Consider the following 72,089-nt stretch of genomic DNA (forward strand, 5'->3'; position numbering starts at 1 on the left):
TTTTCTTTATAAGGTTGGCTAGGGGTTTATGAACTCAAAAAGCCAGCTCTTTGATTTGTATTGATTCTTTGATTTCAATTGCATTAATTTCTGCTCTAATCTTTACAGTTTCCTCTCTTCTATGAGCTTTGGGTTTGACTTGTTCTTCAGGAAGTTGAGATGTAGCATTAGGTTATTTATTTGTGATTGTCCCATTTTCTTGGTATGACTATTTATTGCTATATATTTTCCTCTTAAGACTGCTTTTATTGCATTCCATAGGGTACAGCATGTTGTGTCTGCACTTTAATTGCATTATTGGTATTGTTTTATTTCTTCTTTAATTTCATCTGTAACCTACTGGTTGTTCAGAGGTTGTTATTTAATTTTCATGTATTTGTGCAAGCTTTTCAGGTTTTTGTGACTGATTTCCAATTTTAGTGCACTATGATCAGATATTATGCGTGGGATAATTTCGTTCCCTTTGTATTTGCTTAAGAATGCTTTATGGGTTAATTTATGGTGTATTTTGGAGAATGACCCCTGTGCAGCTGAGAAGAATGTATATTCTGATATAGTTGAATGGAACAGTTTGTAAACATCCACTAAGTGCCTTCTTTCACAAGTGTGATTCAGTTCTTTTATTTCTTTGCTGACTTTTTGTCTAGTTGATCTATCTCTTTGTAACAGTGGTGTGTTAATTTCCTACTACAATTGTGTTCTTGTATATTTGGTTTCTCATGTCCATTAGTGTTTGTCTTATACAGTTGTGTGCTCCTGTATTTGGTGCATATATATTTATAATTCCTAGTTCTTCTTGTAGTTTTCCACTTCCAAGTAGTTAGTGGCCTTCTTTATTTCTTTTAATCATTTTGGGTTTGGTGGTTCACTTTGTCTGCAAACAGAATACCCTTGTTTTTTTCTAGGTTCCTGTTGCATGGAGTACTGTTTTCCATCCTTTGACTTTTAGTCTATAAGTTTCTTTTTTAGTCAGATGTGTTTCTTGTATATAACATATTATGGTATCCTGTTTCTTGATCCATTCTGTCAACCTGCTTCTTTTGACAGCTGAGTTGAGTACATTACCATTTATGGTTATCACTGATATATCCTTCACTGGCTTCACTTTGCCATATTATGTTCTTGTTGGTGGTTTCCTGCTTTCCTCTCTTGTTTAATTTCTTGTCCAGTGTGGTGGTTTCTTTCTGTTATTCTGGAGATTGTGGTCATTTTTATCTCTTTCTAGTATGCCTTTCAGTATTCTTTCTAGAGTTGGTTTTGTAGATATGTATTTCTTTAGTTGTTCTTTGTCATGGAAGTATCTTGTTTCTCCATTAAGTTTGAAAGACAGTTTTGCCAGGTACATCAGTCTGGGTTGAAAGCTGTTTTCTTTTAGCACTTGAAATATTTCACTCCAAGCTTGTCTTAACCTGAAGGTTTGTGCTGAGAGGTGTGCCATCATTCTAATAGGCTTTACTTGATAGGTGAGTTGTGTCTTTTCTCTAGAAACTTTTAGTATTCTGCTTTTATGCTCTGTGTCTTGAATCTTAATTATTATAGTCTGGGTGTAGATCTATTTTGTTTATGACTCTTTGGCATTCTAGATGTCTCGCTTATTTGTGTGTTATTTCCCCACGTGGGAAATTTTTTGCTGTCACTTCTGTGAACAGCTTAGTTATATCTCTTGTGTTATCTCCTACTTCCTCACTGATGTCTATTAGTCTTGCATTGTTTCTCTTGGCATCATCTTGAAGCTGCTATATTGTCATTTAATGCTGTTTTGTTGTTTTTTATAAGTTCTTTTCATGGTCTCTATATGAGACCCTGTCCCCATGGTCTGAACCTCTATTCTCAGCTTCATTTAAATGGTTTTGCCAGCTTTCAATAATTTTTTTTTGTTTATTGGATATCTGTTTGACTTTGCTTCATTGATTCTGCTTATTTTCTACATTGTTCAATCAAAGTTTCAATACATTTCCTTGCTCCTGTATTTTTTTCTATTTCTTCCCTTGCTATTCTGAGCAAATCCTTTAATAAGGTTGTTATTTCTGTCTTTGTATAAGACATTACTTCTAATGTGATTTCCTCTACAGGCTCATGGATTTGTTTCTTTATTTCGTTTGTTGATATCTTTTCAGAGATTTCTGATGTGTGACTTTTCATGTCCTCTATTTCACTGTCACCTGTTCTTGAACCTGATAGACTAGTTGTTTGAGATTGCATTTTGGTTTTTTGTTTTATCATTTTCACATTCTGGGCCAATATCTGGTTATTTAATCCCAATAGTGATAACTGTTGGTAGTGTATCTCCTAAGGTCCTAATGTGTGGTTGATATCCACCCAATTGTTGGGTACATAGTAACAGGAACCTGCTGAGGTTCTCTGTCTGAGGAAGGGGCCACCAAGTCTCCCATCAAACCAGCACTGCCAGTACACTGAAGTTCAAGTTTCTGGGAGGGAGAGTGGCAGCCAAATGTTCACAGCAGTGCTTGGTCTAAGAAATGGAGAGGGTAGTCAAGGCCAGTGGATTGAGCCAGGATGTGTACAGCAGTCCTCTGTGTCAGCATATGGGAGGAGCATGCTGTGTCACAGGCATGGCTCAGTGGCCTGAGCCTAGAAGGAGCACAATGTTCATCTGTGTGGTGGCAGTGAGAAGGTGCTGATATATGCAGGCCCACCTCAGCTGCCTGAGCCAGGGCAGAGTTCAGTGGTCTTCCATGATGCAGCAGTGTTGGGGAGGCAAACAGGAAAACCCACTGACCTGAGCCAGGGCAGAGGTTGGAGCTGGGTCAACAGTCTCTTTAATAAGTGGTGCTGGAAAATCTGGCTCTCCATATGCCAAAAATTCAAACTCAAACCATGCCTATCACATGTACTAAACTAAAGTCAAGATGCAGCAAAGATCTAAATATTACAATAGAAATACTAAATCAGCTGGAAGACAAAATATTTAGAGATCTTGAAGTCATAGGGGTAGGTAAAGAATTCATTAACAAAAATCAAGCTGTACAAGAAATACTTCCCAGAACCAATATCTGTGATCTCAGAGTCTTATTAACATGTTTTTGCATGTCAAAAGAAATCTGCAACCGAATAATAAGGAAACCTATGAATTAAAAAAACTTAGCCAACTTCCTCTCAGACAAAGGACTTCTGTCTATAACATACAAGGAATGAAAAAAAAATCAGAACTCAAAACACAAAAATCCATCCAAAAATGGGTATCTGTGATGAATACACAGTTCTCAGATAAAGAAAATACAAATGGCAAGTGAACACATGGAAAATATCCAGCATCCTTGTTCATTAGAGAAATGCAAATTAAAACCACACTGAGATTCCATGTCATCCTGAAAGAAACAAAACAACCAACAGCAAAGGCTGGAGAGGCTTTGGGGAATAAGGAATTCTTTTTCGCTGTTGGTGGGACTGTAGACCGTTGCAAGCACTGTGGAGGGAAGTCGGGAGGTTCCTCAAAAAGTGGGGATTGGAAGTCTCACTTGACCCATCTATTCCACTTCTGAGCATATTCTCAGAAGAATTGAAAACATCATATCACATTGATATACACAAACCTATGTTTATAGTTGCACAATTTGTGATGGCCAAATCCTGGCAAAAGATTAAATGCCAATCAACTGAGTAATGAGTAAAAACGATGTGGTATTTTTATACAATGGGGTACTACTCAGCTATAAAGAATGATAACATTGAAATTTTTATAATTAAATGGATGCAACTTGATACCATACTCATAAGTGAAATAAATCAAAGTCATACACATAAATACCATATTGTCTCCCTAGTATAAGAGATGGTAAGAATTTATAAGATACAAAAATCATCAATAAATACAGGAAAAAGGTAAATGTTTACTCAAAAGTGAAACAATAACATCTCAGGCAAAAAGAGGAAAAAGAAAAAGAAAGGGAAAAGAAAAAAAATAAATTTGTATAAACTCACTTTGGATATTTAAGATGATTGTGCTACAAATTTTATTAGTTCATAGAATAAAACAATTAAGATTAACAGGAGTGGAACAATTTGCATGTGTCTTGTGATCTGAGAAACTCTTGAACATTACTATGTAAAATAAAACCTTAGTTACATTCCTACCTTGTTTTAAAGGACTATGTCATCATTCACTTGGACTCTTTGCTCCTGTAATTTATTTGTTTTCTTGTTTCTTGTATTTCTAGTAATCTGTTTTGTTTTCTTTTGGTTTGTTTTTCCCCCTCTAATACATAAAGAATGTACAGTGCTATACATAGCACTTGTCCTAAAAAGTTTACAAAAGTTGATTTTATTATGTGTCATGAAATGAACACCAACTTTTAAGAAAAATAGACATTATGTTATCCATTGGATATTCCGTATCTTCATGCTGTGAAATCCTGTAATTCTTTTATACTTTGTTCATTGTGATTTTAGTCTGTTTGATATTGTTTAACTTCGACATACATGAAGACACAGATAGCTATTTTGAAGAGACTAAGACACATTATGGAAGCCATGTTTTATTTTCATATTGTCTGGTCTTGAAGGTTTGTAATGCCTTTATTACTCTGTTCTGATCAGTTTTACACTTTTTGTTTTGAATGAATTCATTGTGTGTGAAGATACAGACAACTACTTAGAAGAAAACAGAAGAAAATATAGTAGCCACTGTAGGTGTCCTGTTGTCTTGCTTTGAAGTCTGTGTCATATTGTTTTCTTCTGATTTTCTCTGTTTTATTTTGTTATGTTTAGTTTTACACTCTGCCAAATAAAAACAAAATAAAAATCTGGAAAAATCACATGAATGAGTGTGAAGATAAACTTTCAGACCTAGAATACAAGATTGTAGCTAGTGAATAAGAAATGTATGATCTTTTAAAAGTAGTAAGGAACTAGGAAAGAGTAATTCAATATTTTCAAAATGATTCAAATAAAAATAATATAAAATTGATAGATATAAGTGAAAATAAAGGTGACTACAAAAATGATATCAAAAAATATTCACAGAAATAAAAGCAGGACCGAGGAGCAAAGATGGAAGATAGATAACAACTGGCTACAGAAGCTCCCTGAGGTAGTCAACTTAGAATTCAACATAATACAGAGTGGGGAGCCCCAAACAGAGGGATAAGAATTCTCTCTTACAAAGAAGAAATTAAGGCAACTTGTCGACCATCTGAGGTCCTGCCACGACTTGCTGAGGTACTGCTGTGACTGGATAGGGTCTCACCATGGCTTGCTGAGCTGACCAAGTTCCTGCCACTTTGACTCGCTGGAGGTGCAGTTACATTGAGTTTGGGGGTTGGCGAGCACAGCCGAGGGCCGGGTTGGTGGGGTGCCTGTGTGGACCTTTAGCGAGTGGTGGGAGTGGAGCCATTGCATAAATGGGGGGGGGCTCTGGTGGATGACATTCTAGGATTGGGCAGGACTGGCAAGTACAAGGGACAGCAGTGACTTCGGTCAATTCTTCCCTTCTCAAACAGGATTGGTAGAGTGAACTAGAACTGCATCACATGACCCAGCTGAGACCCAATAGGTTATCAGAGGTCAAATCCCTGCAGTGGTGGTACACACTAACCACACTGGCCCAGTGGAACCTCGGAGGTTTGGCTGGTCCGGAGGGGAGGTGCAAAGTAATACAGTAGTGCAGGTCATGGCAGCTTGACTGATCCAGAGGGAAGGGGCCAGCGTAGGCTGTCTTTGTCTGCAACTAACTAGCACACTGCAGTGTGAGGGGTCATCTGGCCAGTGTGGTTCAGAAGAATTGTAACCAACAAAGAAAGAAACTGGGGCCTCCTGAAAGAAGCAAAAAAGATGGGAAGAGGAAACAACAACAAAAAGTCCCCAGGCCCCAACCCTGAGAACATTGACCCAGGACAAGTAAATACAAAGGAGAATGAGAATAGCAAACATGCAATATTAGACACAGCACCAGTGGACATAAAGAGATATATTCAGGATCTCATAGATTAGTTCAAAAGTGAAATATTTAGCCAAATAAAGCAAGATATAAGAAGATTAATAAAAGAGATACTAAGAACCCCTCAAGCAGACACAGACAGCAGAAAGAAACTAAGGATAGAGTATCCAAACTGGAGAACAATTTTGCAATGTGAGATTATGAAAGGGAAAACTTTCTAAAAATAATGAGGAAGCAAGCAGTAACAATACAAAGGCTAGAAGATGACAAAATGATCTATAGCTTGATAATAAAAAATGTGAATGAAGAAGCTGGGTTACAAAGGAATTGCAAAGTTTATTCACAGAAATAATAAAGGAAAACTTCCCAAACATAGGAAAAGGAAATGATATTCTGATTTATGAGGCAAACAGAAATCCAGCCACCTACAACGAAAACAGAGCTACATCCAGCAATATAATAATCAACATCCCAGAAATTTAATATAAGATCAGAACATTAAAAGCTGTTAGAGACAAGAAACAGATAACCTACAGAGGAATACCATCAGAATAATGGCAAACTTCTCGATATAAACCATCCAATCAAGAAGAGCCTGGAGTGAAATATTCCAAGCCCTGAATGAAAATAACCTCCAGCCCAGACTGATATACCCTACTAAACTGTCTCTAGAAATTAATGGAGAAACAAGATGCTTCAAAGACAAAGAAGAACTTGGGAAATTTGCAATCACCAATTCAACTCTACAGAGAGTACTCCAGGACATTCTAGAGAGAGAGAAAGTACTAGGATTCCAAAAACAGTGGCAGAGAGGCCTCTATGAATGGAGCAGAAAACAGAATGAAGAAGAGATGCAGACAACTGATGGCAAAAAAGAGCATAACAGACATGAGGCAAAGAATATTTTATTCAAAACTGATATGATTGACAGTATCAAGTCTGAGAGTATAGGCAACTACACTGAAGATGACAAGACTCTATGATACACATTCTGGTTTGATAACTGCTGGTTTCTGAAGTTCTACACTATATACAAAGTTGTGTTTTTATTAATACTGTTATGTACTGACATATTCAATTATACTATGTCTGATGATATAGCCAATTCTATTGGAGATAACAAGAGACAACACAGGAACCATGGTAGAATGATTTGTACAATGGTCTTATATGTTTATTTCATTTCATGTTTTTATAGTAATATGTTTTCTTTTGTCTTACTTTGTTTTGTTTCTCTCTCTAATATAGAAAATATAGAAATACATGTTAGGACTCATGCATGTGTAGAATCTATAAACACTTTATGAGAACTGATCATATGATGCATGATGAAATGAACAGATACTTTAAAGAAAAAGAGACACTAAAATACCCAGTGGTGATTCTGGAGTATCATAATGGGAAACTCAGCAATAGTATTATTCTTTGTTCAGAGTGATATTAGCTTTCTGGGGTTTATTCAATCTCAACATAATTGAAGATATGGATAACTGCATGTATGTTTAAGTGTATAGGATGATAAGCATATTTTTAAGTTTTCATAGGATCATTGAACAGAACTGGTTGTAATCTCACTGTTTGAAACCCCACTTTATAAGCTCCACTTTAGTATCTGAATAGCTATTTATAAGAAGACAATCTGTAATCATCAACTAGTGATTTCTTACTGTTTATTTTTTCTTTGAAATTATGTGTTATTTCTACCATTTTTCTGTCTTTTTTACTCTCTCTTTAAATTAAATTTAAAAAACCAAAAGACACTAAAGTACCCAGTGCTGATCATGGAGTGTCATGAAGTGAAATCCAGCAATATTATTATTCTTTGTTCAGAATGATTTTAACCTGCTTTAGTTTGTTTAATCTAACCATAAATGAAGATCTTAATAACTACATGTTGATTAAGTGTATAGGATTGACAACCATGTTACTAAGTTTTGTTGGACAATTGAACAGAATTGTTTGCAGTCTCGCTGTTTGAATTCTCACTTTACAAGTTCCATTTTTCTTTCTTGAACAACTATTTGTAAAACTACAATATGTAAACATCAACTGGTGATTTCCTACTGTTTATTTTTCTCTGAATGTATCTATTATTTCTACAAATTTTCTGTTTTGTTTAATCTTCCTTTAAATAAAATTTAAAAAAAAGAAATAACAGCAGAAAATCTCCCAAACTTGGGAAAGGAATTTGATTTCCCAAACTTGAGAAAGGAATCTGATATACAGGTAAGTTGAGCATGAAAACGCCAAATTGGCATAGCCAAAGTAAATCTATACCCAGACATATAATGATCAACATCCTAGAAATTCAACATAAAAGCAGAGAAAAGATATTAAACATAAAAACAGATAAAAGATATTAAAAGATAATATAAAAGCAGATAAAAGATATTAAAAGATATCAGAGAAAAGAAATATTTTAGCTATAAAGGAAAGCCCCCTAGAATCACAGCAGACATCATAACACCAACAATGAAGTCAAGAAGAGAATGCAGTGTAGTATTTCAAATATGAAAAAAAAATGACTTTCAACCCAGTTTGATGTACCCTACAAAACTGTCCTTTATAATTGATGGAGAAATAAGATACTTCTGTTACAAAGAACAGCTGAAGAATTTCAAGACCACCAAACTAACCCTGCAGATTATTGAAAGATATTCTAGCTAGACAAAAAACAACTACAACTCAAAGAACAACAGCAGAAAATAGCCACAAAGAAGCACAGACAATTAAAGAAAGAGGAAAAGTGAAGAATCAACAGCAGAAAAGTAACATGAGAAAAAGAAGCACTATATATCAGTTATAACCTCATGTTTATGGCCTCAATTCACCCATTAAAGAAACAGAGTGGCAGAATGGATCAAGCAACAACATCCAACCTTATGTTGCATACAAGATACCCATCTAACCCAAAAGGAAATTCACAGACTTGGAGTCAATGAATGTGAAAACAATATCTTATGCAATAGAAATACCTCACACTCCCCCTAAAATGTAAAATCATGGGTAGCTGTAGTTTTTCCAGACAATGTAAACCTCAAACCAAGGATGATGCAAAGAGATAAAGAGGATCACTACATAATAACTAAGGGATAAATTCAAGTGAAAGTGATTACAATCCTAAACATACATGCACCAAATACAGTAGCACACAGCTAAGTAAAATAACCATGAACAGAAATGAAAAATCAAATAAGCCATAGCACAATTATAGGGGAAAGCTTTAACAAACTTTGACAAAAACAGATGGACTAAACAGAAAGCCAGCAAAGAAATAACAGAATTGAATCAAACATTTGAACAAATGGACTTAGTAGATATTCACAGAGTGTTCCATCTAGCAACATCAGAATATATATTCTTCTGAAGTGCACATGGGGCATTCTCTAAAATAGACCATATACAAGCCCATAGAGCGCACTTAAGTAAATGCAAAAGAACTAAAATTATTCCATACCTATGACATGATGACTATGCTTTAAATATGGAAGTTAATGACAAAAGAAACAGCAAAAAAATCCATGAACACAGGAAAATTAAATAATACACTCCAGTACCATCAATAGATCATAGAAGAGTTAAAAAAATTAAACAGCATCTACCGGTAAATGAAAACACAGTGCCAGAAATTTAGCTCAGTGCCTAAGTGCCTGCCTGCCAAGCCAAGCATGAGTTTGATCCCCAGTACAAAAAAAAAAAAAAAAAAAAAAGGAAAGAAAGAAACAAAATACAAATACATCTTACTGGAACCTGTGGGATGCAAAGACAGGAGTCTTCAGAGGGAAGTTTATTGAAGTGAACTCACACCTTAGGAGAAGTGAATGAACCAACATCAAAAACCTGATGCTAAACCTCAAACATCTAGAAAAAGAAGAACAAGACAAGTCCAAACCCAAAAGAAAGTAGGAAATTATAAAGGTGAGTGTATATCAATGCAACAGAGACTAAGAAAACAATAAAAAGAATTTAAAACTCAAAGAGTGTTTATGTGAAAGAATAAATAAAATTGATAAGCCCCTCATCAAACTTATTAAAAAAGGAAAGAAAAAACACAAATTCTGTCAATAAGGAATGAAAAGGATGAAATCACTACAGATCTTGTGGAAACACAGAAAATAATCAATATTTGCTTTAAATATCCTTACTCTCCTAGGTTTGATAACACATAAGAAATGGACAGATTAATAAACATATATGAATTACAACAGCTGAATCAAGAAGATGTAAAACTGGTGAATAACACAATTTTAGTTAACAAAATTGTTACATAATTTGAACCTTACCAAAAAAGAAAAGCTCAGGTCCTGATGGAAACACAGGTGAATTCTACAAGAAATTCAAGGAAGACAAAACCAATACTCCTCAAACTCTTTAATGAAGTTGAAAGAGAAGTTATTCTCTCTAACTCATTCCTAAAGCAAGTAACACCCTAATAATAAACCAGAGAACGATGCAAGTAAAAAAGGGAACTACAGGCCAATCTACCTAATGAACATAGATGCAAAAATCCTCAATAAAATACTGACAGACGATGCAGTGAGTCATCAAGAAGATCATACACCACAAAAAGTGGGATTCATCCTAAGAATGCAGGGATAGTTCAACATACACAAAGCAATAATCATAATACATCATACCAATAGAGACAAAGATAGTCACATGATCATTTCAACAGATGGAGAAAAATATTTTGATAAAGTCCAACATTCATTTATGATAAAAACCCTATGGAAAATTGGTATAGATGGTCTTACCTCAATCTGATAAAAACCATCTATGACAAACCAACAGCCAGCATCATATTAAATATTCAAAAACTGAAAGCTTTCACTATAAAATTAGGAACAAGTCAAAGATGTCCACTATCAGCATTCCTATTGAATGTAGTGATGGAAATATTAGCCAAGACAATTAGATAAGAGAGAAATAAAAAGAACAAAGATAGGAAAGGAAGAACTTAAAATATCATTATTTGCAGATGACATGATACTCTATATAGAAGAGCCCCAATACTCCACTGAAAAACATCTAGATGTAATAATGAAATTTAGTAATGTAGCTAAATAAAATTCAACACTCAAAACTCAATAGCATTCCTGTACACAAACAAGTTCATTGAGAGGAAAGTAAGAGAAAACACACTCTTCACAGTAACATCCCCCCGCAAAAGAATACTTAAGAATCAATGCAACAATAGAAGTAAAATATCTATTTAATGACAATTACAGGAGGCTGGGGATTTAGCTCAGCGGCATAAGCACCTGCCTTGCAAGCAGTCAGTCATGAGTTTGATCCCTGGTACCGATAAAAATGAAAAATACAGAAAAAATTACAGTACACTGAAAAAGATATTGAGCAGAATCTCAGAAAATGGAAAGATATTCCTTGTTCAAGGTTAGGAAGAACAAACAGAAAATGATCGTTCTCCCAAAATTTTTATACAGATTTAATTCAAGTTAAATTACCATTAACATACTGAACAGATCTAGAAAAATCATTCCTAAAATTCATCTAGAACCAGAAAAGGCCTAGAATACCAAAGGCAATTCTCAGCAACAAAGGCATCACAATTCCTGACTTAAAGTTATTACAAATCTACCTTGAAAAATGAGCATGTTAATGGAGTAAATATAAAACAGAAAATGAGTGAATAGATTTAAAGGTACAACCAAATCTACAAACACACTCAGCCACCTTATCTTTGACAAAGAGCCCAAACACGTTCACTTGAAGAATGAAAGTCTCTTTAATAAGTTGTGCTGGAAAAACTGGCTCTCCATATGTTGAATACTAAAACTAGACCCATGCGTATCACCAAGCACTAAACCAAAGTAAAGATGAATCAAAGTTTTAAATATTAAAACAGAAACACTAGTTCCACTGGAAGAAAATATAGGTAGAAATCTTGAAAACATAAATGTCAGAAGAGTATTCATGAACAAAAATCAGTCTACACTGGAAACACTTTCAAGAATCAACAGCATCTAGGATCCCCTCTTATTAAATATTTTTGCATGTCAAAAGAAAATATAACAGAGTGAAAAGAAAACTCCAAAATTGGGGAAAAATCTTAATCAATTGTCCAACAAACACTTCCATCTGGAAAAATATAAAGAACTAAAAAAAAAAAATCAAGCCTTCAAACTTCAAAGACCCAATCCAAAAATGGGCATCTGAGATGAATGTACACTCCCACATGAAGAAATACAAATGGTAAATAAATATATGTAAAAATGTTCTGCATCATTGGTCACTAGAGAAATGTAAAATAAAACCACACTGAGATTCCGTCTCACTCCAGAAAGAATAGCGATGATTAAGAAAACCACAAATAACAAATGCTAGAGAGGCTCTGGGGAACAAGGAAGACTTCTGCACTCTTAATTGCAGTGTAGACTCATAGAGCCACTGTGGAAATCAGTGTGGATGTTCCTCAAAATACTGGGATTGGATGGTCTGTTTGACCTAGCTATTACATTTCTGGACATATTCCCAGAAGAACTGAAAATATCATACCACAGTGATATATGTGCACACATGTTTATAGTAGCACAATTTGTAATAGCTAAATCTTGGAACCAAGTCAAATTCCCACCAACTGAGGAATGGATACAACAGATGTTGTATTTTTATACAATGGAATTCTACACAGCTATAAAGAAAGACCACATGAAGGCTTTTATAAGTAAATGTATGCAACTTGAAACCATAGCCATAAGTAAAATGAATCAATCTCACATGTGTAAATATTATATTGTCTGCCTAGTATAAGAATCTGAAAGAGTAAACAAGATACAAAATCTTCAATAAACATTGTGAAAGGGTAAGAAACTACATAAATAGAAAAAAAAATCTCAGACTGGGGAAAACAAAAAAGAAGAAAGAAAAGTGAAATAAGATAAATTCTTATATATAAACTTAATATTACTAAGATGAATATATTACTAATTCTATTAGTTCTTGGAAGAAAATAGATAACAACCACAAGATTAGCTCAATTTTTTATGACTGTATCTGGTAATTCAAATAAAAATTTTTAAGATAACTTATGCAAAACAACAAAAGTTGTTATGTTCCTACCGCCTTGTTTTGAAATCCTACCTTGTTATTGTTTTGGGTTCTTATATACACTTATGTATTTATTTTTTTTCCTCTAATTCAGAAAAAAATAGATGTACATTTATATGCTTATATATGCCTAGAACTTCACCTAAAGTGTTTACAATGATTTTAGTATGTGTGGTAATATGAACACCTACATTGAGGAAAATGAGACACCAAGGTAGCATTTGATGATTGCCTATCATTTTGATTCATAAGCCAATCAAGCTGTTATTCTTGATTTTGATTGGATTTATTCTGTTTCCAATTATTTGATTTGAATATATGCAGGTATGGACAGTTATTTTGAAGAAAACAAGAGACATTTTGGTATCCATTATTGATTTCCTGGTGTCTCATCTTGAAAGCCTTTAAGGCACTCATTCTTGTGTTTTGATTGCTTTTATACTATTTTGATGTGTATTAACTTATTGTGTGTGAAGGTATGGACAATTATTTTGAAGAAAACAGAGACATTATGGTAGCAACTCTTTATTTCCTGCTGTCTTTTTCTGAAATTCTATGTTATTTGCATTATTTTACTCCACTCTACTTTGTTCTGTTTTACTTTGCTTTGTATTGATTTATTCCCTTTAAATTAAAAAAGAAAACTGAAAGTATATGCAACAGATTGAATGAAGGAGAGGGTAGTATATCAGATCTTGAAGACAGAATTGCAGCTGGTGATCATAAAAGAAAGATGTATTAAAAGTAGCAAAAGGCAGTGAAAATTCAGTCCAATAGCTACAATGTGAAGCAAGGGAAAATAACATAAGTTGACTGAGGTCAATGAGAAAACTGGAGACTGTACAAATGCCATAAAAATAATAAAACAATAAATAGTGAAAAAGTAATGTTAGAAAACTTCCCAAACATGGACTAAGAAATTGATTAGCAAATAACTGAAAGATATAGAACTCCAAACAACATGAATAAAATAAAAATACATGAAGTCATATAATAAACAATGTTCCAGAAATTCTGCACAAGAACAAAATTTTAAAAGGCACTAGAGAAAAGTAACAATTATTCTATAAAAGAAACACGTCAGAATTGCAGATGACTTCTCAGCACTAACCCTCAAATCAAGAAGAGTTTGCAGCAAAGTATTTCAAGCTGTAAAAGACAACAAACTCCAAAGCAGACTGATGTATCCACCAAAACTATCTTTCAAACTGATGGAGAAATAAGACACTTCCATGACAAAGACACTCAAGGTACTTCATGACAACCAAATCAACTTCTTCAGAATGCTCTGAAGCATACATTAGGAAGAGAAAATGAATAACGCAACCACAAGAGTACCAATATGAAAAAGTTTCCATGCAGAGCAAGCAGTAAAACATGGGAAAGACAGGGCACCAACAGCAGAAAAATAATATGGAGAAAGAAGCCAATACATATCGGTATTAACATCAACATAAATTAACTCATCTTACAAATTAAAATACAGATGACAGAATGGATCAAGAAGCAAAATTCAATAATCTGTTCCATTTAAGAAACACATTTAGCTAAAAAAATAAACAAATACACTGAAAAGTCAAAGGACAAAAAGTAATACTCCTTGAGACAAGATTCCAAAATAATGGCAGGAATCTATACTATTTGGAGACAAAATAAACTTCAAACTAGAATTGATCAAAACAGAAAAAGAGAAAAAGTACATACTTGTCAAGGCAAAACTTCAAGAAGAAGAAAACAATAATAAATGTATGTGAACCAAATTCTCTGGAAGCTAACTACATAAATATTAATGTACATGAAAAATCAAATAATCATTAGCAGAATTCTATTAGGCGGCCTTATTAACCCTCTCACATAAGTAGATAAACCAGATGAAAAATCAACAAAACTAGTATCAAAATTAGAACACACCTGTGATAAAAACAGACTTAGTAGATGTCTACTGGGTGTACTTATGACTTCAGAATATACACTCAGCTGCATATGGGACATTCTCCAAAATGACTGTATATTGCTTCATGGAACATGCTTACATAAATGCAAATGAATTGAAATTACCTTATGCATACTATCTGGCCACAGTGCAACAAAATTGGAAATCAATGGTAATAAACCCCTAAAAAACTAAAACATATTGAAATTAAACAACACACTCCTAAACAATCAGTGGGCCACAGAGGAAATTTTAAAAAAAGTAAAGGCAATATACTTTTAAATGAAAATGCTGACACAACATACTGGAATTTAAGGGACACAATGAAAGATGTTATATGAGGGAAATGCATAGTGGTAAATTCTCACATCAGAAAATCAGAATGATCTCAAGTAAACTGTTGAACCTCAAACTCCCAGAAAAGGAAGAACAAATCAAACACAAAGCTCATATGTGAGAGTAAATTATAAAGATTGGAGCAGAAATTATTGCAGTGGAGATAAAGAAAATAATACAAAGAATCAATGAATTAAAGAGTTAGTTCTTTGAAAGATTAAGTGAAATTGATAAAACTCTAGCCAAACTTGTCAAAATCAGTGGATAAAAGACTCTAATTTAATCAATTTAGAATGAAAAATGTGAAATCTCAATGGATCCTGTGGAAATTCAGAAGACCGTCAATACCTATTTCAAGAACATGTATTCTAATACGATAGAAAACACAGAAGATATAAGCAGATTCCTACACACATACACATTATTAAAACTGAATCAAGATATAAAATTCTGAATAATCAGATATCACTCAATGAAACTGAAAATGTAATTAAAAGCTTATCAATGAAGAAAATTCCAGGCCCAGATTGTTTCAACTGTTGACTACTATAAGAAATTTTGAAAAGATCTAATGCTACTAATGCTGAAAAACTTTAATGAAATTGAAAGGGAAATAATACTGTAAAATATTCCTAGAAGCACGTTTTATTCTTATACCTAAAACAAACAAGGACCTAACCACAAAAGAAAACTACTGGCTGATCTCTCTAATGAACTTGGAACCAAAAAACCTTAATAAGATTTTGACAAACAGAATACAGCAAGTCATCAAGATGATTATGCACCATGATCAAGTAGAATTTATCCTATTCTGGCACATTTGAAGGATCATCTGCAGAGTTTGAGAATAAGATAAATAAATTTTATTAGCTAGCAAATGGCACCTGACACAATTCAAAATCTGAATCCTTGGAACTGGATGGTTTCAAATTATACATTGACCAATTTCCAGGTTTAACAATAACCTGATCATATTCTTATTTGACCTGAACTTTTAGCAATGTGGGTAGGGACTAGGTGTTGCCTTTGTCAAGAAAGAGAGTATCTGGAATGAGGTTCTTAGGGCAAAGTATCCTGAGGGTTCCTTTTCTCGCTAAGGAGAATTTGGGTGAGGTAGACACAAAACGTTCTCAGAAGCTAAAATGACATTTTAATTAAAATGGGGTTGCTACTGTTTGCTACAATCTGCCCTGAAGGACATTTCTGACCAACAAAAGTCTTTTAAATCACATTTTCTTAATTTAAAGTACAATACTTGGGATATTTGGCCACAACCAGAAATTGCATCTGGCCAAGCCCTGCATGTATCCTGTCTAGGATCCATCTAAGTAGGCAGCATCCAATTGTTAAGGCCAACAATACTATAATTAGGCAGCCTTCCAGTTTCATCGGTAGGGAGGTCAACCAACCATCCGAATCCTGACAATTCTTTGCATGTTTATCTAGGTACTCCTAAACCTTGCTCAGAGGCTCCCTGATAACCCCCAGGATATTGGCATACAAACAACGTTCCTCTCTGTGAATGATGTACAAGCTACCTTGTTCCATGAGGAAGATTTTTAAACCTCTCCAAGATTTTTTTAAACCAGGGATTGAACTCATGACCTCATTTATACATGGGCCCATGCACATCAAGAGTTGCAAGCATATTGGGAGTCAGTGTAGAATTTGATTTACTTGTTCTTTCCTGATTCTAGACTCTTGGTCTAGATTCTATTACCTTGGTAGTTTGAGCTGAAGTTCCAGAAGGAAACATCTCTGACCAAACAGTTTGATCTATCATGAAAACAGCAACCATCACCATCCAGTTCTCCTCTATTACTATGCTGCTAACATCTGGGAACATTATCAAATCAGGGTCCAGGAGGGGTGAATGCTGGAAGTCTTCTTGCGCTCAATATACCATCTCAATTGATTCTATGCAGTCATGTTTGGATAGTTTCATGGAGGTAGGGAAAAATGAAGCTGGGATGAGAGCCTGGATGGTTTTTATGGTCAGCTTGAGATTTTTCAATGGAATACCCTGATTTGGGGCCAGTCAGTTTCTGACAGCCACTTGCCACTGGGTCTCCTTAACAAAATTTCAACTGTGTGGGGAGCAAAAACCTCTACAGTTTGTCCTAAGTTTAACTTATCAGATTTATTTAACAAGATGGCAGTGACAACCATTACCCATAGGCAAGGGGGCCACCCTACTGCCAGATAGTCCAGTTTCTTAGACAAAAATGCACCACCAGATGGTGCCAAAGTGCTAGTCTGTGTTGTAATGCACCAGGCAATATCACCCTTCTCATGCACAAACAGTATGAAGGGCTTGATGATATCAGGGAGGCCAGAGGTAGGGCATATAATAATTCCTTCTTGAGGTCATCAAAGGATAGTTGGCATTCAGAGCTCCAGTTTAAAGTAAGACCATTCCATCTTTGTGTACAGGAGAATCAAAATAGTAAAAATAGCCATTCTTGCAAAATTGTTATATATCTTTAATGCAATTCCAATCAAAATACCATTAGCATACCACTTATAATTAGAGATAATATTCTTAAAATTCATTTGAAAGCAGAAGAAACAGAAATAAATAAAGCATAACTGAGCAACACAGAGAAGTCAGGAGAATCATAATCACTAACTTGAAATTATACTACAGTGCTACTGTTATAACATCAGGATGTTATGGGCAAACATGAAGACCTCAGGTTTAGTGGAAACGAATATGAGGCAGACATAACCCAAACCAAACTCAGCCACCTTTTCTTAGACAAAGTGGCCAAAAATGTACATTGGATAAAAAAGTCTCTTTAATAAATGGTGCTGGAAAAACTTGTTTTCCACAAGGTGAAGATTAAAACTAGAATTCTGTCTATCACTATACACAAAATTAAAGTGAAAATGATCAAATATCTAAACAGTAAAACAGAAGCACTGAATAGACTGAATGAGAAACTTGGTAGAAATCTTAAAAATAAAATTGGAGCCAGGAACTTTATGAACAAAATCCACATGGCTTGGGAAGCAATACAAAGAATAACCAAAAGCAATCTCACTTTATTTAAAAGCTTTTGTACAGCAAAAATAAATTAAAATCAGAGTAAAAAGATAACACACAGAGAGGGAAAATTATATAGTCAGCTGTCCCACACACAGAGGACTTATATCTAAAACATATAAAGAATTGAGAAATGTCATACCTATAAATTCAAAGATTCAATCCACTAATCGACATCAGAAATAAATATGCACTTCTCAGATGAAGAAATATAAATAGTAAAAAAGTAAAGAAAAAATATTCGAATCACGAACCTAGCCAGACTCAAAGCCCTGGCACTACACACCAGTTGTTTACTTCATTTAGCCGCATGCATCATGGAGTTTCTGAAGACATTATGCGATAAGCAAGGCCCTGGTTCCACATTTCCATGGTGCGTCTCACCTAACCATGTGGATCCCAGAGGTTCAGAATTCCATCCAACCAGGCAAAAGGCCCTGGTACCATACTCCAGGGGTGTGTCCTTGCTGGCTGAATGGAGGTTCCAAGATTTGCCCAGCCCAGTGTTCCAGTATAATCCATCTAGTGAAAACCCCAAGAGCCACCCAGGTTCCAGAGGTACCAAGACCTGCCCAGCCCAGAGTTCATGAGCTGTCCATCACGGAGGAACATGCCTAATTGACAAGGCCTGGACATTTCCAGATCTGCACATCACAGCACAAGGTCCTGGAGTCATAATTCTTGGGTGCACTCCATCTGGCTCTGTGGGTATAAGAAAATCAAAGCTCTGTTTAGTCCAATGTCCCAGTGCAATTCACCAGAAGGGTGCCTGATCAGCCACAGAAGTTCCAGAGGAGAATGAGACTATTAATGAGTAAGACGCAGTATCAGTCCTCCAAATCACTGATAACAAACCCAGGAGATACCGAAAAGAAGCCATTGAAAATTATACAACTGAGCTTTCAGAAATGATAGCAAATGAGGTAAAGAAACAACTCCATATAGCTATAGAGGAAAACAAATTAGAAATAGTATGTCAAATGAAAAATATATGGCAAAAATTATTTTTAAAATGTCAAATATATATAAAGAAAATGTAGATAAAAACAGGAGAACATAAAAAAGATGGAAATATTGACTCAAAAAATAGGACAGTATTAGAGTGTATGAAACAGATTAAAAGGGATATTCAGGAAATTAAAATATTCATTGAAAGCTGGCAAAACTGTTTCAGTGAAAGTGAAGCCAGTCTTTCAGACACTGAAGACAGGATGGAGGCCTATGTTCACTAAAGTAAAGTTCTCTTAAAACTAACAAGGAATTAGCAAACCACAATTGAACAGCTACAAGATGACATAAAGAGAAGCAATAAAAAATTTCTAGTGGTCAGTGAAATTGCAGGGGTCAACATAAATTGCATAAGAGGATTATTTACATAAAAAATACCAAGAAACATTCCAAATGTGGGAAAAGAATTGATATACAGATAAGTGAGACATATAGAACCCCAATTCATTATAACCAAAATAAATCTTCACTCAGATGTATAATAATCAGGATCACAGAAATTCAGCACATAACAGAATACTTAAAGCTGTCAGAGAAAAGAAATAGATCATATGTGAAGGAATACCAATCAGAATCATAATATATTCTTTCAAAGGAAGAATAAACAGTAAGAAATCACTAGTTGATATTTCCTGTAATGCATAAAGTATAGATGTACATGTAGAACTTTATACATGCCTAGAACTTCTAAACTGTTTATGGCAATCAATTGTATTTTGATGAAATGAAGAGCTACTTTGAAGAAAACCAGACATTATGATATCCATTGCTGATTTCTTATCATCTTGCTCTGAAATCCAGTAATGCTTTTATGCTTGTTTAGAGTGGTTTTAGTGTGTTTTGTATTATTTAATTTCAACATACATGAAAGTATGGCAGCTATTTTGAAGCAAACAAAAGAGATTATGGTAGCCATTGCTAGTTTTCTTATTGCCTGGTTTTCAAGGCCTGTATTGCCTTCATTACTCTGTATTGATCAGTTTTGTATTATTTTATTTTGTATGAATTCATTGTGTGTGAACATATAGACAACTATTCAGAAGAAAGCAAGAAACATTATGGCAGCTATTGTCAATCTCCTGTTGTCTTGCTTTGAAATGTGTGTTGCTTTCATTGTTTTCTTCTGATCTGGTTTGTTCTGTTTTTTTTTTTTTATTGTCTTTAAAATAAAAAACAAAAAAGAAATGAAAATAGTGAAATCACTAGAGATCCTGTGGAAATACAGAAGATCATCAATATCCACTTCAGAAACCTTTACTCTCATAGATTCAATAACACAGAAGAAATGGACAGATACATAGAAATATATAAATTACCAAACTCTGATCAAGAATATTTAAAACTGTTGAGTAATCCAACATCAGCTAATGAAGTTGAAAATGTAATTAGAAATTTACTGACAAAGAAAAGCCCTGGTCCTGCTGGATTCAATGCTAAATTCTAAAATATATTTAGGGAAGACAATGCCAACACTCATCAAACTCTTTAAGGAAATTGAAAGGGAGTCCTCACTCCCTAATTATTTCTTTATTCTTATTTAGAGAAAAAAAGAAAAGAAGGTAAATAATACAGAATTCAAGAAAAAATTAAAACTAAGGAATGGCTAATTGAAACATTATATATTGTTATCTTAGAAATAGTATTATTTGTTTTATCTTTCTTTGTTTTATTCCTCCCTCTAATATATAAAAGATAGAAATACATGTTAAGACTCATGCATGCATAGAACCAATAAACAGTTTATGAGAACTGATCTTATGATACATGATGAAATGAACAAATACTTTGAAGAAAAAGAGACACTACAGTACCCAGTGCTGATCCATGAGTATCATAATGTGAAATCCAGCAATACTATTATTCTTTGCTCAGAGTGATTTTTTGTTGAACAGAACTGGTTGCAGTCTCGCTGTTTGACACCCCATTTTATATGTTCCACTTTTGTATCTTTGAATAACTATTTGTAAGAGGACAATGTGTAAATATCAACTAGTGATTTCTTACTGTTTATTCTTCCTTTGAAAGAATATATTATTTCTACCATTTTCTGTTTTGTTTAGTCTTTCCTTAAATAAATTTTAAAAAAGAGCAAAGGGAGGGAAAGGTGGAAACTACTGTCAATCTCTTATTATCTTCTCTTGAACTCTTGCATTGTTTACATAATTTTATTAGGTTTGGCTTTGTTCTGTGCTTTGTTAGATTTTATGCTTTGATGGTAAGGGCAGCTATTTTGAATATAATGGGAAATATAATCATGATTTCCTATTATATTGTTTTGAAGTCTTATAATGCTTTCATTCATTGGTCCGATTTTATTTTGTTTTGTTTGATTTTATTATGTGAGATTTTATTATATGTATGCTATTATGAAGAAAACAAGACATTATGCTTATTTACTATCATCTTGTTTTGAAGTCCTACTTTGCTTTTGTTCTTCTGTTTTGATTGGTTCTATCCTGTTGTGTTTTATTTGATTTTGTTATGTGTGAAGTTATAGACAAATTTTTTGAGGAAAATAAGGTATTATAGCAGCCATTGTTCATTTCCTGTTATTTGGTTTTGAAGTCCTGTAATGCTGTCATTCTTTTGAATGTTTTTCACTATATTGTTATGTTTGATATTATTGTGTGTGAAGGTATGCTCAACTATTTCAAAAAAAAGAGACATGATGTTAGCTACTGTTGATGTCCAGTTGTTTTGTTGTGAAGTGCTGTGTTGCTTGCATTTTCCTGTTCTGATTTGTTTTGTTTCATTCTGTTTTCTTTTGTTCTCTTTAAAATAAAATAAAATCTAGAAATAATTGTTCATGTTACAAAATCAAAGCATAAAATGTGGATAGACACTCAGACAACAATGTAAACCACTCTGTTCAATGATTCAACAAAAATTCAGTAATATAGTCATCTATCTTACACACTTATACATACAGTTATATCCTTTAAAGCAGCTTTCTTCACTTTCAGTTTTACGATATCTATTACACTTTTTGGGTCTTAGTATTTTTTCAGCTTTTATTACCTTTTACACTAGAGAGACAATGTGATATATACTAATGTGAGTCTTGTTTATTTAGCTTATGTGGATTTTCTCAAGTTGCTTCTATTTACCTATAAAGGCCTCCAGAACATCCTTTTTATAGCTGAGTAATATTCCATTATATAAAAGAGCCACAGCTTTCATCCACTTGGTGGTTGGTGGACATTTTGGTTGTTTCCAAGATTTAGCTATTACAAATTGTGCTGCTATAAACATGGGTGCACATATATCACTGAGATGTGACATTTTCAAATATTTTGGAAAATAACCAGGAGGGGAATACCTAGATTTTTTGGAGTTGCTAATTCTAATTTGTTGAAGAATCTCCATACTGATTTCCACAGTGAATGCACCAGTCTACACTCTCACCAACAGTTGAGAAGTGTTCCTTTTTCCCTGCAGCAGTGCCAACATTTATTATCAGTTTCTTTTTTATGTTAGCCATTCTTTCAGGGGTGAGATGATATCTCAGTGTTGTTTTGATTTGCATTTCTCAAATGACCAGTGATGGTGAGTATTTCTTCATGTATTTATTTGCCATTTGTATATCTCCATCTGAGAAATGTTTGCTCATCTCCAAAGCCCACTTTTGGAGAGGATCTTGGAATTTGGGGGGATTGATTTTTATCAGTTCTTTTTATGTTCTAAATATAAGTCCTTTGAGTAATTGTTGACTAAAATTATTACCCATTCTGTGAGTTTGCTTTTCGTTTTTTGGTGATATCTATTGATGTGTAAAAACTTTCTGGTAATATGAAATCTAATTTGCTGATTGTTTGAAATATTTCCTGTGCAGTTTGAGTTTTGTTCATGAATTCTCTGCCTACCCCTATGCCTCCAAGATTTTGACCTACCTTGTTATCCACTAGATGTAGTGTTTCTGTTTTAATATTTAAGTCCCTTATCCATTTTGACTCTACATCATTTGACTCTGCATGGGTCTATTTTCAGTCTTAGGCATGTGCATAGCCATTTTTTTTCAACAGCATTTATTAAAGAGGCAATCTTTTCCCTAGTGAACATGTTTAGCCCCTTGGTCAAAAATAAAATGGCTGAATGTCTATGTAGTTGTGTTTACATCTTTTAACCTGTTCCATTGATCCTCAGGTCTATTTCTTTGCCAATACCATGCTGATTTTATTACTGTGTCTTTGTAGTATAATTTCAAGTCAGGAATTGAGATGCCTCCTGTCTTGCCTTTGTTGCCCAAAATCGTGTTTTGTATTCTAGGTTTCCAGATGAATTTTAGGAATATTTTCTCTACATCTGTAAGGTATGGTAATGGTATTTTGATTGCATTAAATCTGTATAACAGTTTTTGGTGTATGGCCATTTTCACAATGTTGGTTTTTCCTAACCAAGATCAAGGAATATCCTTCCATTTTGTAATGTTCCCTTCAATCTCCTTTTTAAGAGTAGTATAATTTTCAGCATATATGTCTTTTACATTCTTGGTTAGGTTAATTGTTAAGTATTTCATTTTATTGATGCTATGTGAAAGGCAATATTTTCATAATTTCTCTCTCAGGGAGTTTTTAAAGTTTTTTTTTTACAGGAATGCTATTGATTTGTGAGTATTGACTTTGTATCTAGCTATGGTGCTGAGTTTTTTATTACCTCTAGGAGTCTTTTAATGGAGTTTTTTGGGTCTTCTACATAAAGTATCATGTCATTTGCAAATAGTGATAATTTAATTTCTTCCTTTCCTATCTTTATTCTTTTTATTTGTCTTTTTTGTCTGATTGCCCTGGCTAATGTTTCCAGAACTATATTAAATAGGAGTGGCGATAGTGGACATCATTGTCTTAATCCTGATTTTGGAGTGAAGGCTTTCAGTTTTTGTCCATTTAGTACAATATTGGCTGTTGATTTATCATAGATGACCTTAATCAGATTGAGGTAGACACTATCTATTCTGAGATTCTGAAGGGTTTTTATCATGAACATGTGTTGCACTTTATCAATAGCTTTTTCTGCATCTATTGAAATGACCATGTGATTTCTGTTTTTGGCTCTATTGATGTATTTTACATTTATTTGTATATGTTAAACAATCCTTGTATTCCTTTAATAAACCCCACTTGTTTGTGATGTATAATCTTCTTGCTGCATTATATTTGCCAGTATTTTATTGAGAATCTTTGCATCAAAGTTCATTAGTGAGATTGATCTATAGCTCTCCTTTTTCGGTGGGTCTTTCTCTGGTTCTTGTGTCAGCATGATATTTGCCTCCAGGAATGAGTTAGGGAGGTATGCTTCCCTTTCAATTTCATTGAAGATTTTAGTGAGCATTGGCATCAAATCATCTCTAAATTTCTTATGGAATCCAGTCATGTATCCATCAGGGCCTGAGCTTTTCTTTGTTGGTTAAGTTTTTATTCACATTTTCAATTTCAATAGCTGATATTGGGTTATTCAAAATTGTTATATCTTCTTATTGAGCTTTGATAAGTCACATATTTCTAGAAATCTGTCCATTTCCTCTGTTTTGCACCATATTTGAGTAAAGATTTTGAAAGTAAGTTTTCATGATCTTTTGAATTTCAATGGGATTTGTTGTGATTCCTCTCTTTTCAGACCTTATTCCACGTATTACAGTTTTTTCTTTCTTTTTCTTCATAAGGTTGTCTAGAGGTTTATCAGTTTTTTTATTCTCTCCAAAAGCCAGCTTTTTGATTTGTTAATTCATTGTGTTGTTTTACTTTTTAGTTTCAATTGCAATTAATTTCTGCTCTGATCTTTAAATTTTTCTCTTTAATGAGCTTTGTGTTTGACTAGCTCTTTCTTTTCTATAAGCTTGATTTGTAGCATTAGGGTTTTTTTATCTGTGCTCATTCCATTTTCTTGATGTGACAATTTATTACTATATATTTGCCTCTTAAGCCTGCTTTCATTGCATCGCACAGGTTATGGTATGTTGTATCTGTATTGTTATGGATTAAAAACTCGTGGTCAACAATGCCAGCTGGATTGCACCAGCATGGTGCTGAGCCTAGATGTCCCACCTGAGCAAAGTTGCCAGTATAAATAGAGAAGTGAAGAAGGAGAAGCTAAGCCATTGGTTCTCCTGGAGAAGCTCTGGTCCTCACATCAAGCACTGCTTCTTGGCTCTGGAAGGAAAGACATGTGCCACTTGACCTTCAGGATGAACTCATCATGCTGGCTTCCTGGCATGTTGTCAACTGTGCTTATCATTGGAGGAGCTCAGGGCCTCCATGTTGCTGAGGATGGCTGTAGTGCTTTTCAGGACATCCCTGGGCTTTGTTATGAGTGTGGCTTCTTGGCTCCAATGTAGAACACTCATCCTACCAAACAGCTCCTTAACCCTACTGGCATGGAATTTCTGGCTTCCACAGCTGACCTTTGGGCCTTCTCGGTACAGATCCATAAAAGAGACTGGTGTGATTCCTTTTCGTGGGCTCTGGACCTCCAGTTGGGCTCATAGGAGGCATTTTCATGAGTTCTGGTTTTCATCTGGACTCATGTGGGACATAGCTCTGGGATTTAGAGCCTTGACTAAATATTCTATGCCTTTGGTGTTGTGGATATATTTCCTGCATTTTCTTATGTTAATTCCAGGCGACCATTATAAAAATAATATAAACTCCGTGCCCTGTTTCCAATTATTCTCTGCATAACACCTAACTACAACATGCATTTTCATTGAATTGTAGGTATTGTGTTTTATTTCTTCTTTAGTTCCCCTGTAACAAACTGGTTATTCAGGAGGTTGTTATTTAATTTGCATGTATTTATGCAGATTTTGTGGCACTTTAACCATTAGTTTCCAATTTCAGTGTGCTATGGTCAGATATTATGTATGGGATAATTCCAATCTCTGCATTTGCTTAAGAAAGTTTTATGCATTAATAGATGGTCTATTTTGGAGAATGTCCCATGTGCAGCTGAGAAGAACATATACTCTGATTTGGTTGGGTGGAACACTCTGTAAATATCCACTAAGTCTATTTGCTCACAGGTACAAATCAGTTCTGTTATTTCTTTGCTGACTTTTGTCTAGTTGATCTCTCTCTCTGTGACAGTAGGATGTTAAAATCACCTATTACAATTATATTGTTGTGTATTTGGTTTTTCTTGTCCATTAGTATTTGTCTTATATAATTGAGTGTTCCTATATTTGGTGCACATATATTCACAATTGTTAATTCTTCCTTCTGAAGTTTTGTACTAACAAATATGTAGAGGCCTTTTTAAGTCTTTTAATCACTTTAGGTTTGAAATTCACTTTGTCTGAAAACAGAATAACTACCTCTTCTTTTTTCTGGGTTTTTGTTCCATGGAATACATTTTTCCATTCTTTGAATTTTAATTTATGGGTTTGCTTTCTAGTGAGATGTGTTTATTGTATATAGCATATTGTGGGATCCTGTTTCTTGATGCATTATGTCAACTTGTTTCTTTTGGAAAGTGAATGGAGGCTATTTAGATTTATGGATATAACTGATATGTACTGGCTCAATTTTTCCATATTATGTTCCTGTTGTTTGTTTTCTGCTTTTCACCCTACTTAATTGCTTGCCCTGCTTGGTGGTTTCTTGTGTTGTTGTTCTGGAGATTGTGGTCATTTTTTCTCTGTCTAGTATGTCTTTCAGTACTCTTTCTAGGGTTACTTTTATGGACATGAATTTCTTCAGTTGTTCTTTGCCATGGAAATATCTTGTTTTTCCATTAAATGTGAAAGACAGTTTTTCTGGGTACATCAGTCCAGTATGAAAGTTCTTGTTTTCTAGGGTTTGAAATACTTCATTCCAAGCTCATCTTAACTCTAAAGCTTGTGCTAAAATTTCTGCCATGATTCTACTGGCCTTTCCTTGATAAGTGAGTTGTGTCTTTTCTCTAACAGCTTTTAGTATTCTGTTTTTATGATGTGTCTGGGATCTTAATTATCATATGAATGGGTGTAGATTTGTGTTGGTTGTGAGTGACTGGCATTTTATATGCCTCACTTATCTGTATATCAGATTTTTTCCATGTTTGGGAATTTTTTTGCTAATTCTTCTATGAATAGTTTACATATGTCATTCTCATTGACTCCTGCATCATCACTAATGCTTATTAGTCTTATATTGTTTCTCTTGGAATCACCTTGAAGCTGCTGGATTGTAATTTCATTCAGCTTTTTTTTTTATACCCTTTTCATGATCACTAACTGTGATCCTGTCCTCAAGGTCTGAAATTCTATCCTCAGCTTCATTTAAAAGGTTTTGCCAGCTTTCAATAGAATTTTTGTTCTTTGGATATCTCTTTGTAATTGTTTCATGGATTTTGCTTGTTTTCTATATTATTCATTCAAGATTTTAATAAATTTTCTATTCTCTTGTATTCACTGGTCTATTTCTTCTCTAACTATGTTGTGCAATTTGTGTTTATGTGAGAAATTATTTCTAATTTGAGTTCCTCTATAGCCTCATGGATTTGTTTATTTAATTTTTTACCTTTTCAGAGATTTCTGGGGTATGACTTTTAAAATCCTTATTTCACTATCCCTTGTTCTTGCTCCTGATGGATGAGATGTTTGAGATTGCATTTTGCTTTTTCATTTTGCCATTTTCACCTTTTGGGTTAATATTTGTTTTTTTCTTTCCCAATAGTCACAACTGTCACTCATGTTTATCTTAGGGTTTTACAGTGTGGTTGATGTTTGTCTGATTATAAAGTACTATAATGAAGAAGAGAACCAATCACCTGAATTTCTCCTGTGGGTCCTGTTGGGTGAGTCCTATATTCTTCCTGGGCTGACTAGCCTAGGAGCATTGATGTAAGTCAACCCTTAGTTCCTGCTGTTTCTGTGTCTTCAAGTTGTTACAGGTCACCAGATCTCACTATTTATAGTGTTTGTCTCAGCTGAGACCCTATTGTGTCACTGAGTGTCTCATAAGCTCTTTTAATTTTCTCCAATTTGAGGAGCCTTTTTTGGCACCCTCCTCAACCTGCCTGATGTTTTTTTGTTTAGAGGAAGGAGCCATTCACACCCTTTCCAAGTTCTCAGAGTTCTTAAAGCAGGAGGGAGCTTTGCTACTTCTCTTATTTACCCTCTTTATACTTTTGTTTTAGTGGCAAATTCACCATATTGACCTGAGTCTGATGAGGTCTTCTGTTTTGGTAAGGGATTATTGAGTCTCCTATCAATGCAGCACAGTTAATCCACTGAAGTTCAAGATTTTGGGAGAGGGAGTGGCACCTGAACACAAACTCTATAATTCATCCAGGACATGGGAGGATCACTGAGAGCAGCAGGCCTCCTAGGGTGTAGCACATCTGTCTGTTTTGGCATGCAGCACCCAGCAAAAGTGTGCCTGGTGCAAGGAAGGTCTGAGGGCAGTATGTGGTGGTCTGGTCTGGCAGTATATGGTGCTCTGGTCTGGTGTGTGAAGTGCAGTAAAATCATTCCCAGCACAAGGAAGGTCTGAGGGCAGTATGTGGATGTCTTGTGTGGCACATGGCATGCAGCTAAAGCACATCCAGCACAAGGAAGATCTGATGTGGTGCACAGTGGTCCAGTCTGGTGTGTGGTGTGCTTTGGTGTGTGGTGGTCTCTTCTGGCTTGTGACATGCAGCAAAAGCACATCTGGCAGAAAGAAGGTCCAAGGGCTGTGAGTGGCTGTCTGGTCTCCTAATTCATTCTTGAAAGCAAGTATTACTCTAATACCAAAACCAGAGTAAGACCCAAGCAAGAAAGAGAATTAAATGCCAATCTCCCAAATGAACATATATGCAAAACTCACCAAAGCCAATGAAAAGAACCACATGCTTATCTTAATAGATACAGAAAATTTTTGATAAAGTCCAAAATTTATTGATGATAAAAACCATACAGAAAATCTGAATAAATGATCTCTATTCATCTGATAATATCCATATATGATAAACCAAAAGCTAACAACTTACTAAATGGAAAAAAAAACCTGAAAACTTTTAATTAAAAATCAGAAACAAGACAAGGATGCCCATTATCACCACTTGTATCCAATGTAGGTCTGAATATATTAGGCAGAGAAACTAGACCACAGAGAGAATTTAGTGAAATAAGGACAGGACAAGAAAAATTAAATTGTAATTATTTGTAGATGACATGATACTCCACATAATGGACCCTCAAAACTCCACGAAAAGACTTTTAGTTTTTTTTTTTTTAATTTTCTTTAAAGAAAGACTAAACAAAACAGAAAATGGTTAGAAATAATACATATGTTCAAAGATAAAATAAACAGTAAGAAATCAGTAGTTGATGTTTACATACTATCCTCTTACTAATAATTGTTCACAATACAAAAGTGGAACATATAAAGTGGACATTCAAACAGTGAGACTGCAAAAAGTTCTGTTCAACTCTCCAAGAAAAACTTTAAAATATGGTTAGCAATCCTATACACTTAAACATACATGTAGTTATCCATATTTTCATTTATGTTGAGATTAAGCAAATTAGAGCAGGCTAAAATCATTCCGAACAAAAAATAATAGTATTGCTGGTTTTCACATCATGACACTCTGGGATCATCACTGTTGTGTCTTTTTAAAAGAAATGTATTTAAAGAAAGACTATACAAAACAGAAAACACGTAGAAATAATACACACTTTCAAAGAAAAAATAAAAAGTAAGATATCACTAGTTGATGATTACAGATTGTCCTCTTACAAATAGTTATTCAGGATACTAAAGTGGAGCATATAATGTGGGAATTCAAACAGTGAAGTTGCAACCAGTTTTGTTCAACTATACAACAAAAATTTGGAAGTATGGTTATCAATCCTCTACACTTAAACATACATGAAGTTATCCATATCTTCAATTATTTTGAGACTGAACAGACCCAAGCGGCTAATATCACTCTGAACAAAGAGTACTATTGTTATCACATTAATACTATCACATTATTACACTTCAGAATCAGCACTGAGTACTTTAGTGTCCCCTTTTCTTCAAAGTATTTGTTCATTTCATCATGTGTCATAAGATCAGTTCTCATAAACTGTTTATAGGTTTTACACATGCATAAGTCTTAACATGTATTTCTATCCTTTGTGTATTAGAGGGAGAAACAAAACAAAGCAAGACAAAACAAAACATATTTCTATAAACACATGAAACAAAAAAGACATATAAGACTGTTGTACAAGGAGTTCTACCACAGTTCTTGTGTTGTCTCTTGTTATCTTCAATTGAATTGGCTATATCATCAAATATAATATAATTGAATATATCAGTCCATAACAGTATTAATAAAAACACAACTTCGTATATAATGTAGAATTTCAAAAATAGACAGTAATCAAACCAGAATGTGTATCGTAGTGAGTCTTGTCATCTTCAGTGTAGTTGTCTGTACTCTCAGACTTGATACTATCAATCATATCACTTTTGAATAAAATCTGTCGATACAAAACAGCAATCAAACAAACCAGATTTAACTAGAATCAGTCATGATAAAATAGTATGAGTCATACAGTGTTCAAGATTAATAGGAAATTAAAATTGATTACTGTGCTATATCCTGATGCTTTTGGGAGTGCTGTCTGTGCCCTCAAATCTAATGCAAGTAGACAAACTGGGATAGAATAAAATCTATCTAAGCATAGTAGGGCAAGTAATGTGGGTTTTAAATCCTGAAACAATATTAATGATATCTTCTGCCATCTTTTTAAGACTTTCTCTCCCCTTTCCCTTCCCCAGGGCACACTGTGCATTTTTGGGTCTCATCAAGACCCTTGGTTTTAAATCGGGGTGGAGTGACAACCTGCTATCTACCTAAGTGATTCCAACCTTCTCTCTCCTGGACTTGATCTCTAATTGTATTCCTTTACCTATTAAAACCTGTCTTTCCAACCTATCCACAAATACTGGTCTAGTTGCCCATATTACTCTCTAGTTTTCTGTCACATAGAGCATTGTTTTCTCATATTTGATTTTCAATCCATGTACTCTTTTTCATGTTAATTATATTTCCTATAAATAGCATCTCAATGGACCCTGCCTCCTGATCTACTCCACATGTGGTTGTTGTTTTTTTTTTTAATTTAGTGTATCAAGACCATCTATATTAGAGATTATAACCAACTTTCTCAGCCTCATTTCTGTTATGCTCTTTTTTGCCATCAATTGTCTGCCTCTCTTCTTCATTCTGTTTTTGCTCCATTCATTGAGGCCTCCCTGCCATTGTTCCTGGAATCCTAGTAATTTTCTCTCTCTCTAGAATGCCCTGGAGTATTCTCTGTAGAGTTGGATTAGTGGTCACAAATTTCCCAAGTCCTACTTTGTCTTGGGTGCATCTTGTTTCTCCATTAATATCTAGTGACAGATTTTCAGGGTATATCAATCTGGGTTGAAGGTTATTATTTTCCAGGGATTGGAGTATTTCACTCCTGGCTCTTCTTGACTTGATAGTTTGTGTCAAGAAGTCTGCCGTGATCTGATGGGCTTTCCTTTATAGGTGATCTTTTTCTTGTCTCTAACAGCTTTTAATATTCTGCTCTTATATTGAATTTCTGGGATGTTGGTTATTATATGCCTGGGTGTAGCTCTAGCTTGGTTTTATGTGGCTGGAGTTCTGCCTGCCTCATACATCTGCAAATCTTTTTCCTTTTCCTAAGTTTGGGAAGTTTTCCTTAATTATTTCTGTGAATAAACTTTGTAGTTCCTTTGTTTGTACTCTTGCTTCTTCATTCACATTCTTTATTCTCAAGTTATAGATCTTCTTGTCATCTTCTAGCCTTTGTATTGTTAGTGCTTGTTTCTTTGTTATTTTTAAGTGGTTTTTCCTTTCATAATCCCACATTACAAACCTGTCCTCCAGTTTGGATTATCTGTCCTTAGTTTCTTTCAAGCAGTTTTGCCATCTTTCCATAGAGTTTTTAAATTCCTGGAAATCTCTTTGAATCTGCTTCATGTATTCTATATTTTCCTTATATTCTTCATCAAATGGTTCTTTCCTTTGTTTGAATTCTTCTATTCTTCTACCTCTGTCTTCTTGAGGGGTGCTTAGCATCTCTTTTATTAATCTTCTTATATCTTGCTTTATTAGTCTATTTCCCTTTTGAAATAATCTATGAGATACCAAGGATATATTTTTATGTCCACTGGTACCGTGTCTAATATTGCATATTTGCTGTCCTCATTCTCCTTTGTATCTACTTGTCCTGGATCAATGTTCTCAGGGTTGGGACCTGGGGACTTTTTCTTGTTGCTTCCTCTTCCCATCGTTTTGTTTCTTCCAAGAAGCCTAAGTTTCTTTCTTTGTTGGTTACAGTTCTTCTGAAGCACACTGGATAGGCAACCTTTCCCACTGCATTGTGCTAGTGAGTTGCAAACAGGGGCAGGGTATTCTGTCCCCTCCCCTCGGATCAGTCAGCCTACTGAGGCCTTCACTGTATTAGTGTGCACCGCCTCCCCTATGGGTCAGTCAACCTGCTGATGCCTTCACTGCATTAGTGTGTGCCCCCACTGGAGGAATTGATTTCCAATAATCTATTGGGTCTCAGCTAGGTCATGTGACCCAGGCCAAGATCACTCCACCAATACCGTTTGGGAAAGGAAAAACTGACTGAACTCACTGCTGACTCTTGTTCCTGCCAATCTGGCCCAATCCCAGAATGTCCTCTGTTGGAGCCCACTTATCTGTGGAATGGATTTATTCCTGTCACTCACCATAGATTGATGCAGATTCCCTGCTAGCTCAGCTCTCTATTCAGCTCTGCGACCCCCAACCTCAGTGTCACTATGTTTCCAGTGAGTTGAAGTGGCAGGATTTCTGATGGCTTGGTAAGTCATCACCACTGAGATTCAGACACTGCAGCAGGAGCACTGAATCTTTCACTGTTTCAATAGTAACTCCAGCCCATATGTTTGATTGGTTCTTCTTACCTTAGTTTCTTCTTGGGATGAGAGAATTCATCTCCCTCTGTTCGGAACTCCCCATACTGTATTATGTTGAATTCTAAGTTGACTATCTCAGGGAACCTCTGTAGCCTGCTGCTACCTATCCACCATCTTTGCTCCACCAATACTTTTAGATTTAATAACCAAATTATGTTATGTAGCTGGATACAAATCAATACAAAAAGATCAAGAGCATTACTGTAAACATCAACAAACTCACTGAGAGAGAAATAATTGAAACCACAGTCTTCACAATAGCATTAAAAACTGAAATTCTTAGTAATCAATCTAACAAGGGAATTAAAAGATCTATACATTCAAAGTTACAGTACTCTGAAAAAAGAAATCAAATTGGATCTCAGAAAATGGAAACATATTTCCTGTTCATGCATAGGAAGAATGAACATTGTCAAAATGGCCATTCTCCAAAAATTATTACACACATTTAATGCAATTCCAATCAAAATTGCATTAGCATAACTTACATATCTAGAACAATGATACTTGGAATTCATCTGGAAACTGAATAGTCTTACAATAGCAAATGCATTTCTGGACGACAAAGAAATGCAAGAGGCATCCAAATCCCTGACTTTAAATTGTACTGTAAAGCTATTGTGATAAATATGAACATTGTACCAGAATCAAAACAGACCTGAAGATCATTGGAATAGATTAGAAGACACCAGTCACAATTGCAAACACACTCAGCCACTTATGTTCGGCAAAGATGTTAAATGGAAGAATGATAGTCTCTTTAGTAAGCAGTTCTTTCTACATGCTGAAAACTGAAACTAGATCCATGCCTATCACCATGCACTAAACTAATGACAAAATCAACCAAAGATCTAAATATTAAAACAGAAACACTAAATTGGCTAGAAGAAAAAGTAGGTAAAAAAAAGTATGTAGAAGAAATGAGTATGCAAAGAGTTCATGAAGAATAATCAAACTGCATGGTAAATACTATCCAGAAGCAACAACTGAGATCTCATCTTATTAAAAAGAATTTTCATATAAAAAAATCTCAGGGTGGGGGCTGGGGATTTAGCTCAGCGGCATAAGCACCTGCCTTGCAAGCAGGCAGTCGTGAGTTTGATCCCTGGTACCGATAAAAAAAAATCTCAGGGTGAAAGAAGGTCCATGAATTGGGAAAATATCTCAGCCAACTCTTCCTCAGACAAAGGATTTCTATCTAGAACTTATGAAGTATTTTAAAAAGCAAGCCACAAAATTTCAAAGACCCAATCAAAAATGGACGTATCAGATAAATACACACTTCTCAGATGAAGAAATACAAATGGCAAATAAATATATGAAGGAATATTGCAACAAGCAGGAATGATTATTCAAGTGATGAAAATTAAAACAATACTGAGATTTCATTTCACTCGAGAAAAATGACCAAGTTCAAGAAATCAACCAACAACAAATTCTGAAGTGGCTATGGAGAAAAAGGAACTCTTTTCCACTCTTGGTGAGAGTGTAGGCTGGTGCAACGTCTGTGGAAATCAGTATGGCATTTCCTCACAAGCTAAGATTAGAGGTTCATGTGACCCAGCTATCTTTCTTCTAGACATTTTCCCAGAAGAATTGAAAGCATCATTCTATAGTGATATATGTGCATCCATGATTTATCATCCATGATTTCCAAGATTTGGCTATCATATTTTGTAATAGTGAAATCTTAGAAACCACCAAAATGCCCATGAACTGAGGAATAGATTGAAAAGAATGGCGTTTTTATATAATGGTGCACTATGTGGCTATAAAGAAAGATTGCATTGAGACTTTTATAGGTAAATGGGCACATCTTGAGGCCATACTCATAAGTGAAATAAATCAAATTCACATGTGTAAATACTTTATTGCATCCCTAGTGTATGAAACTGAAAGAGCAAGTAAGATCCAAAATCATCAATAAATATTGTATAATGGTAAGAAACTACTCAAATAGAAAAGTAACTGAGTTAAGGGAAAGAAAGGAAGAAAGAAGGAAGGGAAAAGGAAAAAGACAAAAATTTGTGCATATATATATATATATATATATATATATATATATGATATCTAAGATGATTATACTACTGATTCTACTATTTCTTTGAAAAGAGCAGTTAATACTAAAATGATCAGATAAATTTGAATGCCTATATTGAATAATATAAGTAATCCTTGAATATTACAACATGCAACATAACAACCATTTTTAAATTTCTATAATCTTGTTTTAAAAACCGATATTGTTATTGTTTTGTGTTTTTTGCTATTGGTGTGACCCTTTTGCTTGCTGTTTTTTTCTATGTGTTTTTCTTTTTTAACTAAATAACCAGTTCAATGTCATAAGCACCTGCTAGGTGCAAGGTTTGGAATTCAATCCCACATACCAAAAGAAAAAAATTGACATTATTTGTCTTTTGAGAGATACAAGTTAAAACAACAATGAGATTCCATTATACTGCAGAAAGAATGGATAGCATCAAGAATTCAACCAATAACAAATACTGATTTGGTTGTGGAGAAAGTGGAATTTTTCTTCATTTTTGGTGGAAGTATAGACTGATACAAACACTCTAAAAATTAGTATGGAGATTCTTCAAAAATCTATAATTAATGGTCTCATTTGAGCCACTTTTTTCTTCCTGGATATTTTTCCAGAAGAACTTAAAACATGTCACAGTGATATATGTGTACCCCAATACACAGCAGCACAATTTGTGATTACTAAATCTTGGAAACAACAAAAATGCCCATAAATTGAAGAATGGATTTTTTTAAAAAAGGTGTCTTTTTATACAGTGGAATACTACTTGACTATAAAGAAGGATAGTCATAATTCTCCAGGTAAACGGATGCAATTTGAGAATATAAGTGAAATAAATCAGATTCAATGTTTAAACATTGTATTGAATCCTGAATGTTCAAAGGTAAAAGTAAATGAGATCCAAAATGTAGAATACAAATTGGAAATGGGAAGAAACTGTACAAAATGAAAGAGAAAGTGAGATTGGGGATAGGAAAAAAGAAGTAAGGGGGAAATATACATATATATATATATATATATATATATATATATGAACAACATATTTAATATAATTATAATACTAATTTTTCTGAGCTCACTGGAAAAAGTTTTGTTGTTATACTGTTTGATCAATTTTCATGTCTGTGTCTTGTAATCTGAGCCACTACTTTGAGAATAACCACACAATGTATTAAACATTGTTACTCTCCTATTATCTTGTATTGAAAATTTGTATCATTATTTTTATTGCTTTTTCCTTTGAAACTAAAGAAACAAAATGCATGCCAAAAATAGTCAGTATACAACAAACAGAGGTATATATGTATTTCCAGCAAACAAGAATCCATTTGATTACATAACAGTTTCCAGATTGATGATTGATCATTGTGATATTTAGAATGTAAACCGACACACTGTCCCTGTGACATTCAGGGCAAACTGTTAAGTGGTCAATATGAGTAGAGAGCCCACACTGACTCCATTTTTCCCTGGATACATTTGGTTGACAACATTTTGGGCAAAACTTCAGGCCTTGAAACACCCCCCTCCCACAAAGTAAAATAATAAGGACCTATAAAGATAAGAAGCAAACAAGTTATATAATCCAATCATGCATAGTTTGAATTTCTTTGTTCTTTATCTCAATAAAAGCTTTTTGCTTATGCTGGCCAGGCAGCTGCCATTTTGATGGCCCTTACTTCTTGTGTGTGTCCCTTTATTCTCCTTTGCTTGCAGAACTCCAACAAATATGAACTACTTCCGGTTCAACAAGTATTCTGTAATGAAATCCTTGCCTAGCCCTATGATTGCAAGAGTTTTATGCTTTGTCTTCTGGCAAGCTAAGCATGTCTGGTTTACCATTTAGTTCTTGAATACCCTTTGACTTTAGTTTAGCACATAGTGAGAGACATGGCTTTTGAGTCAATCTTCTGCATTTGAATACCCAGTTTAAGCAACACTATTTTTTAAAGAGGCTATATTTTATCCAGTGTGTGTTTCAGAACACTTTGTCAAAGATGAAATATTTCAATGTGCTTGGGGTTTGTTCATTCTCTTTTGTGTTCCATTGATTCACATTTGTTTCTGTTAAAATATTATTCTAGTTTGTCTATTATTTTTGTTGTTACTAAAATACTAAGCTGTTTGTAATGTAACTTGAAGTCCAAGATTTTGATGTATCCTGCTTTACTCCTTTTACCCACATTTGCATTTCTTATTCTGGATGTCATTAGGCTCTACCTGAATTTTAGGATTGTTTTCAGATGTTCTGTGAAGAATACTGTTGGAAATTTGATTGTGTTATATCTGTGTATCAATTTTAGAATTATGTCCATTTTTACTATATTAGATATAGTAACCTAGAAACAGGGGACATGTTTTCACTTTCTGATATTATCTTCAATTTCATTTTTCATAGTATAGTGGCTTTCATTGTATTGTAGAGTCTTTGACTTCATCATTATGTATGAATATCAGGGGAAAGATTTTAAACTAATTATAGTCATTAGAAATATATGCTTGATTAAATGACCTTGGTTACATGCCTTTCTGCAGGGAGGGTATCTTCTGAATACATAGAGATAACTGTTAACATGCAAAGAACTGATCATTCCCAGTCTCCGGCCAAGGGTAGGAATGGTCCTTCCAGTAACACCAGCCTGTTTATACTGAGTCACTTTTGTGAATGCAGTACATAAGGAACTGAGCAATGGATGTGACATGACATTTTTTCTTTTGCTTGCCCAAGGCTCTATCACAAGTGATGTCTTTCACCAGAAGATTTCCCTTCATCTGGATGCTGTATCCTGCTGAATCATGTGGTAATATATTAAATGACTATGCTTTTATCTGCTGTACTTTTATATCCAACTTATTTTCTTACTTTACAATCATTGTATACGTCTTCTCTGTGCAGATCTTAACATCAAATTTTGGTGGCCACATGTTTGTGACTCCTTTCTGTTACACTGATCTTTTTGATTATTTGTTGCATTCTGTTTGTGTGTATATTATTGAGGATTTTTGTACCTATGTTCAATAAAAAATTAATCTGTAGGGACTTCGCTGGTTATATGCTTGTCTAATTATTGAGTCAGAGTAATGCAATTAACATTTTTATTCCTTAATTTATGATAGTCTGGAAAGAATAAACTGGATATTTATTTGTATATTCACAAATAAAACGTGGGCACACTGAAATATTTTAGTTAAAAGCTTCCAATATATATTCAAGCTTTAGGTAATCACTCTTTCTGTCACTTTTATTATTAGCTAGAGTACATTTAAGATTGATGCAGTGTAGAGATTCCCCTATACAGTATATAAAATGTGCTTGGAGTAATGATTAAATTAGATAATGCAAATATATATATATATATATATATATATATATATATATTCAGAATGTGATAATTTGGCAAAAAGATAACTCTTTTTATAAGTGGGAGTTAGTATAATTAGAGGTGAAGGCAAAGCTGCAAACAAGAAAAATAAACATTAATAGTCTACTCCTATCAAAAATTGTCATAAGTAAATAATATAAGTGATTCCTTCATATGTGAATGTGTGTAGCAGTATTTAATTGTCAGTCACTTATATCTCTGCCTGTCAAAAAATATCTTAATGAAGTGAAAGTGGAAACTAAGAGTATTAAATACAAGAAAAACAATATCAAAATGAAACACAAAGATCAGATTACTGAAAAGTCAGAACTGACCTAAAATTTTGATAAATATGAGTGAATTCAGGGAAAAATTGGAAATATATAGTGACTAAAATTGAAGTCAAAATAAATTCTACATTAAAGTCAAATTTTAAAAATATGAATAAATGGCCAGGGGTTTAGCTCAGTGGCATAAGTGCCTACCCGCAAAATGTGAGGTTGTGAGTTTGGTACAAAAAAAAAAAAAAAAAAAAAAAAAAAGATAAAATCTTCTTATTTAGTTTTTATGTAATGTCTTTTAAGAAGACAGCATTGATTCTCCTGTTTGATTTTGGTTCTTTATTCCCATTAGAATTATCTGAATAAGGAACTTTATGTTTATATTATGATTAAAATCTTCTTTGTAATTTTTGTAGTGTACTGTTGTAGTTCATCAAATTTTTGACAGTAAGAATATTGACATTTCAGATTCTATTTGCATCATCTTTGAAAAAGTTTATGGTAGTACAAAATCCTCCTTAGGTTTTGTTTTTGAGGTCTTAACCATTTGTTTAGTTTTTGGGAAAAAAGTCTGCCTTCTTTTCATTTTTAGTATGAAATTAAGCATAACTAGAAAAATAATTTTTGTGTAGAAATAGCTAAATATTTAGTAGAAAATAGAACTATATTTAAAATACCTTTGCCAAATTTTAGGTCATTAAAAGGAAGTTAGTATTATACAATTATGCAAAAATTTTCCTGGTAGCTAAATATGACTTATTAAATAAGCTGGAGTTATGTATCATTAACAAAATTGATGGCTTGTCAATTTTTTTTATTTAAAGAAAAAAACAAAACTAAATGAAGCAAGACAGAAAAAGGCTAGAAGTAACACAGAATTTAAAGGGAAAAAAATATACAGTAAGATTTCACCAGTTAATAGACCACACATTGTCATCTTACAAACAGCTGTCCAGATTACAAAATTAAAGCATACAAAATGGAGATTAATACAGTGAGATTGCAGTCAGTTCTGTTCAATGATCCAAGAAAAACTCCTCAATATGGTTCTGTATCCTACACATTTAAATAAACTTGCAGTTATACCCTTTAGATCACTTTCCTTCCTCTCTTTTTTACACTAACAATCACACATTTTAGTTTCCATTACTTCCACAGATTTTTTCACTTTTTCTTTGAAGAGGAAAGGAAAAAAGATTTTTAAAAGGCCAAAAATCAAAAAACAAAATAAGATGGACAAAAGAAAAACCCAATGTGACAAAGCAAAACAGAGTCAGTTAGATCAGGAGGATGGACATAGCATAAAATGAAGAGAAAAAAAAAAAAAACAAAGGGGGGGATTACTAGGTGATAAACAATGGTTACCATTATGCCTTTTATTATCCTAAAAAGAGTAGCCTATAACAGCTAGTATAAAAGAATTGAACAAAACTGTACATGAGACCAATAAAACCACATTGGAGAGCTTACAGGATTCCAAAGAAGATAATAGTCAAATAATAATGGGCATCATAGAATATCTGGTTGCCTTCCAAATGGTTGCCTATACCCTCAAACTTGATACTATTAAGTGAAACAGAATATAATAAAATCAGTCAGAACAAGATGTAGAGAACACTGCAGGGGTTCAAATCAGGTTAATAGGGAAACAAAAAAATTACTATAATCTATCGCACTATTTTAAATTTAGTTTTCCCTTAATTAAAGGATACTAAGAAATGAATTAATTTTTTTAAAAAAGGAAAGAAAAAGGTGGGGGGGAACTGAGATAAAAAAAAGAACATATCAATAGAACAACACCGGTCAGAACCGAAAAATTTAACCATCATTGTGTTTCACCCCCAGATAGCTTGACATTAATACTAGTTACCAGAGTCACTCTTGTCTTGAAATATTTTAGTCTAACTTCGTCAAGACAGTGTGAAACCGTTCAAGAGAATGAAATTATTGCAGGGTATTTAGAACCAGCTAGCAGAAACCAAACATCAATTTCTATATTATCTCTGTCTATAAAACACTTGCTTATACTATCGCATATGTTAAGATATAATAAGATACCACATGTTAGAACCAATGGAAACAAACGAACAACAACTTGATAGGGCTTCAAAACAGGATGATATTAAATCAGTGCTAGATATTACGCTCTTAATTTCTTCAAAATAGTTATTTGTAGTATCACAGACAGTAAAATAAAACCACCCAAATTAAAACCATTCCAATTAATGAGTGAAAACATTATATGGCTTCAAACCAGTGTGACTGGGAATCATGATTACCACGTACTTTCATGTATTCTTATTGTTTCTTACACTAGGGAAACTATTCGGTATTTATACAGGTGAGTTTGATTTCTTTCATTTACGAGTATGGTCTCGAGCTGCGTCCATTTATTTATAAATGTCTCAATGTGATCATTCTTTATAGCTGAGTAGTACTCCACTGCATAAAAATACCACAACTTTTTTATCCATTCCTCAGTTGATGGACACTTAGGTTGTTTCCAAGATCTGGCTATTACAAATTGTGCTGCTATAAATATGGGTGCACATATATCACTGTGGTATGATGTTTTCAGCTCATCTGGGAATATGCCTAGGAGTGGAATAGCTGGGTCAAATACTGCTTCCAGTCCCACCTTTCTGAGAAATCTCCAGACTGACCTCCACAATGGTTGCACCAGTCCACACTCCTACCAACAGTGCAGGAGAGTTCCTTTTTCCCCACAGCCTCTCCAGCATTTGTTGTTGGTGGTTTTCTTGATCTTGACCATTCTTTCAGGAGTGAGATGAAATCTCAGTGTGGTTTTAATTTGCATTTCTCTAAGGACTAGTGATGCTCAACATTTTTTCATATATTTATTTGCCATTTGTGTTTCTTCATCTGAAAATTGTTTATTCATCTCAGATGCCCATTTTTGGATGGGGTCTTTGAATTTTGGGGGTCTGATTTTTTTTTAATTCTTTGTATGTTTTAGACAGAAGTCCTTTGTTTGAGGGACAGTTCACTAGGATTTTTTCCCAGTTTGTGGGTTTTCTTTTCACTACGTTAGAGATTTCTGTTGATGTGCAGAAACTTTTTAATAAGATGTGACCCCAGTTATTGACTCTGGGAAGTATTTCCCATGAGGTTTGAGTCTTGTTCATGAATTCTCTGCCTACCCCCATGTCTTCAAGGTTTTTACCCAATTTGTCTTCCAATAGATTTAGTGTTTCTGTTTCAATATTTAGATCTTTGATCCATTTATATTTTATTTTAGTACATGGTGACAGGCATGGGTCTAGTTTTAGTTTTTGGCATATGGAGAGCCAGTTTTTCCAACACCATTTATTAAAGAGACTGTCATTCTTCCAGTGAACCTGTTTGGCCTCTTTATCAAAGATAAGGTGGTTGAGTGTGTTTGTAGTTGTGGTTGTATCTTCTAATCTATTCCATTGGTCTTCGGCTTGTTTTGATTCAAGTACCATGTTGATTTTACTACAGTTGCTTTGTAGTATAACTTCAAGTCATGGATTGTGATGCCTCTTGCCTTGCCTTTGCTGCTTAGAACTCTGCTTGCTATTCTAGGTCTCTTCTCACTCCAGATGAATTTTAGGATTGATTTCTCGAGATCTATGAGATATATTGATGGTATTTTTATCGGGATTGCATTGAATCTGTATAAGAGTTTTGGGAGAATGGCCATTTTGACAATATTCATTCTTCCTATCCACAAGCAAGGGATGTCTTTCCATTTTCTGAGATCATCTTCAATTTCATTTTTCAATGTATTATAATTTTCCCTGTATAGGTCTTTCACTTCTTTGATGACAGTAATTCTTAAATAGTTCATTTTCTTGGTTGCTAGTGTGAAGGGTGTGGCTTCTCTTATTTCTCTCTCTGTCATTTTGTTGTTAGTATATAAGAATGCTATTGATTTTTGAGTGTTGATTTTGTATCCATCCACATTGCTGAAGTTACTTATTATATCTAAGAGTCTTTCAATGGAGTTTTGGGGGTCTTCTATGCAGAGTATCATATCATCTGCAAATAGTGATAATTTAACTTCTTCTTTTCCTATCTTTATGCCTTTTATTTTTCTTTCATGTCTAATTGCTCTGGCTACTATTTCCAGTACTATATTAATTAGGAGTGGCAATAAGGGACATCCTTGTCTTGTGCCTGATTTTAAAGTAAAGGCCTTCAATTTTTGGCCATTTAGTATGATATTGGCTGTTGGTTTGTCATAGATGGCCTTTATTATGTTGAGGTAAAGACCATCTATTCCAATTTTCTGCAAGGTTCTTATCATTAATGAATGTTGTACCTTATCAAAAGCTTTTTCTGCATCTATAGAAATGATCATTTGATTCTTACCCTTTAGTCTATTGATATGGTGGATTACATTTATTGATTTATGCATATTGAACCATCCCTGCATACCTGGAATGAATCCCACTTGGTCATGGTGTATAATCTTCTTGATGCCTTGCTGCATCCTATTTGCCATTATTTTATTGAGGATCTTTGCATCTGTGTTCATTAGGGAGATTGGTCTGTAGTTCTCTTTTTCAGTTGGGTCTTTCTCAGGTTTTTGGTACTAGAGTAATATTTGCTTCCAGTCATGACTTGGGAAGGATTGCTTTCCTTTCAATTTCATTGAAGAGTTTGAGGAGTGTCGGCATTAGGTCCTCTTTGTATTTCTTGTAGAATTCTGCAGTGAATCCATCTGGGCCTGGGCTCTTCTTTGTAGGTAATGACTTAATTACATTTTTGATTTCATTAATAGAAATTGGGTTATTCAGCAGTTTTATTTCTTCTTGACCTAGCTTTGGTACTTCATATGCTTCTAGAAATCTGTCTATTTCTTCTGTATTATCAAACGTTGGCGAGTAGTGGTTTTTGATATAGATGTTTTTTTTTTTAATTTTATTTAAAGAAAGACTAAACAAAGCAGAAAATGAGTATAAATAATACATACTTTCAGAGAAAAAGTAAACAGTAAGAAATCACTGGTTGATGTTTACATACTGTCCTCTTACAAATAGTTGTTCAAGATACAAAAGTGGAACATATAAAGTTGGAATTCAAATAGCGAGATTGCAAACAGATCTGTTCAATTGTCCAGCAAATGCTTAGTAATATGGTTGTCAATCCTGTAAACTTAAACATATATGCAGTTATCCATATTTTCATTTATGTTGAGATTAAACAAATTAAAGCAGGCTAAAATCATTCTGAACAAAGAATAATAGTATTGCTGAGTTTCACATCATGACACTCCAGGATCAGCACTGGGCACTGTAGTGTCTTTTTAAAAAAAATTTATTCATTTATTTATTTATTTATTTATTTTTAACTAAGTAAATAAAGCAGATTAAGATAAAAGAGGACATAACAACACAGGTCAGAACAGAACATTTAAGCAACATTATATTTTGAAAATTTTTTTTACTAAGTCTTGTGTGTTAGCTTATTTCTGCTATACTCTTGAAATAATTACTTTAAAACATGTTAATCTTCAGTGCTCTGTTTCTTTACAATTTAGTCTATTTTAATCAATTTGATTAAAGCATTGCTGGTCACATATTCTCAAATAAGAAATTCCCATTTTTAAAATCTCATTCCAGGCTGATGCTGAAACATTTTATTTTAGTGAAAGATTATTAAACTTAATGATTACTTTTTATTAAAGTGCAATTATAGCACAAGACCACATGAAGTCTAGCCTTGCATTACAAGACAAATTTATTTACTTGAGAAGTAAATAATACAGGCTTCTGCCTTTGTTTCTGTTGGTAAAATATTGAAAAAAATGTTTTAAATGTAAGTGGTATTAGGCAGGGTCATTTTTTCTATCTCACTATAGACCAACAAAAGCTATCGACTCCAATTCTGTGATCTTTTAAATTACTGAATCCATTTGACCTTACAACCACTGTGGAGGTCTATGAAGTTGTGGTTATTCAGGTTGATGGTACCATTACCAGTATGTGTTTCAGACATTAGGAAAATGTAGCATTATTCCTTTTGCTTGTTATAATACTGATGGAATGATATTGGTATTTAATGGGAAAGGGCCAGTGATACGCTAAAAGGAAAAAGACAAATTCACACAATAAAAACTTTCATTGCATCCCAGTTGGCTTTCAAATGCCTCACCGCAGACATTCATGAAGGGAAAAAGAAAATGATATGCATCTAGAAGCTAGTTATTTTTTCATATGAATATGGAGTATCTTACACAATATTAACCTTCTCAAAATGTAATTACTGTGAAAATAAGAGAAAGATTTTGCTTTGTTTTGTTTAGAAATTCAATTTTGTTAATTATTTCTAGGAGTCATATTTCAAGTGTCAATTCCTGTTTGTTATATTTGAATTATCAACACAACACTACTATATTTATTTCCATATGTATTTGACATATACAAGGTGTAACTGAAACATACAGTGAATTTTTAAAATTTAAAAACATCTATTACAATGCAAATTGACATTAGTCCATCTCAAATTATTGTCCTTCAATTTTAGCAGTTTTATTTATTTCTTTCTATTAGAACACGATTTCACAATGATTACATTCATTGTGAGGAATTGGTACATGTCTATAGCACATACAAATTTATATATTGGGCTTCTAATACAAAAGAAATCATGTATTATTCAGGTATGTGTGCTGAAATATTTCACTCAACATTATGGTCTCAAGGAACATCCGTTTTACTGTAAGTGACTTGAGTTTTTCTTTGTGGAAGGATAGTACTCCATTGTGTATAAATGCTTTATTGTCATTATCCATTGCTCTGCTGATGGATATATTGGTGGCTTCCAAGATTTAGTTGTTATAAATTGTGCTACTCTAAATATGGATATGTATAAAGAGCTCTTCTTAAACCTCATCACAGTCTAGGAAATTTACATTTGCAATCTCATGTAAAAGATAGTGGAATTCCAATAAATTAATTCCGATCTACCATTTTCAGTGTAACTGAGGGTGAGAATAAAGACACTAAAGCATATTTGTAGTTATGGAGGAACAAGGGGGTCCTGAGTCCTGGTAGTAAGATAGATAACCAGAACAAAGACCTTGACCTAGGACTGAGCTGAGGTTTTATTGATTTGTGAAGAGGAGAGATTTAGGGATGAGTGACTGAGAATGGTGGGAATTACATGAGTGCTGTGAGCAGGGCCAGGTGGGAGGCTTGAAAATACATGCAAAATACGCAAAGAAGGATGTGCAAAGTGAGCAATCTTCACAATCCAGGTAATAACTAGTGTTTTGGGGTCAGTGATTCAGCTCCGACGTGTAATTTTCATGCCCTAGGGAATCATGGCCTTTATTGTGAGGCTTGATCCTAACTGAAAGCTTGGAGCATGGCTCTACCTTCTGCTTGGCTCCCACATACCTTTTGAGAAATAGAGGCAGAGCAACACTGACGTCACCTTGCTTCAAAAACTATACATCAGCACCTCAGCTAGACTAACTTGCGTTGATTAAAGCCAATTGAGCAGACAAGGAAAAGTCCTAGCCAGATCTGTACAAATCAATATATGGAAATAGGGCCAGCTTTAGTCAAAATGAGACAATTGTTCTTTCAAAAAATGTCTTAAAGTGGTACCCTCAGGTATGGGGTATGTATGTATCACTCAGGTATGTATGTATTACTGTCCAATCATGTCTTTAAATCTTTCAAGAAGCTACCCACAAGTGGAATAGCTAGGTCAAATGAAATTTCTAGTTTTAGTTTTTGAGTAATCTCTATACTGAGACCCATAATGGTTATTACCTTTTTACTACTCAGTCTCTCCAGCATTTGTGATTGGTTGATTTCTTCATGACAGCCATTCCTTCTAGGGGTTGTGTATGTCTTGTTTATATGTGTATTTATTTTCTCCATATATTTGGGGATTTTTCAGTCATAATTTCTGTATACAGAATTTTTAGGATATTTGTGTTGTTCTTTAATTTTTCCTTTATCCAAATTACTCAAGCTAGTCTTTTTGCATCATTAGCAACTATTAGATTAATTTTTAAGATTAATTTTGTCTTTTTAAAACAGAGGATATGAAAATTTTGTGTAGTTTACACAAGTTCATGTAGTTCATCTTTAAAAGCATCATTATATTCTAGTTCTGAAATTCTGTCTTCACATTGGTTGTTTCTGTTGTCCATAGACTCCATATAAATTTTAATCTGTGAGATTTCTGATTAAAATCCATTCACTGATTCTAATTCTTTGCTAAACTTGTCATTCATGTTTTGTATCATTATGTTTAGCTCTAATCTATCTTTTTATTTCTAGTCTTCTGAAAGTTCCTGTATCATCCCAACTATAACTTCCATTATCTATTTAGTTACATTTTCTCTTACCCCAGTGTTCCTTTTTGCTGTATTTACTACTCTTGTCTCTTATACTATTAAGTAAATTGGGTGCCTGAATTGTGTTATACTGCCCTGATTGTGCCCTGAAATTGGTTTGGAAGAGTTGAGACTTCTGGAAAGAATTTGGTTGCCTTGTATTCTCAAGTTTCTATTTTTTTTTTGCCTTGTTTTGTGATATGCTGGTTTGTAGACCCACATGGTGCAAAGGTTTTTTGCTAACATTGAGAGTAGTTAATCACTTTGCAGTGATGTACTGTTGGTGTGACTAAGAACCCTATTACCTGCAAAACAAGACCTAATCAGAAAATAATTCTTAGCACAGTTTTCCATGATGTATACATTCAATGAATACATTCAGTATACATTCAATATCCAAAAAAAGCAATTTAAGATCATCAGCCAAATATACATATTTAGTACATGTATTGAAACATATAATTAACAGACTGAATTATAAAGGAATGACATACAGGTAAATATATACAACATTATTGATATTAATACTTAAAATAATGATGACAGAAATTATAATTCATTATTTGTAAATATCTGATCTTTGGATGACAAGTAGTCTTAGGTAAACAGATGATCTTGAATATAGCTGAATGATGAATTAATGTAAGACAAAATGCATGAATAATGTGCACACTTGCAAATGAAAGGTTAGACCAATATGAATCTCCACAATTTATTATATCATGTATTAATTATTGTGTAATGTGAACCTAATGTGGTTTTGTCTAACATAGATCTCTATGATTTAAAATATCATTTGCTAGAACAGACGTACTTAATATATTTGTATGAAATAAATATTTTCTGAATTTAATGTTAGTAATATTTTGTCATTTTTGTGTGCACAACATTGGTCATAATCTCTCTCGTTTTTGTTGCAACTCCCTTCTCAAAAGTCATCACTTAACCCTTTGATTTCCTGGAAATTTTGTGAAGCTTAGCCTGCAACAGGTCATGAGTTGGCTTAGGAATTAATGGGATAAAATCATTGATAAATACGTTATCAATGTACTAAAACAGGTGGCTTGGACAACATGTGATCATTTAAAGATACCTGTCTTGCTAGACAAGAGATATTGGGTCAAATGGTCCTGAATAAAATGGAGTTGCAAGAAATGCAAGTCATAATTTTGGGTTTGGATAGTTACAATGATCTTCCAAAAGAAGATAACATTTTTGTGTTTGAATAAACATAGATTTTTATACATAAATAAATGTGGAATATTGTACATGAACAAATACAGAATTTTAGTACATGAAAAAATATGACATCTTATGGAAATAAATGCCATTTGGAGCAAAAATCAATATGAAACCTAGATTTAATTCTGGAAGAGTATTATTTGATTTTTTGCTTCTGCTTCAAAATAGGACAATCTTGGTTACTTTTGGGTGACATGATTCAGTGTAATTAGCCTAAAAACTAAATTCTTTGGGAAGATAGTTTAGCATTGTTATCATCATAAAGGTAATGTAACTGTTAATGTACACATAAAGAGTGACAAGTATATGACCCTAGTAATATCATTCAAATTAGCTACAGTCATAATGACTGGAACAAACTGGATATTAATATACAATAAAATCCAATCATGTGCCACTCCTAACTCTAGAGAATAAACCGACAGTATGATTTATACATTTAGACAATTCTACTATTGACTTACAGGTAATACATACTAAATGAATTAGCTATAGGTCTTGTAATGATAGACTAAAATTCAACAATAATTTTATAGTTAACTATCAAAAAATTAGCACAGCTTTATTATTATACTATTAAATATATAAGTCGGGAATGGTGGAATGCAACAGTAAAAATATGAAGTCTTAAACTATATGATCTAAGAGGTGGAGAGATAAAGGTTATGACATCTTCCATTAAAAAGAAGAATATTTATAAAACTTGGCAAAAACCAGAGGAAAAATTAGATGATAAATAGAGTGGAAGACTGCCATATTGCCTGCCCCAGGCCCAAATGTGATGATTCTTATTAATAAGCAGCATGGGCTTCCCTTGATTGAATTTCAGTTTAATTAGTGAGTCTGGCTGTGTACATGTCATCATGATAGCAAGCATGTGGCATCAGGCTAGCATCAATATTCTCCAGTGGTCATAGATGAGCTCAGAGAGGCAGGCCATAAGACTGTGGGGCTAAGGTATGATATAATGTTTCTGCCAATGCATCTGTGAATTTAGAGAAAAGGTTTTTCTAGAAATGGCTAAAAAAAGGCATTCATGGAAAACTTGAATCTGGCTTTTTCATCTCTTTCAGAAGAAATTATGTTCTCTTATAAGCCTTGGCTTGTAAAAGATAATCATATGCAATGTATTAAGTATTGTTATCCTCCTATTATTTTGTTTTACATTTCTTCCATAAAATAAAAAAGGACTTTGAAAACCATTATTCACTATACTTTGTTTAATTTCTTTTAACACCTTAATGTGAAAAGAAATGTTAGTGTCTGTCTCTTGTTTTGGGTTGTCTCGGTCATCTATATCCTCCAAGTGGAAGCACATGGGGATGTGGAATTCTTTACCACTATCAGCTTTCTGAGTTCTCATTTTAGGATAGAATGGGATAGAGGAGTGCACATGTAGTGGTTGTTACTCAGCAGGAGGAGCAGGAGGAGGAGACAAGAATTTTACATTCTTGGCAGCAGTACAGTAGGTATAGTGAGGCTGCCACAGGACTTACTCTTTTTATCATCCTCCAAACACTTGGGTGGACATTATGAAACTGAAACTATCTTTTCTGCCAATGGAGGATTTTCAGGTCTTAACTTTGAGTTGATGATTGAGCTGGAAATGATGCTCAGGATTACTATGGTTGTGTTGATGGGCACCAGCACATACACCAATCTTGAACAGGTGTGTTGCCCTGTGGAACTATTTACGCAAACTGGTAGGTTGCTGTGTGTTACCTGGGCATGCATCCCAGAAGAGGGAGTGCCAGTACAATCTTTTATCCTGGTGCTTCAAGGATTGAATGAGCCCTACCTGAATTTGTAGCTCCTTTACAGGGTCTCTAAATAGCCAAATTGTTAATCCTGAAGCTGCTAATATTTTGATTATTAAAATGGCTTTTGAAAACTCTAGTCATGATTGTAGACAAGCCCTTCTGTCTGTTAGTAGATCCAATGATCTTGGTGCTTATATAAGAACCAGCCAAAATACAGGTTCCCCTCTTATAATTCACATCTAATGGCCCAGGCCATACCCAACAGTTTAAAGAGGGTAAAAAGTGAGATAAAATGTTTTGAATGTATAAAATTAGAACAGCTTAGAAAAAACTGAAAGACATCCAGGGCCATAAATATGATGTCACTGCTTCTGTTGCCCTACACAGAACATTTAGGTTCAATCTTTCTAGTACCCTCATTGTAATAAAGGCTTTCATAGGGCCCAGGATTGCTGTTCCAGATATCATAATAATAGATCCCTCTTGCAGGGAAATTAAAAGAGAGTCAGTCCCCTAATAAACTTCAAACAATGGTGAGAGTACCTCGGGGCCCCCAAATCACCCTGGTAATTGTACACTGTTGAGACTAAGGCCAAAGCACAAAACAAGATAGTCTCAACTTGGATGCGGGGAGAAACATATTCTCACTTCTTTGCAGAACATCCAAGAGAGTCAGTAAAATTTATATATTAGGTTAAATACTCACTTTAATAATAACACTTGTTTTGGGGCATCCACCTCCCAACCCTATTGGACTGTTAATGAGGAAATCCAAACTTATAACAAAAGAAATTACTGTAGTACCTTCTCTTTTTGATGAGGATTGTGAAGGAGAAACCAAGGTACCCATTTGTTCTCACAGAATTTGAGTTTTTGAACAAGGTGAACATACGGCCAATCTTCTTCATTTACCTCAATCTAAAAATCATACATAATAGTGTATGCAAAAGTAGAGATGCAGATCAATGTAAACCCTTACAAGATTAAATATATTTTGCCCAGAAAACAGCCCAAAATAAACCAACTGGACAAGTTAAAATTAATGGGAAAATATTATAAGGTTAATTGTTACTGGAGCTGAGATATCCATTATATGACATATTTCTGGCTGATCTTGTGGCACTGCAAACCAGTACATACTGCATTAGTGGGATTAAGGTCCTATAAATGAGTTTTATGCAGTGCCTCACCACTGTCTTATGAGGGGCCAATGACCAGAAAGGACATATATCATCATTCATTGAAACTATTCCTGTCAATTTTGGGACAGAGATTTATTAAAATATTGAAATATAATAATAGCAAGTATACCTCCTTCTGTTTTAAAATCAGAAAGTGTCAGCTTGCAGTCCTTGACAATGCATAAAATGATGTTATATGTGGGGTATGTTAAAGGAAAAGGACTAGGAAAACAGTGGTAGGGAGATTTAATATCTATAAAAACAATAACAAATTATAGATCAGTGTCATGGTTTATGTCTGTGTTCCCCCCGGCCTCATGAGTTTGCATTGTGCATTTGTGATTGGTTCATTGTCTAGTGCTTGGATTGATGATGCCAGTGCTACACCCACATAGGGGTGGAGCCAGGATGTGATGTAATGGCAGGAAGAAGGTGTGTCTTGCTCTTTGCTGGTTCCAGCTTTGCTGTTTGCAGCCGCCATGAACTGCAGCCCAGCTATGCCCGCCTGCCTTGGAGCCACCTGAATGTGGACTGAAACCTCCAAAAACTGTATGAAATAAACCTTTCCTTTCCCCAGTTTGAGTTTCAGGTATTTTTGTCTCAGTGACGAAGTAAAAAGTAACTAAGTCAGAATTTGGTACCGAGGAGTGGGTCATTTGCTGTGACTATACCTGAACATGTTTTTCAAGAGGCTTTGGAAATGGCTTGTGGATGCAGTTTGGAAAGGTTCGGACATGTCATCTGGATGTCCAGGTGACATAAGCTGCTCCAGCTTATGCTCTTCTGTAGAGGAGATTCTGGTCAGAGCTCAGGAGATCAGAAGGCTGATAAAAAGCCTCATGTTAAAGACCAGGTTTGGGAGGACTCCACATGATGTGTGTTATGGCTTGGCAGAAAGTTTGTCTGCATTTTGCTCCTGCCCAGAGACTTTGCCTGAGACCGAGACAAAGGACAATGGACTGATTAATCTTGAAAAAGAAATTAAAAAGCAATCAACATTGAGGCTGTGGCATGGCTATTGTTGGCGGCTTTCAGCTAGCTTTATGTTTTAAATTAAGAGCAAAGAGCCCAGCAGGATAATTCACAATGTTGTGAGTTTGGCCAGAAGGAAAATTCCAGGAAGGCTGTGGATTGTAAAGACACAGTTGAGATTTTGATTCCTGAAGAGAAACAGAGAGATAAGAAAGATGACCCTGGGGCATCCCAGGAAGCGGATCCGCACCCTATGCAGCCTCACAGCAAAGGTGAAAGAATTTGCTCAGAGGAGAAAGCTGCAGGGTGTCATGCTCCAGAATGGCAACAGAGGCCACGTGAGGTTCCAAAATGATGACAGAGGCACATGAGGTTCCAGAATGGTGGCAATGTAGAGAATCTTTTTCTCACAATCAGGTAAACAGAGCCCTGCAATCCAGGCAACTGACCCTTACAGCCAAGAGAGAGAAAAGCCTGGCTACTGCTCCAGCTGGCAGCAGACCTTGGTGGCATCCACAAGGGGCTGATTTTAGGTGCAAGGAAAATGCACAAATTCTGAGGGTAAGATGGTTTCCACCTCGATTGCAAAGGGCCTGGGAGGTCAAGCAGTGTGCCCCTGAGAGGGCAAATTGTGAAGATGTTAAGGTGAAGCCCAAGCTGTAATGGAGATCCCAGAAGTTTGGAAAACCCAGGAATGTGGTTGATCCAAGGAAAGCTACAAAAAATGAGCAGAGAGGATTTAAGAGAGAAGCTGCGGGAGCTGATATCCCTGGAAGTGCCATGGGGGTGGAATCACCCAAGCCTTTTGGAGCTTGCAACCAGATTGCTTTGGATGCTGAGCATGGAACTCTAGGACTTAATGTTTGCCCTGCTGGATGTTGGACTTGCTTTGTTTCCAATGCTTTATATTCCCCTGTTTGTAACTTTTGGAATGATAATTTTTATCTTGTGCCTTTGCATTTCAGAAATGCTTAACCTTGCTTCATTTGTACAGGGACTTAGAGTTAACATTTTGCCATAGATCTTGGACGAGGCTTGGGACTTGAACTGTTCAGCAATTCTGAAACTTAGGACTTTGGCAGCTGTGGAGCTGGACTAACTGTCTTTTGTATAAAGGATGTACATGAGTCCTGGGGGCCAGGGGTGGAACGTCATGGTTGATGTTTGTGAACCCCAGGCCTCATGAGTTTGCATTGTGCATTTGTGATTGGTTCATTGTCTAGTGCTTGGATTGATGATGCCAGTGCTACACCCACATAGGGGTGGAGCCAGAATGTGATGTAATGGCAGGAAGAAGCTGTGTCTTGCTCTTTGCTGGTTCCAGCTTTGCTGTTTGCAGCCGCTATGAACTGCGGCCCAGCCATGCCACCTGCTTTGGAGTCAACTGAGTATAGACTGAAGCCTCCAAAAACTGTGCAAAATAAACCTTTCCTTTCCCCAGTTTGGGCTTCAGGTATTTTGTCTCAGCGATGAAGTAAGAATTAACTAAGACAATCAGGAATTGGCTATGAATCAAATTTATAATGGGGCCATTATGTACTTTCTGTCTAAATCAGCCCTGCCTTTACAATGGAAAATCATTGATTACCCCTAAATAAGGAGAAGCTACAAATTTGGGAATCCTTTGTGTCAGAAAAATTTCAAAAAGGACATTTAAAACCCTCTGTCAATCCATGGAATTCTGTGTGTATGATTCCCAAAAAGTCAGGAAAACGGAGATTGTGACAAGATTTATGAGCAGTCAATCCTGCTTACTACCCATGGGGTCATTACAACCAGTCCTCTATAGTTCCAAGGTTATTCTGCAAGATCGACCATTCATAATTATTGGTTTAAATGACTGTTTTATTAGTTTTCCTTTCCTGCTGATAGACCTTGATTTGCTTTTTCTATTCTTAGCACTAATTTTAAAGAGTCAATGAAAAGATATCAATGGAAGTTTTTACCTCAAAGAATGGCACACAGTCTAATGTTGTGCTAGTTGTTTGTAGCATGGGCATTACAATTTACTAGAGATCAATTCCCCAATTATATATTATACATTATATAGACACTCTTTTATTGGCTGCTGCTTCCAGGGGTCTTCTTTTTCAGGCCTTTGAACAAACTAAATGAGATTTGCTTGCCTTTGGGATTTGTATTGCTCTGGAGAAAGCATAGATTTCTATATTTTATTAGTATCTGGGAACTATTCTAGCAGAGTGGACCATTAAACCTCAAAAGATTCAAATCAGAATGTATAAGCTTATCTTAAATGATTTACAAAAATCTTTGGGAAACATTAATTAGACCAAAATTAGGGATAATTATTTTTCAAATATAGAATATATATGATTTCACAGGGAGACTCACAACTTAATTCCCCTCATGTACTAAGCTCGCAGAGCAGGAATTAAGACTATTAGAAAAATATATTCAATCTTGTCAAGTTTTCCGGATCAATTCCCAACTATTTTTATATTCCTTTGTGTTACAAACCCCTCATTCTCCTACAGGTTTGCTTGGACAATGGTATGAAAATCAAGTCTTTTCCATTCCATTAAATGCATTTTTATCAAATTATTTGCTTAAATATTTGCAATAATGTTTGGAACAAACAGCCAAAAAATCTCCATAGGGAGAATTTTGTGGTATCAATTAATTGGGTGCAATACTCATATGGTTGTGGTTCCATTAGATATTTCACAGACAAAAAACTTAATTCAAACTTCTACCTAATGGCAGGTTGCCTTTGACAATTTTCTAGAATGAGTTAATAATCGTTAACCTAGTGATCCACTGTTTCAATTTTTCTCATTATGATTTTTATCCTGATCAAAATAACCAAGTAACAGCCAATCACTGGAGCGAATCATATTTTACTGATGACTTCTCTAAGGGAAAGACTGCTATCTATAGTAATGAGTATCAACAAGCTATTGCTTCATTTGGAATTTGAAAAATCTGAATTAATTGCCATCTTATTTGCTATAGAATATTTCTCTGGTCAATAACTCAGTATTTTAAGTAGTTCTTCTTGTACTATTTATATAACTCAACTCTGGAGGATGCTATAGTCTCTTCTACTCTGGAACCTGCTTTGCTTAATCTATTCCTCAGGTTATGAAAAGCAATTTGCTTCACAGGCCATATGTATTCACATACAAATTTACCAGGACTGCTTTCTAAAGAAAATTCATGTGCTGATGTCCTTATAGATTATTTATTAGCTTTTAATCAAGCTAGACAATCTCATGATTTTATTCATCAAAATTCTAAAACTTTAAAAACTATGTTTCAAACTACCCATATGCAACTCCAACAAATTATGATGGCTTTCCCTCATGTCAAAAATTTCCAATCTGCTAACCCTGAAGGGTGCAACCCCTAGGGGTTGCAGAGAAACTATATTTGACAAATAAATGTCACTCACATGTCACCTTTTAAAGTAGTTCATTATGTTTATGTTTCAATTGACACATACTCCCATATGATGCATGATTTTTATCATGCAGGAGAAAACAATCATCATGTTCAACAACATTTGTCAGCTTTTGCAGCCTTGAAAGTACCTAAAATGATACAAATAACAGACATGCTTATACTAACAGATCTCTAAAACAATTTTGCCACATGTGGGAAATAAGACATGGCATGGAAATTTCCTATAATCTTCAGGCACAAGCAATTATTGAAAAATTTCATTTAATCTTAAAATAATAATTCATGAAACAAAAAGGAGAAATCCAGATATTGCCCCATATAGAACTAGATTTAGCTATTTAAGCTTTAAAATTATTGAATCTAGCTCCTAGATCCTCATTACACAGTGTCATGCTTCACTGGTATCATTCTTATTCCCCTTTGAGATTAGTTGTCTTAGGGCATAACCTCCAATTTGGTCAATAAACAGCCCTGTCACACTAATATGGGGTTGAGAGCTTGCTTGTACGTCCATAGATAATTGAGAGATGCCATAACTGCTATTCTGATGTGTGATCATGAAACACATTGGCGGATACCCACAATGGCACTGGAACCTTGACAGTACCATGATGTGGCTATCCCTCTGATGGCCTTCCAAGGGATGTAACTTATTGACATACCACCAAGAGTGCAGCTGAGACACAGAATAGCTCATTGTCAGACAGACAGACAAAGGCAAAACCCTGAAATGAAGCCCAGAGCCATCAACACCACTTATTTGACACTGATAGGAAGACCTAGAGACATGAATGAATACTCAGTGTCAGGCACAGGAAGGACAAAATTCTTCCCAGATAGTCAGCTGGAGAGTCCTGGAGGAGATGATAGATGAAGCACACATCTTAACTTTTCATCAGGGTTTGGTTTCTACCTAGAAAAGTGTCCTGGATGCCAGGCTTGCCATCAATTCTGCTTCAGTATGTACTCTCTAGCCAAGTGATGTCCATGACACTATGGGGTTACAGTATGAGACAAAGTTTCTTCTGAGAACTGTGTGACTTCAGCAAAATTGCCTTCTCAGAATTGGCTGAAAAGCAGGTTATTTGTTCACCAAAACTTGAATCTGGATGTTCTGTCCCTTTCACAAAAATGCATTGCTCCTTCTTTTAAAAGCCATGCCTGCCTAGCCTCTTGTCTAGCACATATAGCCACAATCTCCTAACCATCATCCCCAATTGAAATGTGCTCATTAAATACTTAGTTTATGGCTTCATGTGGCCTTTTGTTCCCCATGAACAACTGATCATTCCAGTTCTCTGTTGCATTGCCATTTTGTCTCTTACTCTTCCTTTTTGCTGTGCATATTAACACCTTGCAGAACATTGGCGATTCACTGTAGGAATTCCTAATAAAACAGAAGGATCAAAACCCCCCAAAATTAAAATATTAAAGGGAAAAATTAAGAGAAGGAAGAGAAAAAACCTTTAAAAAAGACTAAGAAGCAAAGGGAAAGTACAGTGACAAATTCTCTAAACTTCAATAAACTGATGAAGAAAAAAGAAGAAAGGAAAAAAGAGAAAATTAAAAACAAAACAAAAATCCAGCACAATGTGCATATACAAAAACAAAAAACAACAATAAAAATCAAAACACAAACCAAACACAAACAAACAAAATTTTTTTTCCTGTAATTTTGTAAATTAACTCCTTGTCAGGTGTCTGAGGTCCATCAGGAAAGAGGAATCAACCAAACAGCAAATTACAGAAAATAACTGGGGATAGGAATAGGAGAAACCAGATTACGGGGCAGCAGTGGGGTTCTGACAAGTTAGGAGCAAACCTGAACAGAGCAGGATGAGGTTTTATCCTGCATGGTTCTATCTAGGGTTGACTGAAGTGGTTGTGCCTAATCATCACATTCAGTACCATATAAAAGAAAGTTGTGACATATTTAATAAAATACTATTTTAATAATATACCCACACTTCATGAGAAGTGAAAATTTCATTATGTCTTTTAGTACATTCATGCCCAAATACTCATGTATTGAAGAGCATATTATTTTATTAACATGCCATTTCCTGGTATTTACTATATTTTGGTTAAGCATTATATTTACTTTCTGAATTTTATGTAGATTGTGTTTTTTATAATTTTGATTTCAAGATCATGAATAAGAAATTGAAAAAAAACTTTTTAAGACAAGGAGGAAATTGATTGATAGAAGCAAACACCATAGCTCTATAGTTCTGCAAAAATGTTGTTTAACCACTTGTCTCAATATTTGGGCCTTGAACAAGGTCTAATGAATTTGAACCTTTAGTGACCGAGCCAGAAATCCATCTTTTAAATAAGCTTATTTGTTTTATGCATTCTTTATATGTTTTATAAATTAGCTCCTTGTCAAGTATACAGTTTGGTAATATTGTCTCTTATTCCACAAGTTATCTCTTCAATGTTTTAGTTGTTTCTTTGGCTGTGAAAATTTTTCAGATAGATGTGATTCCAATTCTCTACTTTTCCTTTTGGCAACACAGCTGGGATCCAGGTGTTTACTGGAACATGGACTACAGATAATGTTAGGCAGATTAATCCTCTGCTGATCTAATTTCTTGTAATCTTGTCTAAGGTGAATAAAACCCAGGTGAGCTAGATGCTTGTGGCCCTCTGCTCACTAGAGGCAAGACCCTTTGGGTCCTCAATTTTAAACTAATTTTGTGTCTGTCTCCTTATCCTTGTTCTCAATCCCCCCATCAGTGAACAAATTAATAGGCTGGTTTCCTATAAGTAGCACCTGGTCAGAGACTTAACCAGGTCAGACTGGTTTCCTACACAATTTCAAACAAACAAATCAAACAAAGAGATGCAAAGAAACATTTAGAGGTGATGGATATGTTTATTATCAGTATTATAGTAACTCATTTCTATATGTATTCCTGAATTCATTAAATAACAAACAATGATTGTATATAAGTTTTAAAGCAATTATACTTCAATAAAGCTGGGAAAATATTCTGGCCTAATTCTGATGCAGCTTTTTAAAAGTCATTTGATGAACTAACATTTGGAAAGCATGGATATTGATGTCATCATCTTCTGATTTTATATTTTGTGATTATAGTCCTACCTACTGTTATCTTGAAAAAGAAAATAAATTACTTTTCCCATCTTTTAGTTTTAAAACTTTAGTGCTGGCCCATTTATCTCTGTCTACAATATGCTGAAGGACTCAATGACTTACAGAAGTCCTTATTTGATCCCTTTTTCTTCCTACAACTGTGCTTTATCATTCACTTTTGCTTCCTGAAGGAATGTCTTGAAAAAGTTGTATATCATCTTTCATCTCCACTAACATTATTTTGTTCTCAATGACTTATATCTTCTGTTCTCACCACTTTAATGAAAGTACTCTTTCAAAGCTTTCTAACTGATAATATTATGGCACCTTCTCAGTTCTCATCTTGTTCAATTCCTTAGTAACATTAGACAGTTTTGAATTCCTCTTCCTGCTGGAATATTTTATTGTGTTTTTTTAATTCTCTTCTATCATTTCTGATAAGCACAAGAAAAATTTCTTTCATCTCTTCTATAGAATATCACAAAATATCATTTTTTAAACGTACATTTCCTCCAAATTGTGGCATAAACCTTTTCTGTTGTTTTGTTTTGTTTGTTTTATGTTAATTCATGGCTATACTCTCATGTGCATTTTAAGTATATATTTATACATAATATATCCCAAGATATTTTGGAATTATGTGTTTAAAACTGAATTTACCTATCATCATATCAGTTGCAAGTATTTTGTCCAGGGTTACTTAATAACACCACCAAATTTTCAGACTTGAAATTCCAATGAAATTTGACTCACTCTTCATATGTAATCAAATATAAAATCCTTTGGATTGTTTTTCAGTATCTTCTATAAGTCATTCATATTTGTTGTGGTTGATTGATTGTGTCAACTTGAAACATTTAGAAGCTTAACTACTAGGTTTACTACTCTACACCCTACTGTGTAGAAGACCCACCCTATGGTGATTCATCACCTAAAGGTATAAAAATGAAGGACAAAAGACAAATGCATTCCATTCTTTGGAGAAGGTCCAGCCTTTGCCTTTGGTTTGGAAATTGTCTCTTGGCTTCCAGTGTGGACTCATCAGCTTTCTGGCACAGACTTTTCAGCCTTCCATCATAGATCTTTTGACCTTCTGTCACAGACCTATCAGCCTGCTAGTGAAGACTTGCTTGAGACACTAGGGTGAACTCCAGAATTGGATTGGATCTTTCAGCACCCAGCGTGCAGACACCCTCTGCCCACTTCCTCATCTGACTCTATGGTTGACCATCATAAGCCAATCTTGTCATTTCTTATACATCTCATGTTATATGTTTTCTCTAGTAAAACCCTGACTAATAAAATATTCTAACAGCAACTATCATTATTTTAAGCATTGTTTTCATTCAAATTAGGCTCAGGCTAAACTGATGTTTTTCTTCTAAGTCTTTTTTTTTTTTGAAACTGTAGTTTAAATGGTAACTACCTGGCCTCCAAATCTAGCCTGTCAACATTCAATTTTACCAGTTACAGCATGACACATTAGTTTCTTACTATCTTTTGATTTCCCCTTATTCAAAATAAGGTTATCCAGATTGCCTATAATTATTTTGATGATGAAGAGTTATATTATACATACAGTGCATGAAAAAGTGTCTGATATAAGGAGCACTAAATAACTACCAGTAATTAATATTTTATAAACTTATCAGGCTTGTGCTTATCCATTCAAAGATTTCTAGTATATTCTGCTCTTAGACATCTTAAGATTGACAGTAGTTTCAATTGTTTAGGCTCATTTGAATGGCTGTTTTGCATAAATTAAGTAGGATAAGATTACTTACTATTCTCTGCACTGTCTTTGGAGCAGTTGATTAAGCTATATCATAATAATAATTACTCTCTGTACATGTCTGATTATATTAAATATTTCTATTTTACAGTATCATTTCTATTTACTGGATCACTTATATTTCATCTGCAGAGTCTAACTAATGTGAACCCACATTTCCAAATGAAGAGCTTAGTATTTTATGAAGTCAATAACCATACTTTGGTGAGTATAGCCATTCATGCCTTATAATTCATATTCTTATAAATTTTCATTTCATTTAAAGAAATTGCTTATTAGGAGTAAACTGAAAAATCTAATACTGAGTTTGAGAATGGTAGTCTTAAAGATAGTCCTATTTGTAGTAGACTAAGAAGATAATTTTCTGTAGGGATAATTATATAAGCTCTTTATAATGTCTATGTCCTACCTTTATTTTTGGAATATTTTACATTACTGTTGAGTTTTTCAGGATAAGCCAATATTTTTGTCTGATTAGATTTGGTCCTTGTACTCTGGGTACATGATTTCCACTGTCGCTGTTACTACACTCTCATGGACAAATTTTATAGGTTTTAAGTGGAAAGAGAAAGAGAGAAAGGAGAGAGAGAGACAGAGAGAGAGAGAGAGAGAGAGAGAGAGAGAGAGAGAGAGAGAGAGAGAAGGAAACAGGGGTTAAGAGAGATTAGCAGGTGGTGAAGATGGCAACAGCATGTTGGAGCAGAAATTTTTCACTTTTCTTATATGTCTGTTGAATTCCTCGTTTGATTTTGCTAGTTTCCATTAAAGAGACTGTAAGCAGAACACAAGAATATGCCACTTTAATTATTTTTAGACAGCTCTACAAAACAAGTCACTTCTGAATCTATCTTCAATATCTTTAAAATCCACTTTAAAATCCATCTTTAAAATCCTATTTATTCCATACTTCCTCACATTTTACAGTCTTCTTGACTTTGCCATTCAGTCTTTTGCCCAAATTACATATTCCTTATTCCCATTCTCAGGCTTTTCTTTCTTTTGTTAATCACTTCCTTGATCTGCTTATTAACAGCTGCCAAAACAGCAGGTGGTAAAGTAGCAAGGTGGAGGTATACCTCTAGAGTGCACAGAGGTTGAAGCGTAAATTTTCATAAATAAAAAGTACTGGCAGACTAAGAAATTAGCATTAAGTGTTGTCATTTATTTATTACAACTATAAAAACAACTAGTAACTTCTTCCTACACCTCTTCCATTATACAGCTTGTTTTTCTCTTCACACACACTGCTCATCAGCAATTTATCACTAGGTTAAATTACTTACAGTCTGAGTTTCTCTCTGTCTCTCTCTCTCTCTCTCTCTCTCTCTCTCTCTCTCTCTGATTTTTCCTGTGAAGAGTCAAAGCAGCAATGAAGATACGCAGCACTTTGCACCAACTGAGTTTTGAAAAAGAATGACTTTATTGTCATTGATCAAAGATGATGCTTTTTATCAGCTAATTCAAGTCTGTAAGTTGATAAAGTTTCAAAATTTATTAATGAAGTACATGTAAAACATGTGCTATGAGGTGCCTCAGTCATTATATAGATATAGATATAGATATAGATATAGATATAGATATAGATATAGATATAGATATATATCGCTTACAGCAATTTCTGCAAACCCTGAAGCCATGGTTTCTACCCACAAAGCATTCATTATCTACTCAGTATGACTGAAAATATACAATGGGAAATATTTAACAAAATCTAAAAAAAAAGAGTGTAGGTTGATTTTGTTGTAAGTAGAGTTCTATTAAAAGTGGTATACTCTGGTGAGGACAGAGTAGGATGGTGTCCAGGTAGAATTTTCATAATTACTACATAGAATTGAATGTTAATGAATTCAGAGTTAAAGAAGAGAGAGGCTAACTTTGGATCATGCTGTCTTCCAAAAGTCAGTGTGGAAATTCAGATATGAAATCAGAAGCCTTTATTGATCAGTTGCTTAGTTCTAGGCTGAGGGTTTTACAAGTATTATCTCCTGTAATTTTCATAAAATCTTTGTGGTAATTATAATGCTCAGAAAGATTTTATAAGCAGATCAGAGTCAAACACCATAGATTCTAATGCTTTCTTTCTGACTCTGTGTCTAGCTCTCTTTTCATTACATTTCTTAAAAAGGAATGGAAATTGAAATAGAAGTAAAATCTTCCTTTTATTTTTTTAAAGATAGTCACCAGGCTTTTCTCAAACTGGTGCATTTAAATGACACTGCTGTGTCATCCTTCAGAGGATCTGGGCCTACAATCTAAGAAATAGAATATAGAAAGTTGGAAATGATAATAGAATTGAGAATAAAATAATCTGAGAGGGAACCTTTGGAGGTAGCTATGAAAGATGATTTATTTTCAGTGAATGATCTCCATAGAAGCAAGTTAGCAGGTTGTGCTCCCAGGGAGAGCACTTTGTGAAAATTTGAAGATCATTTCTACATTCTTTGTGTTAAGAACTATTGAACACATATTATTCAAGCTATAATGTTTTTCTTTAGTAAGTTATGATTAGTGCCTTTCTCCAGTAACGATGTATGCAAATTGAATCACAGGCCATTACTGTGATTTTTATTGTGATGTATATTTCCTTTGCATTCTGACAATTTGAGGTTTCCACCAAGAAAGAAAGATAATTAGCAATCAACAGTGGGAGTTTATAAATTTGATTCTTTATCTGTTGTATAAAATATTTTGTTCATGTAGATTCAGTTAGTCATGAATTAGGGGATCAGAATAATACACCTACATTTCAGAGCCTTGAATATGAACTGCAGGTAGAAATGGATAGTTTTTTAGTTTCATGCCTCTAAAGGAAATGTAGACATCAAAAGTCTTTCTAACAAATATTCTTAATACTGACAAGAGAATATTAAATGAAGATACATAGTGAAAGTAAAACCTTGCAATATGTAGAATATGCAGAATATAAATGGAAATGATAATTATAAAAAACTTATTGTAATTTAATATAATATAACATATTATATAATATATACATATATACAATTAAAATATCTGCCATCTAAATGAAAAGGAAAATGTAATGTAAAATGAAAATTTTCATAATAATTTACAAATGTATAACAGACAAATATTTTGTCACATATTTCCAATTTCTGTGGGCTGAGCCTTCATGGGTTACAGCCCAGCCTTCTGTGCCTCTCACTGTGCCCTTCTATGGAATATTTGCACGAAGGTCCATATTTTGTCTGGAGACCTGCATCATGGATATATGCCACAGCAGCTACCTATGCAGCAGCAGGATGTCCTCTGCTATTGAGCATGTTGAAGGCTGCCAGGGCATCTCTTAGTAACTCAGTCATGGAAGCAACAATGCAGGTTCCATGTCTATGTGACCTAGCTAGAGTTTAGAATGTATATTTTGTTCTACTCTTCTCAGAATTTTTCTCAAAATTCTCATTTTGGGAAGAATAGTTCTTAGTAACATGGTCTCTTGCTTCACTGGTCATCTGTCCCATCCTACCTCTTTCTGGGATCAAAGTCTTATCTATGCTTTTCCCCTTTTATCTCTAGATACCCATAGCAAGTTGCTTTTAAAGGCCTCACTTCTTAAGAGTTCAGGGAAATATCTAAGTCACAATTCTTCGACATATTTTTTCAGCTTACCTTGAAGTCCACCTCAATTCATCATTGTCCATTTTGTTTTGGCCAACAATGTTTCCCAACTGTCTTCATGGAAACAAGAAAGTATCACCTTTATAGGTTGCACTGTTATAAGGTTTCTGCTTTTAAGGAAAGGATTGGCCTCATACATTTATGCTTCCAATTTTGGTTAGATATCCTTCATATTGCTTCTAACAGAAACGCAGGTGATTTAAAAACTTGTACCTAAGGTCCGAAAATGACAAAGTAAACAACCAAACAAAATTAACTCAACATCCTGCATATACAAAAATAGAGCTGTAGCATTTCAGTTCATAGATAACAGACCCTAGGCTTGAAGGTAGAATTTCTGCAGTATTATTTTTCTTTTTTTATGTCAAAATTTGATTTCTATCTCTACTGTATTAAAAATAATTACTATTGTTTAAATGATTGGAATAAATAAAAGAATAGTATTCCTCAGGTGGATTTACAGAACCCTGGGGCCCTACCCTAGTGTTTTAAGTCATTATAGCGAACCTCAGACTATGGACAGGTCTAAGGAAAAGGCACTGGTGATACTTTGAATAAAGATATCTGGTAGTACGATTTGACTCTCATGGAGGACACACTCCATGGCTCAATGAGTCTCTATCCTTTTGTAGGAATGCCATCAGAAGGACTGAAAACCTAGATTTCAATCTGTGTCTGCCTCTGTGTCTGTCTTCCCAAGATGTGCAATGGGAAACACCCTGAAGATCTCACCTACCTCATTATTAAGCTGTATCTTTAAAATTTTGATATATTTCAATCCTCACAATATAAGGAAAAACTTATTTTTGATTGTAATAGTCTTTGAGTTTAATATGAACTAGGAAATAGCCAGAGAAGGGTACAGAATGGCAAACTAAATTATGATACTATTCTTTATTTATATCTTTGTGCAAAAGAGAATGAAAGTTATCTCCCTCACCTGTTAAATGTAAACTACTCCAGAAGGATGTATCCTCAAATTTCTTTTTATAACCGTCAGGCCATAAAACAAATTTCATCTTCTTTAGGCCACTCATAAATTCTATTAAATGCCAGTTCTGAATGAGGATCTAGTATTTTCCAGTTCCCTACTCATAGTTTTCAAAGAACATTAATAACTACAGGACATACAGTGACGGTCTTACTAGTCCAACTCAGAACTCTGATTTTTTTATTTAAAAAAATGATTAAGATAAAAGATGACATAACAACACATCAGAACAGAACAGTTTAAGCAACAGAGTGTTTCACTACAAGACAAGACAACATAACAGTAGTAAACATAGTGTCTCTTTCCTTGAAATATTTGAGTATATCTTCATATACTATAGCAGCAAACATAACAAGACAGAGTAAAACTATTCAAGAGAATGAAAGTATTACATGGTATTCAGAATCAACTATGAGAAAATGAACAATGGTTACTATATTATCTCCATGTCTATAAAAATTTTGTTTATAGTATCACATATGATAAAATCCAATAAAATAGAACATGATAAAACCGATGCAGATAGAAGAACAAAAGCTTAGTGGGAATTCAAAATGAGATGATATTAAATCATCACCAGCTATTATAGTGTCTTTTCTTCAAAATAGCTGTTTATACCATCACAGACAATAAAATCAAACAAACCAGAAAAAAAAACAGTCCAATTAATGAATGAAAACATTATAAGGCTTCAAAGCAATATAATGGGGAATCATGACTACCACATACTTTTATGTATTCTTAACATTTCTTACACTAGTAAAAATATTCAGTATTTATACATGTGAGTTTGATTTAGTTTGCTTATGAGTATGGTCTCAAGCTGCATCCATTTATTTAAAATATCTCAATGCGATCATTCTTTATAGCTGAGAAGTACTCCATTGCATGAAAATACCATGACATTTTTATGCATTCCTCAGCTGATGTACACTTAGGTAGTTTCCAAGATCTAGCTATTATAAATTGTGCTGCAATAAACATGGGTTCATATGTATCACTGGGGTATGATGTTTTCAGTTCTTCTGGGAATATCCTTAGAAGTGGAATGGCAGGATCAAATAGGACTTCCAACCCCAACTTTTTGAGAAATCTCCAGACGGACCTTCACAATGGTTGCACCAGTCTACACTCCTACCAAAATTGCAGGATCATTCCTTTTTCCCCATAGACTCTCCAACATTCATTGTTGGTAGTTTTCTTGATCCTGGTCATACTTTCTGGAGTGAGATGGAATCTCAGTGTGGTTTTGATTTGCATTTCTCTAAAGTCTAAAGATGATGAACATTTTTCATGTATTTATTTGCCATTTGTATTTCTTCATCTGAGAATTGTGCGCCTCATCTCAGGTGCCCATTTTTGGATTGGATCTTTGAATTCTGGGTGTCTGAATTTTTTAAATTCTTTATATGTTTTAGACAAAAGTGCTTTGTCTGAGGGACAGGTCACTAAGATTTTTTCAAAGTCTGTGGATTTTCTTTTCCCTATGCTAGAGATTTCTTCTGACATGCAGAAACTTTTTAATAAGTAGTGATCCCAGTTATTCATGCTGGGAAGTATTTCCAATACGGTTTGATTCCTGTGCATGAAGTCTCTACCCATACCTATGTCTTCAAGGTTTTTACCCAACTTGTCTCCCAATAGATTTAGTGTTTCTGTTTTAATATTCATATCGTTGATCCACTTAGGTTTTAATTTAGTACATAGTAATAGGCAAGGGTCTAGTTTTAGTTTTTGGCATATGGAGAGCCAGTTTTTCCAACACCATTTATTAAAGAAACTGTTGTTCTTCCAGTGAACATATTTGGCTCCTTTATCAAAGATAAGGTGGTTGAGTGTGTTTGCAGTTGTGGTTGTATCTTCTAATCTATTGCCTCGATCTTCAGCTCTGTTTTTATTTCAGTACCATGTTGATTTTACTACAGTTGCTTTGTAGGGTAACTTCAAGCCAGGGATTGTAGTGCCTCCTGTCTTGCCTTTGATACTTAGAGCTATCTTTGCTATTCTAGTTCTTTTCTCGTTCCAGATGAAGTTTAGTATTGATTTTGCTAGATCTATGAGGAAATTTGATGGCATTTTTATTGGGATTGCATTGAATCTGTATAACAATTTTGGGAGAATGGCCATTTTCACAATATATATTCTTCCTATCCAGGAGCACGGGATGTCTTTCTATTTTCTGAGATCCTCTTCAAAATCTTTTTTCAGTGTATTATAATTTTCCCTATATAGATCTTTCACTTTTTTCATGAGAATAATTCCTAAATATTTCATTTTTTTTGGTTGCTTGTGTGAAGGGTGTGGCTTCTCCTTTTCTGTCTCTGTGATTTTGTTGTTAGTGTATAGAAATTCTATTGATTTTTGATTATTGATTTTGTATCCAGCTAAATTGCTGAATTTATTATATCTAGGAGTCTTTCAATGGAGTTTTTGGGGTCTTCTTGTTGAGTATCATGTCATCTGCAAATAATGATGATTTAACTTCTTCTTTTCCTATCTTTACCCCTTTTATTTTCCTCTCATCTAATTGCTCTGTCTAGTATTTCTACTACTATATTAATTAGGAGTGATGATAAGGGACATCCTTGTTTTGTGCCTGATTTTAAGGTAAAGGTCTTCAGTTTTTGGCCATTTATTATGATACTGGCTGTTAGTTTGTCATAGACGGCTTTTATTGAGATAAAGACCATCTATTCCAATTTTCTGTAAGGTTCTTATCATAAATGAATTTTTGGCCTTTTCAAAAGCTTTTACTGTATCTTATCATGAATGAATGTTGGACCTTATCAAAAGCTTTTTCTGTATTTATGGAAATGATCATGTGATTCTTACTTTTGCTTACATGATGGATTACATTTATTGATTTACATATGTTGAACCATTCCTGCATGCCTAGGATGAATTACACTTGGTCATGGTGTATAATCTTTTTGATGATTTGTTGCATCCTATTTGCCAATACTTTATTGAGAATTTTTGCATCTGTGTTCATTAGGGAGATTGGCCTGTAGTTCTCTTTTTTAATTGGGTCTTCTCAGGCTTTATTACCAGAGTAATATTTCCTTCCAGGAATGACTTAGGAAGGATTTCTTCCCTTTCAATTTCATTGTAGAATTTGAAGCATGTTGGCATTCAGTCTACTTTTTAGTTCTTGTAAAATTCTGCAGTGAATCCGTCTGGGCCTGGGCTCTTCTTTGTAGTTAGGGACTTAATTACATTTTTAGTTTTATTAATAGAAATTGTGTTATTCAGCAGTTTTACATCTTCTCTACGTAGCTTTGATACTTCATATGTATCTAGGAATTTGTCCATTTCTTCTGTGTTATAAAAGCTATGAGAGTAGAGTTTTTCAAAATAGGTGTTGATGATCTTCTGTATTTCTACAGAATCTGTAGTAATTTCACCTTTTTCATTGCCAATTGCACAAACTTGAGCTTTTTCTTTCCTTTTTTAAATAAGGTTGGCTAGCAGCTTATCAATTTTATTTATTCTTACAAAGAACCAACTCATTCATTCATTCATTCTTTGGATTGTTTTCTTAGTCTCTATTGCATTAATTTCTGCCCTGATTTTTATAATTTTCTGTACTTCTGTGTTTCAAGTGTTATTCCTAAGCTTCCCCAGGGCCTGTTGGAAATCCTCTTTTATGCCTTCAGCTCCTGGGAATCTGGAATTAGAGAGGGTCACTGAGGGTGGGGTAGGCAGTCCCAAGCCCTGCAGGGCAGGTGAGTGTGGCAAGGACATGTGAAGTTCCTTGGCTTGAGGAAGCCATGATCCCAAACTCCTGGGTTCATGATGGTGCAGGGACACTCACTTCAGGTCACCCAGTTGCCGGAATTTGAGGGTGCAGGCAGGTCCAAATCCAGAGTCTGCTGAGCATGGCAGGAACATGAGAAGTTGATGCAGGCAGGCCTAAGACCTGCTGAGCTGGTCCAGCGCAGCAGGAAGCCTTAAAGTTCCCTGGCCAGGGCGGAAGCAAAGATCTTAAACTCCGGAGGCTCAGGGAGTGGTGTGGGGACACTGGCCCCCATTTCCAGAATTAAGACACTGTCAGACCCAAATTCCCAAAGTCCCCTGAGCAGGGCTGGAAGCCAGGAAGTTGGTGCAGACAGGTTAAAGACCTGCTGAGCTGGTCCAGTGTAGCAGGAAGCCATAAAGTTCCCAGGCTGGGGCAGGAGCTAGGATCTTAAACTCTCAGGGGCTGGGGGGATGGTGCGGGGACACTCACCCCAGGCTGCCCTGTCTCCAGAATTGAAAGTGTGGTCAGGCCCAAACCTCCAGAGTCTGCCAAGTATTCACAGCTCTGCTTCTAAGAGGGATCTTGGAAACAGAGAGGACTACTAGAGTCCAAGTTCTTTCTTTAATGACAGTTACTCAACAATGCAGAGAATCATTAGACTGATTTTCCTAAGATCCTAGTGTTACTAAATTTTGGGTTGTTGGAGTCTCCTTCTAGAAGTTGTTTCTAAGTTCTTTCTCTATTAAGGAAATAATTGGGTAGGACATGTAAATTTGGGTAAGATTTTATGTTTATTAGAGGTTGGACAAAAAATAAATCTCTAGAGTGTATGTTTGTGACAAATAAAAGTGGAAAAATAAGTGCATTCTACCTAGTGAGAAAACACTGTCACAGAGAGCTCAATGAGGAATTTGTTTTATATTTTCCACTTCTCAGCTTGGTGTCAGTTCTATGCAGTGCTATAAAAAACCTGTTCAATCCCTCATAAGTCTAGGTGCAAAGCTTTGGGAAATATTCCTGAAAATATCCTGGGATTTTTTTTAACAGGTTATGCCTACTTCTTCAATTGGTCTGCCACGTACTGTTCCATATTTCATCCTGAGAAATACACATCTCCATAATATCTTATAGGGTGCTGAAAGAATAGAAATCTCCATTCCCACATAGCAAATCTCTGCTGGAGGAGACTGCAGACTACCTACTTGGGAATTATGTGGCTTTCAAATAACATGCACTGTTGTGTCTCACTGATTGGGTTGAGGAAAAGTAAACCTGTAAGAAGACCATTAAAAAAGAATTAGTGATTGTCTCTTTGTCTCAGTAACTTTACTATTAGCTTAGGGATATAAAACCCAAGTATAAAGAACAATCAAATTTCCACACTTCCTTTGGATGAGAAAGTATAGAAAAGGGATGTTAGATAAATTAACAGTCTGAAAGCCATCACATTATAAAGATTACCCACACTATTGATTAAATTAAAAATAAATCTTAATACAGGTGTCCGTTTAAGCTGTGGTGAATTAGAATTACTAGCGACCTGAATTTCGATCACTGGAGCAATACCAGAAACCTACCTTTGAAGCAGGAGCTCAGATATTGTAGAGTTTCAGAGAAGCAGCTTTCTTTATTTGAGTGATCTTCTGCAGACTGCTAAAATGGTTCTGGCTTCATCCTGGAAAGGTGAATCCCATTATCTATCTCTGCTACTTTTACTACAATGGGTGAAGTAAAAAACACTTAAAAGAGCTCTTTTATTTAGGTTTTTGTTGGTCTATGAGAGTCCTTTAGTGCAAGGTTTGTAAGTACTTGAACTGCAGAACAAACACTAGGTGGATCCCCTGGATCAGGAGCTGGCAGAAATCTTTTTATATACGGTTGAACAACCTGTTGTTCTTGGTCTATATTAATACAATACTGTAAGTCTTGTGGTCATTGGATCTACTGCAATACCATAAGAAAGAATAGACTTCCCCTATAACATATCAAATGGGCTAAAACTTATTCCACTCTTGGGCAAGTGTTTCAAACCCTCTTTAAAGATATTGACAATAATCATCCAAGACTCAGAAATCTCTTGGGAAAATTTTTCCAAAGCTTACTATTGGATCTGGTCAGCTACCATGACCTTTCCTGAAGATTGAGGTCCCCATGTAAAATGGAGATGGTACTTTATTACTAACATATTTGCCTCACCTTGAAATGCTGTGTAAAACCTGTTCATAGAAGCAATAGCAGGGAAAAAGAGACTTACATACAAATAAGAGAATCATACAGAAACCTAAAGGGGCATGACCAAAATAAATCTACACCAAAGCATATAATAATTAAGAAATTCAGCACAAGAACAGAACATTGAATGTTGTTAATGAAAAGGAACAAATTGCCTATAAAGGAAAGTCCATTAGAATCAAAGTTGACTTCCGAATAGAAATCCTTAGGTCCAGAAGTGCTTTTAGTGAAGTATTTCAGTCATGAAAGAAAACCTCAAACTCAGATTGAGATACCTTGCAAAACTAACTTTCAAAATTGATAGAGAGGCACAAAGCAATTTCCAACAGCCTTGGCATGTCACTTGGAGATTGGTAAAGCACCACCCAGAATTTATATCACTGAAGGACCCACCAAATGGTCCTCTAAGACTATTGAGGCCACACCCAGTGACCACTAAGTGGGTCAGAGCTGCCTTGTGAGCTGAAAGTGCATGCAGCAATTTCCATTACACAAAGAAGTATCATTGTGTTGTTTGGAGATGGGGAGGGTAGGGCTGTGGGTTGCAATGAAAGCAGTCCCCAGAGGAAAATTTATTTCAATGAGTTTCCATTTTGGGTAAAGTGACATAGCACAAATAAGCTGATGCTGTACCTCAAATATCTAGAAAACGAAGAGCAACTCAAGCCAAAATCCAAGAGAAGGGAGGAAATTATAAAGATCAGAGTGAAAATCAACACAATAGGGACTAAGAAAACAGTACAAACAGTCAATGAATCTAAAGAGTTGGTTTTTTGAA

This window comes from Cavia porcellus, unplaced genomic scaffold (assembly GCF_034190915.1).
Source record: "Cavia porcellus strain 051 isolate PalLab524CR breed Dunkin Hartley unplaced genomic scaffold, mCavPor4.1 scaffold_3, whole genome shotgun sequence".
NCBI classification, from domain to species: domain Eukaryota; kingdom Metazoa; phylum Chordata; class Mammalia; order Rodentia; family Caviidae; genus Cavia; species Cavia porcellus.